This window comes from Micropterus salmoides, unplaced genomic scaffold (assembly GCF_014851395.1).
Source record: "Micropterus salmoides isolate LMB-PRFRI ecotype aquatic unplaced genomic scaffold, ASM1485139v1 Ms_hic_scaffold_10, whole genome shotgun sequence".
Lineage (NCBI taxonomy): Eukaryota > Metazoa > Chordata > Actinopteri > Centrarchiformes > Centrarchidae > Micropterus > Micropterus salmoides.
The window spans coordinates 22435899-22507987 of record NW_024040041.1 but is presented as its reverse complement, the minus strand read 5'-3'; the positions used below and the strand labels follow the sequence as shown (position 1 = coordinate 22507987).

Sequence of the window (72089 nt, the reverse complement as noted above, 5' to 3'; positions counted from 1 at the left end):
GCTGGGGTGTAGTAGGTTGTTTGGAGTCACATTTATGGGAGAGAAGAATATGACAAGGAGAGCAGGGTGGAGTATGGGGTGAAAGGCAGGAGGAAAAACCTGTACAGCATGTTTGCTTCCACATGTCTGACTTGTTGCTGTTGAAGTCTGGTAATAAAGCTCCAGAGATTCTCTTCAGATAATCTCTTCAGAGAATCTCTGCAAGTTTGTTGGCTGTCTCGCATCTTCCTCGTGTCTCTCTCTGTTTTTTTCCCTCTTCCAAGAACTAGGAACACAGTGCGCTGAATAATCATAATCATATGGTGTCCTACATGCTTCAGAGTAGGGCTAAACAGTTTTGGCTGATATTGCAATTGCGATATGATTTACTACATTAGAGGGAATGATCATGTTTATATCATTATTCAAATTTTCATTGAAAAACATTAAAATGATTTATGTGATTTTTTATTTTATTTTTTTTACGGTGCTCTGAAAAGAAACAAAGATCTTTTCTCAAGTCTGTAAAATATTATGTGTAGGCCAGGACATCTCTGCACCACGTCAACGTTTAATTTGACACACACATCACCTGCAACAAATATTGCACCTCCTGCGAATTGTTCATGCAAACTTCAGAGTAGGGTTATTGATGACTGCGATGAACTGTGGGAAATATAATTATAGCCAAACTTTTGTGTCTTTGCCACGTTGTCTATGAAAGCATCTATTTAGAAATGGCCTGCTCTTACCATGACATTGGTGTTAAATGTTGCATAAACATTTGAGAAAATTTCTACCACTAGAGGCTGAGTTTTTGAATCAATTTAAATAGGCAGACATACTGTATGATTGCATTTGGTTCCATGGCCTTTTGATTATCGCCTTTCTCTACGTCTAAACACTAATCACTTCATCAGTGGCTCTTCTTTTGCTCAGCTGCTCATCACCACCTCTTCATCCCCTCTCATCTCTGGCTTTGCATTTTCAGTGCTGATGGATTTGCTGCAACAAAGGAGTTGTTTACAGTTTCTCAGCATCTGGTTTCTTTATTGCAACTTTCATTTCAGCCACCCACTTGTGTGAACTCCTTGCCTGTGATGTCTGACAAAATCTCCCAAACAATTTGCCAACCACAGAATTATCATTTATCATTTATCATTTATGAAATGACAAATTTCCAAGGCAGCATCTGTTCAAGGCCTCCACATTATTTGCAGTTGATAACTGTCATTGCTGTATTTACCAATATTTAATCCAACAGTGCCTCACACTCCATGAATATAACTAAAGAATACAAGCAAAAACACACACAGTGGGCCTTCTGTATGTACATGAAAACAAATAAAAAAATACTTACGTGCACACACATAAATAAACTGTCTGGGACAGTTTATCTGTCCAACAAATCTTTTTCACGTCATTTCAGTGTCATCCAGAGGAGACATTTAAAAGCTGGACCAGATTCTTTACCTCTGTTGAAAGGTGAATGGCCTCATACTGTCTTTGTTGACAGTAAATGTACAATCTTGAATGCGGCAAACACAAACACAACTTCAGTAGGTCCTTTTGGCACGATCTAGATTCAGTCAGCACCTGTATGAAACCAGTCTGAAAGACTTGTTTAATCATGGTACTCTCACTGTGCACCACTGCTAGTTAAGCTTTGGTTTTACTGAGTCCTAACGGCAGCCCTTAAACTTTGAACCCTGTGTGACCATTTGCCCTCATTAAGAATTCAAGTAACTTAGTCTTCAACTTAGTCTAAAATTAGGAGATGCAAAACAAGACCACATCTTGACTATGTTTGCTCTAAGTAGGCAGAGGAAGCAAACTTTAAATCTTTTGTTTAGTTCCAGGTCCGTGGGTGTCCACAGGCGTCCTAGTCTCTAGTCAATTTTATTCTGCTTTGTATACTTCCCTCAGCTTTTCCCATTCATCCACCGCTCTTTCTTTCTCTGCATCAGAGGGCGGTTTGGCATCTTTGTCATTGGTTCCTCTGTCGCAGTCGGCATGGCGTTTGATCCACTGGGTGGCCTGTATGTGTACTGCTTCTACTCTCTTCTGAAAGTCAAGCACACACTGATATGAATAATTAAAGCGCTGGGGAGAGGCTGATTCTTCTCTTTTACAGAACCCACATCCCGACAGTGTTAGCCTGTTTGTCTGAGCGCTAAAGCTTTGCTGAATCTGTTTGTGAATGTGTTCTCTGATGTTCCTCCCCTCGTTCCCTCTTGAGATCAGCTGGAGCTTAATCACTGGTTACAATAACACTGTCAGAAAATTAAGATTTTCCGGGCCATTGCAGTAACCTCTAAAGTTCCCACCCCCGCCAACAACTATCGTCTGACACTCTCGCTCCCTTTTTTTTTTCATGCTTTCTCTCGCTCATTCGTCTACCTTTCTCCTCCGATGAGATTGGGAAAAGGGCAAGAGGAGCCTGGCTGTGATATGAAATGTTCTGATTGCAGTTTGGACTCCTGTGTCCTTAAGGAAATTGAATTGACCGGCGGTTATGTCTCAATACAGTGAGCTCAGTGACCTCCTCCACCTCACGCTTATCAGCAGAGCCCCAGACTCAGCCTGGTTATGTCGCCAGGACAGCTCGTCACCTCTCACATCTGGCAGTGTGGGCAGCTACAGTGGGGACACAGAGCCATTTGAAATTTATGCCTCAGAGGACTGAGATGCTGTATTAGAAATCTAAGTTATCACTGTAGCAGAAAATGCATGCTCCGGAGACTCGAGAAGAGCTATTGGCTATTTTGTTCCTCCACTTTTCCTCACTAGTGTTCACTCAATTACACTTACAAATCCACTTCTCTCCCACTGAAATTCCTCTTCTTTCCTGTTCTCCTCTTATCCTCTGACAATCATGACTTCCGACCTCTCATCTGCTGTGTGTGCTGATATTCAACCCTGCTCTTTTTTTGCCTCCTCTCCTCATCCTGCACTCCTGCTTCACTTTCTCCTACTTGCCTAGAGCTAAATTTTTCGATGTCTGCTCTTCTTCATCTTTTCCCCCATCGCTTTCCTATGTAGGATTGTAAACACAAAGCACATAATTGCTCCCTGTGGCCTTGTGATTTCCTAGTAATTGCTATGACGATGCTTGCTGGTTTGCTAATGTCCCCCTACTCGAGTCTTTGCCCAAGGTCACTTCAGATACAAATAAAATGAGGCAAGGAAAACAAAAAATTTAATCGTTTCCACACAGCACCCTGGAAGAATCCTTCATTTTGCCTACTCCCCTCTGCCTTATGTTGATTTGACCGTTGGAAGTCAGTTGCTTTCATAGTGTGGAAAGTTGGTTTGATTGTAGACCGTAGTGTGTGTGTGTGTGTGTGTGTGTGTGTGTGTGTGTGTGTATGTGCGCGCGTGCATGCATAAGTAGGAATAACACACTACTCTGTCATTTTTATTTTCCTCCAAGTGTCACTGCCCTACCAGTGGAACTTCTTTTCTACTTGTGGGTGTCAGTGTCCATTCACACACCGTGTTGATGATAACCTACACTGTGTGTGTGTTTGTGTGTGCAAGTAATTCATGCTGAATTGCAGTCTGCTACTCTCACCAGTGAGTTCAGTGGTTTGACAGTGCTGCTCCTCAGAGACTGCAGCATTTTGGCTGCTGTGTGACATCACCTGTTACTGTCACTGCAACAACTTGATTATGCCATCCCAATGGGTAGATGTGCTTTGAGCTAGATGACATTGGGCTTGTGAGGGGAGGGTAGCAAGATGATCCCTCTGGTCTCTGTGTCCCATGGTTGCTCTAGTGATGGACGACCCTGTGAATGGCTGTAACTGCAGAGTGGGGTAACCTGCCACAGGGGTGACTGTGCCAGCATGCACCGTCCACTCCATCTACTTGCTGTGCTGAATGCAAAATTGATAAAGGCTCATTAATATGCGCAGATAAAGGGAAAAGCCATTGACTACCTCAGCAGCTCCTGCCGGTTGTTTTGGGGAAATTAATTTAATAACTGGATCAGTAAAGTGCCGTGATCACAGCCTTAGCTCCAATTTGCATATTAATGTAGCATGGAGCATGCAGCCTGCAATGTTTATGGATGGGTGGGGCTGAGGCAACTGTTTTTAATTACCTTCACTTGTTCAGGAGGTGACAGGGGTGGGGCCCTGTCGTGTCACAGAGGAAGCAAGAAAAGGCAGCATTAACCTGGTGCAAACACTTTGCACACTTCTGCATATTTATTAAAAGGTATGCCCCTACTCACCCAAAGGACTAGTAGTGGGATTTTTCTTCCTAATGCAAGTTGAAGAAAAATAATCGCACCAATACAAATCCACCCTCATGGATTTCTTTCTTCAGTGATTTCACTTTGAGGCTTTTATGCTTTCCCACATAAATGAATACCTAAACTCTTATTAAATGTCAAGCCTCAATATGTTTAAATGCATGTGTGAGGGATGCTGAAATCATTTTATGAATGTGTGGGCATGATGAAGACTTATGTGATGCTTAAAACTGAATATATATTCTATAAGCATGAATTATACAACAACTTTATAGGAGCAATGTGAACTCAAATTCAGCACACACTAGGCAGAGAGAAAGAGAGAGACAAAAACAATAAGTGAGAGAGGGAGAGATGCAGAATTTGAACTTGAGCGGCCTCAACAGATACATGAGCCACTGTAATAGTAATATCAATTCAAGTTTTGGGGTTGCAAAAAGTAATTATTCATTTATAATACATTTTATTAACAGTAATACTTCTACTACTACTACTACACATATGATATGAGAAAACATTTTTTTTTTTTTATCAAACTCCTGCCCATGTCTCTTTTTTGAGTGGAACACCAATAATGTTACAAACAAGCAGATGCATAGCTCATAACAGCTACTGAAGCAGATGCTAAATAAATAAGGAACTGAAATTGATATCCTTTCTGAGAAATGTATATATTAACTCTGGACTTCCTGTACACCCACACATTCAATAACATGTCATGCCAGAGGGCCATTATAGTTTATAGACTGTACTTAATCTTGAGCCGCAGGGAGCAAAAAGTGCGCATTTTGAAATTTAACAGCATTTTATAGTTTGTGATAGTATTAGAACTCTACATCTACTGTGTGTTTTAGGACATAAGCTTAGTATGTGGGGAAAGCATGTGTTTGCATACATTACAATGCCAACAACGGTGACTTTCTCTTGAAATAAACCTAATTACTATATTTTTATTTCTCAGTTCCCTAGAATTTGTTGTATTGTCTTTACAACATTTTTTCATACTGGGGACCATGTTGGCTGATCAAAATTTTAATTTTCATTTATCTCCGTTACCTATATCTTGATGAGACTGGTTACTAGATTTTGTTTAACTTTGTTTAAGCATATGATGAACCTGAAAACAAGACCACTCTGGTCTGTTTAGTGTACTGATTTTTTAAGCTTTAATTGTGGTCTTTACAATTGAGTGTGCTAGTTTACCTGTAAATGTATGCGCATGTGGTTCTGTGCTTTACAGGTACACATTATCACCTGACAATAATGCATATAATGTAGTCCGGGATGTGTAGTGTTTTATGGGTGTACTGTTTTATTGTGCGCTTGTGTGTAATTATTGTTTTACTTTGATGTCAAATCAAATGGGCTGATCTGATGTGAAGTCACCTGTAATCATCTGGTGAGGCAGGTGTGAATTAGCCACAGCAGGTTCGGTTTACAGCTGGTAATACAATATGTGAAAGTGTTCACAATTGCCATGTAGGGCAGCTGTAGTCTACACTTTGTGTACCTCGTTGTGTATGTCTGATAAAGAAAAACAGAAAGTATGTTGAATCTTGAAATATCAGACATTCTGTATTATATAATATATACTGTATATCAGTTTTAAAATATCCACAGTACCAAACCTGTTCAGTCCACCCACCAGAGCAAGGCTGTAATTCAAACAGTGTAATGGTGTCCTTGGAGATATGGCTCTTTGATCTTGGTGCAATTAGTTCTGTGTTTTAGTCACATAGAACTTAAGGTCTATAAAATGGGCTCCCTCCTATTGTCATTCCCATGGTCACCGCCCCTAGTATGTTTTGACTGACACTTTTTTTTTTCTTTTTTGTAAACTTCCTAATTTTGTTGCAGAATAGAGAGAGGACAGGGGAAAAGGAAAGAGTTATCTCTCTTCTGCGAGCCGCTCTAATCTCTTTTGATCTTCTGGGGGAGAGAACAGCATCTTGTCTCACTGACATACAGTAGACATAGCCTGTGATCTGACAGTCCTCTCACCTAACCTGGATTTCACTTTGTCTGTCACTCTGTCTGTCTCCCTCACAACCCCTCACTTCTCTTGCCTGAACTTTCTAATTTAGAGCACTGCATTTGAAGTTGCATATTCCATTGCTGTTCATGATCTGCCCTGCATTTCTAATGCTGGGAGTGTTTAGTTTAATAAAGCTGCCTGAAAACAGAAACTCTTTTTATAAACACATCCATCATAGTCTACTAAGTTTAAACAACTGCCTGAAACCTAGGACAAAAACGAAGAAGCCTTCATGGAGACTTTTAGATTAAGTGAAATCTGTTTCTATATCAAATGTCAATGTACCATTGTCCAGGATTACAAATACTGCCTAGTACAAAAGCTGCTCTACCAGCAGCATTTATTTAAATCTGTTATCTGTGTGTGAGTTACTTTGTTACTAATTGTAGTCCCAATCTGGGTGGATTTTCCATTTCAGCAGGTTAAGCAGTGCTTAACCTATGTTTTAAAAAAGTAGTTTTTTTTTTTTTTTTCAAATTAATAATAGCTTTGGTCCATGCTGATGCCTTAATAAAATTTTATTGATCTGCTATTTTTAGAAACAGGTCATTCTATTGTTCAAAAGGAAATCTATTATGTTGTAAACTGATGTGTCTGCTTGAGACATCTCGCTAGCCTATTTTTAAAAAAACCTTTTTTAAAGGTTTGCTATTGGCGTTTTTACAACTATAGGCATGGTAGAGCAATGCATTGAAAAGAAAGTGCCCATAGTGTTTGCATCTAATATTTCATTGTTAACAGTACCAGTTGATAACAACTCATTATGCAGTATTTTGCACATACAAACATGTCCACAGATAAGTAAGTTGGACACAACTGTGTGTATGACTGATTTAATGTGACACAAATAAGACGGACGTGGGATAAACTGTGTATTACCACAGCTTTCACTCTGTTGATGCTCGGGACAGCCATCCTGGACGGGGTTGGTGAGGTTCTCCCGACTTTCTAAGGGGGTGTTCCAGTTCTTCCAATGTCGAGTGGATTGCAGCACGACAAAGTCAGAACCTAGATGCTTAGTATAAATTCTGTACATGCAGTTACTAATAATAATCCACTCCCTGCAAGCTGCCTGATTAAACTGTTTAAGGTGGGTGTTATAATATAAATTAAAGCATGATTTTGCAGCTGCATGGCCTAAGTATTCTGACTAAAAACAAATCTACAGTCTGAAATTGTGTCTGCATGTAAAAGAACAGTAGCAATGGGTAAGATTGGTAAGGCAAACTATCTGAAAAGAACTGCTGTGGATCTTGGAGTGGGAAAACTTTACATATCACTGTAGATTTAGCACTGTATAAAGAGGCTCTCTCAGAGCCTTGCATTAGGGCTAGGTCACACCACCCTTGAAGTTTACTTACCTATTTTCACCTGCTCCATTGCAAGTCAAAAAATTAAGCTGTGCTATGTTGTGTGGCAGTTGAATTTCCACATTAAAATTAATAAAGGTTACACAGATTTTACGCAATCCCCTAAAAGATTGTGGTGGTATTTTTTCCCAAAATTCATTTGCATCACCTTGAAATACGTTTTCCTTCCTTTGCGATTAATTTTGTGCCGCCTCGCCTTGTGTTTCCTCTGATCTATAGAGAAAGGCTTGTGCTATATGTGCTTGCTGCAGTATTATGTAGTTGGCCCCTGCTAGTTGGGGTGTATTGGTAACTCATCCCTCATATCAGATATAGGCAAAGCCCTGCGAGTTCAATTCCTGTGTGGTTTCACAGTGCTTTCTTGGCTAATGTTAATAGGAGCAGTAACAGTACAACTACTGCATCATATCCAAAGCACCATAAATTAAACCAGTAATGCAGCCGTAGTCTGAGCAATAACCATATCCACAGCCAGGCAGAGAAGCTGTACTCACAGCCAGGGTATACTGCTGGAGCTCGGCCTTTCGAATGGAACATTGAGCAATAAATACATGTGTCACATCATCTCAACCTATCTGCAGTTAATTGGCACTGTATTATAGCCTGGGTATCGTTCAAATATTTGCAATAATGGTACCAATACCTTGACTTTGATGAACTGAACAATACGTTTTTCGATACCATTTTTTTAAATTCCATTTTCACAAAAGAAATCATGCAACCCCATTGTGAGGGAATGCAAAATGTATCGCAAGGGGAATGCAAAAGCAGTTCAGAAAAAAAACAATCCCACTGTGATCCTTTGCTGCCATGAGCAAATTCACTCTGTGGTGATTTCAGACAAATAGTTTGAACTTGGCAAATATTGTGTTTATGTCATAAACACAACAACTTCAAACAGAGCTGATTCTCTAAAGTATAGTCTTCTGCCTCAAGAAGTATAATTTGTTTGTCCTCATCATAACTGGGTTGTAAAATCAGTTGGAGGGGAATGATAATGCCTCATGTCTCACACAATCTTTTTCACACAGTATATTTTCCCTCAGATATATGCTTCAAGGTGAATGACAAGAGGGCACACATTACATTCACAATAAATCTCATACAGTGCAAATTGTCCATCACACATGATCAACCCCATTGTTACTAAGCCAAGCAGTTTCTACTCATCATTTTCCTCAGGTCAGTTAGCCTATACTGTTAGACTGATTGGAGGTTTTGGTTCATGTTACACATGTTTTCATCTCTTGTTTGTGCTTGTATGGATGGGCAGGGAACCTCTAGGAAAGATATGTTTGTTTAAACAGAAAGTGGTCCTTGCTGAAATGCACTAAGAGGAAGGACAAAGGACAAACCTTAAGTGGTAGGGATGGAGGAAATGTGACTGATGCCAATTTAAGTCTTTCTGAATGCATTTCCTTTGAAAAGAGGTGTGAGTCATTAGAGCAGGAAGGGCTGAAAGCAGTGTGAGTTAAAAAGGATTGCAACAGCTCCCTCTTAAAAAGCAGGACAGATCTCATTATGCGTTTTAGCATTTTCAACACCAACTGACCATGATTGTCAAGAGTTTTATTACATTGGTACTGCTATAATTACTGCTGGGCTTTTAAACTAAAAGGTCCCCTCACTTAATTGACTGATGTGAAAAAATACATAGTACCCAATTAGAATTATTAATTCACTTTGCTTTTTGGTTTATAACCCCTTTAATTATAAGCTAATGTAACACATTAATCATGCATCTACTGTATGCATTTGTCTGCATAGGCCCTGCCCATTTCCATTAGATCAGTGTTTCTGCCTTAAAGCCTTTTTCCAAACCTGGTAAATTTTCGTCCAGTATTTGTGAAATTTGGTACAGAGCAAGGCTCGACTAGGAACGGACTGACCTGATAAAGGGGGCGTAATCGATTTTTTCCGCTGTTCTAGCTGTTTTCCGTCCAAAAACAGCGGTGCTTTGTGTCAACAGAGACGTCTGGAGGGCCGCCATCTTGGTGAGGTCGGCTTCGGTGTTAAGTTTCGTTTCTGTCATCAGATTGAAGTAGAGAAGAGTTTGCTTTGGCGGAGGCGATCTCTATCGGCGCTACACAGACATCCATGAGATGTATGGATTCGTCTTGTCGGGACGACCAAAAAGAGACCACTTGTTCTGTTCTCAAGCTGTGGGCCTGTAAAGCATGGGAGTGCTTTTGGTCATATATATTGACTGTTTTTATCAATATTTCAATATTTTGGAAGCTTCATGTTATTTGGAACGTGGTTGTATGGAGAGAAATAATGTTTTGAAGATAACTACCAATAAAAAATATTTTTGAAAGATTGTGTAATAACTGTTGTATATCAGTTTCTTTTCATCAAATTTACAGTTACAGTTGTATTCCAGGTGTATTAGAAGATATTCAGGTGCATTATAATCTACCTTATGATGGTTTTGATGGTTTATTGCATTAAAATATAGCTTTTTTTTTTTACCAGGCAAGGATGAAAATATCATATTTTTCATCTCCATGTAGTCTGTAATGGTAAAATAAATATGTTAATGTACGTTTTTGGATTTATATTCCTTAGCTTCTGACCTTTCAAAGGAGACCAGAATTATGCATCTAGGCCTAATGGTTGAGGAGATATTGATTTATTTTGGGTATGTTATTTTAGGTGTTTTTCCTGGAAATAAGTGCCAGGGTCCACGTGATTTTCAAAATTGTTTATGATTGGTTGTCAAAATTTTGTGGCCCGGACTTATTTACTGTGTAGCATGTCTACATTGTTTTAATAAATTTATGAGAATTAATACCAAATTATGAATTTTAATATTCAGAAAAGATTAATTCATAAATCTCTCGTGGGGCACCACCTGATATTCCGTTCGCCCAGGGTCTCGGGATTCCCTGAGTATGGCTAATAATTAGACAATTATTCACTAGTGATCAGTTAATTAACAATCGCTCAGTTATCTTAAATCAGTCAGTCAGTCTCATATCGAAGGGGTAAATTCTCGTGGCAGGGACTTGGAGACAGGCAATACACACACAATTCCTTGATTACAGTGGAGTTTTATTAACTAACTAAGGTGATGTAAAATTGCGGTTAAATACATCAAAGAAATAAACAATGGCTAAACAATGAGGAGGTGGTGTTGTATTGTGGGGAGGATTTGACTCATACTGCAGCTAATGAACGCAATTAGATGATAACTCGGTTAAATTTGTCTAGGAGTTTCAAAGATTAAATATACTGGACTAATAGACTATGGGACATCACTGATCACAGAATGCAGGGTGTTTGGTCTTACTGCTTGTGTTTCTCCCAGCCGGTTGCTGGTGAACGGCCTCACACTGGCTGAGTCCGTGCGTTCTCAGTTAGGACAGCTTAAAACCGTTGGCCGGCCACTTTCTCTGCCAGGGAATTGCTCCGGAGGTCCGTCTTTTGTCGGCTTATTGAAGAAACTTGCAGTGGGGGCCTTTCCAACCCCGGCTCGGGTCAAAGGTTTGGTCATCCTTTGTTACTGCTGGCGGGACCATGTGGATGGGTCCCAGAAGGGATCAGTGGAAGATAGCTCGACGGATAAGGCTTAAAAAGATCTTGGTCGTTCCTGAATTAAACTAATGTAGCTTAACAGACTGATAACTTTTAACAAAATAAAACCAAAGAAAATAAAACGCAAGTAAAGCTGCTGTTAAACGAGGGAAAGTTGAGGTCGCGGCGCTTCGCGTGTGTAGCTTGGAACGAACAAAAGACCTTCGTTGCGCTGGGCCGAACTCTTAGGGCGTTGCCGGGAGAGGGGGGCATGCTGGGCACGTGCCGAAGCACAGTTGGAGAGCCAGGAACAAACAGAGGACAAGAGAGCGAACAAGTGCGTATGTCACTGTTTTGTCTGTTGGGGCGTGGTTCCCAGAGGGCTGTCCTTTGTTTCCCTGAGAGAGGGCTTGTCTTCGGTTTGCCTGAGAGACTGTCATCTTAACTTTCAATATGTCTAATCGAAAATCTATTTGCGCGTATTTTAATCAAATATCTTCCCACAATCAAACCTTAATTGCCAAATGGTTATACCGTTCTTAGTTTAAGCACTTGATAAAAGGAAAACAATTGTCAGTAGTTTGAGTCTAGCATTTCAGACGATGGCATGTAATACTTATTTTGTCCACTTGGGGGAGCTCGGGTTACATGAGGATAGCTCTGATTAATCCTAACACGATCTTCTCAGGAGCTGGGGAATTTAGTCATTTTTAACCTTAAATTTGAGCTGGAAAATTAATCGAGTATAGGATGACATTTCTTTATCATCATTTCTAAAGGAAGTGTCAGAAAGTATTGTGAACAAAGCATTGTGTACAAATAAAATAAAGTCAGGTGAACTGCTGAAAATTACAACACTGCAAAATTAACTTATTTAGATTCTTTTCAAAAATAGCAACAACAACATGGTAACATAACTACTGAAATGGAATGGGGAGACCTAGTAGAGGTAATTTTTGAGTCTTGAGGAGACAGTACTCTGTTTACACAAAGGAATTTAGGGCTGTCCCTGGGTGTCCTGGAGTTCCTCACACCTGGGCGTGAAGAGGAGAATGTCCTTTGATGTGAGGTAATTAAACAAAGAGCAAGGTCAGTTGCCATGGTTACATGTATGGGGAGGCAGTTTAGGGTTTCCTGCCCTCTCTTACCAACAGTTTTGATAGGCTGTTCATGAGAACGCTAATCTCTGGTCAGTGTTCCTTTGTCATTTTAACAATCAGGCGCCAAGGCTTATCATGGCTTCTGCCAAAGGTGGCCAATTTTACGATCAGACTACCCAGAAACAGCACTTAGGGAGAGAAACCTTTCACCTCTTCCTTGAAGTCACTTCAGCTGTCTGTTGAGTTGATATCTCACCCCTCCTTTTCTTTCTCCCAGGGTGAGAGAAAGAATTTGGAGTAGTCCAAATGTATTTGATATAAAATGCACAAATCCACACTGTTGGTTCACAACAACGGCATCTGAATGATTTTTTTTCTGGTCAATATCTAAAACCTTTCCAAAAGGAAAAATAAATACAATACACCAGACAACTCTTCCCCATGCAGTATTATAACTTCATTTGATGGACATGAAAAGTGATCTTTTGGCTGAATTTAGCCACACTGGTGTAACACTATAAATACTGGAATGGGAAAGTGTGGTTTGAAGATTTAAGTTTTGATTGATAAATAAGGATGATTTATAACAACTCAATTTGTCATTTTTTTATTTTTTAAGTTTTTATTCTAAATGTCGTCTATGCCAATGAAGAATTTCTGCACATCTAATAATGTCTTGCAGCATTATATGTGCTGGAAAGAAAATAATATGTTCAATATTCTTATTCCAAAAGTAATTTTCAGTGAAATTGACTTATTGCACTTAATGGACTCTTATTACTCATATTGCTTGCGGATATTGTGATGTTTGTATTCAAGTATCCTAACCCCTCTACTCTACCACCAGCACACAAGAACTCCAAGAACAACATCTCTTTTCTCCAGCTGCATTTTACTGTAATTACAGGAAGAGGAGAGGGATCCAGGTAGAGCCTGCAGTTCAACGTTTCATAGTAAATCTTTACTGCCTCAGCAAGGTGTGTGATGTCGGACATCAGGGTTATAAAACTGAATCACCCATTGTCGCGGCCCAGAATGATTCTATTTTACTGTCCTTCACAAAAGAGTAGGCAATGAAATTAGGGATGCGAGTGCTGAATCAGAGAGCTCAAAACCCAATTAAAGTGCCAATTAATGAGCAATGTTTTCCAAGAAGGTAAAGTGGAGTTAGAATTACCTCCACTCTCACTAACCCATTATTCCATCTCCTCATCCTGGGACCATCCTTTTTGAGTTCAGATATGAATATAAAATGTGGGGTGAAATAAGGAAACAGAGTGCAAGTTATGTTTAATCTAGTGATATGTCTGTCGCGAACTAGTCTGCTAAGAGTAAGTAAACGAGGGGAGCCAATCCCCCTTTCAGATGAAGAATCTTGTGTATTTATTTCTTGCAACAAATAAGAATGTAACTTAAAGGCAGTGACCAATAGATGTGGAACTAAATGAAGAGCTGTTTGGGAGCCATAAGATCCATCTCCCTTCAAAGAGCTAAACCATCACTAGTTTAATCATGAGGAAACAAACGTTCAAAGCACTATTCAGTGCTTCTGTGTAAACCTCAATAGGCAGGGAGCTGAGGAAAGTTTGTTTATTGTGAATCTGGAGAGAGGAGGTGGTGTTTCAAGCGTGACTGAGGACACAATTAATGAGGAGGCTGATGGAGAATTGTACAGTGGCAGAAACAGTGAATTAGCAGACATATGAAACGAGAGCGGGACCAGAAACGATGAATTAGCAGACATATGACATGAGAGCGGAACCATTTGTGAGCCTTGCTGTGACAGGATAAAAGTATTACTAAGTAAGACATGGATTGAAGGGATAGAAAGCAAAGGTACTATGCATGTACACAATAATTTAATCAAAGAGGAGTATCTCAGGACCAGCAGCTTGATTGCATTTCCATCAATACAAACTCTTCTTTGAGGATGGCTACATGATTAAAGTGGGAACTGGGTTTGCCTCTTAATCCTTGAGTTGCTGTCTCTATCAATGTTCCTGGCTGTGAGACTCACCCTTGTGCACTCAATCAAACCGGTTCTATTGCTGTCACACCTGGACTCTGTTGAAGTGCATGTGAGAATGCATGCTCTTAGCCACTTTAAGTAAATCAAGTCGCTAATGCTGCTCAATGATCAATTTTTCCTTTTGGATTTCTGCTGCATTAATGCAGGCTGCTCAAGCTGAAAGATTTCTGTAAGTTAATAATCTTCTACATAAAAAAATCTCTATTGGTTACTTATTATTCAGGCCAACTATTATTTTGAAGTTGGTTCTTTTGTTTTCCCCTACGGACTCTGTACAACTCTGCATTAAAAAAGGTTCTTGCTAAGTCACTGCTGAACCCAATGAAAAATTAAATTTAATAATTTAATTGAAGACAAGGCTGAGGGTCTTTCAAGAGAAATTTGAAACTGTGTAGCTATAAACTTTTACTTTACTATCACGTAACAGGGTAGACCTGTATCGGCCTGATTTTGAATGGAGATAGTGTGATGGGTGAACACCTAAAGTGTGTGTATGTGTGTGTGTGTGTGTGGTGGCTGTCAACCCAGAGTTTCCCAATCCAGCCGTGAGCGCGTTCACATAAAAGAGGCGGTGTTGGCAGCAGATGACCAATCGCAAGTCCACTGTCAGCAGATAGTCATGTTCTACAAACTGTATCACTTCAGAAATACGACATGGTCTAAGTAGCACGGCTGCAGCTGACACATGCGCCTACAGTGTGAATCCCTGAGCTCTATGAAAATTTCAGCCTTATTCTTTCAGCTCGGCACTGAATGAGTGGTCGTTCCACCTCACTTAAAAAACTTCTCGTCACTTCAAAAATGACTAATTTATTTAACACACTCAAAAGTGTTCCAAACATTTTTCTAAATTAATGTCATAAAGCAATTAAATGAAAAATCCATTCATGCCATAAAATGTGCTCAAATAGTCTAGTGGTTGAATCAACATTTAGCCTAGGCTAATGAAAACTCATCTCATACCTATGCCCACATTGCGGAAGGCGAAACATGACCAGTCTCTGTGATAGCCTATAAGATAGCTACTAACCTAAAATAAATAGCCTACATTCATATTAAAATTTATTTCAATATCCCTACCAAACTGCTCATAGTATTCAGCTTCACATGAGAAATATGAAACCATCCATCCATCGTCAACTGCTTATCCTGCATGTCGTGGGGGAAATATGAAACCCATTTATTTTAAACGGACTGGGAGCAAATAAAAATATAAAACACATTTCAAAGCAGTTAGTAGGCTTACTGTAAAAACCTGTAGGCTAGGCCGACAAAAACTCAAGGCTTTGTAGGATGATATCGCGATAGACTGGAGTTTTTCCACATTACCGCCGCAAACATAAAGCAGCCTATAGAACAGTCTGTGGAATTTCCTACAGATGGTGATGTCATTTTTCAAGAGAGCTGATTGGTCAGTAGGCGGCATTTTCGTAGAGTTGATCTCTTATCTGGAACATAACCTGCTCCGAAGCAGGTTAGCTGTTCAGCATAAGTTACCATGGCGATCTACCCGGTAAGAAGTGAATCATCGTCGTGGTACTGAAAACCCAGGGTTAACCCCAAAATCCTGCCTCGTGGTACAGGCCCCAGTCCTTGGCGCGTTGTTTGCGTTCAGTACACGCAGGGAACGGAAGTTGAGCACACCTAGCTGCAAATAGCCTAATTCCATTCTACTTAATTGATCCTGAGTTTCCTTTATTGAACTGACTTTTAGCTTTCTTAGCTTCGGCCTTGTTCCAATTATACTATGTAATACAAAGATCTTATGCACTGCAACATGCTGTTTCAGTTTGCCAAGAATACATAGCTATTTATTACCTATCAGCTATTCTGTGCAATTGTGTGTAACTTTTTTTTGCAACAATAACTGAGATACAAATGGTTTGAATTTTTAATTGCGCTATCAAAGTAATCTGCTTTAAGTGTGTGTGTGTGTGTGTGTGTTTGTGTGTGTGTGTACACAACTTCTCCAGATACCAAACTAATTTCATGCATTATTATATTCTCCTTTGCATCAAACACAATACATGCCCCCTTTCATTTTCTTACAAATTGAACTTTACAGTAACTTCATAATCTGGGATGTGAATATTTGTCTTCCTGCACCACTTAGAGCTCTCATTATATATAAAAACTATCCTGTCTTTTTCCAAAGCATCTTTTTGACAGATCCATATACAACTTTCATACTGTTCACATCTTACTGTCTGCCTGCCAACTTTGCAAATCAGGTACATCTCATGAGTAAATCTCGATTCACTCATTTAGAGATTTGAGTCAGTGCAGTTTGTTCTGTTTATATTTGCAAGCTCTGTGATCACATCATGTAAAACTTTGATGCAGCACATCTAGGCCACTTTTATCCAGTTCAGTATTGTCCCAAATGCATTTGAACACAAATCAGCTGCAAGGTGAGATTTACACCACACTTTTTATTCATCCACTCAGTGGACAGTGCTGATATTGCTGAAACAATCAACAAAAATCGCTTTTTTAACTTCTGAATATGGTAAATGCCACCCAATATTCAAATGCTGTGCGATATTTCTATTTATTGAACATTTTTATACCCTTGCATCTATACAGCCGTATGCTTAAGAAGCCTTCTATTAAAAAATGTAATTTAGGTTAAATAAATGTAACCTGTAGTGTATGAGGAAAATTCTACCTTGCACTCGATGCTGCTTGAGAAACACCCAGAAAGAGCTCCGATGTACAGACAACCCTAAAGTCTGTTTTTTTTTTTTTTTTTTTTAAGATAAATCTTAGCTTTGAGCGATTCACACACTGTGAACCAGCTTAGTGAGGCCTCCTGAATCACAACCTTCACCATTTTAATCCACTTTTTCTCTCTCAACATGATCTTGAGCAAAGAAGACACATAAGTGCAGTTGCTCCACAGCAAGGGTTGTGTACTGATAAGTCTGCATTAACTGGAGATGCTCTGTCCTGACACAGATACAATGATACAGTACTGAAATGGGGCCAGCTATAATGATTTGATGCTGTTCGTCATGCCCCTGATCTTTATAGTTATTATCACTACACTTACTGGCCCTTGGCTCTGAGTATTAGTTGGCACAACAGCACACTTACTGGTGCTTACAAAGCTAACATTTGCCTTAAATGCAGGGGCAATGGTTATACTGCTGGCAGCAAACACTAGCAGTAATAGATTGCTTGATGAAAAGAGTTAAAAAAAACTTAAACTTTCAACTTTGTACATTACTTGGTAATAGCATTGCATTTTTCCCCGTATCTTGCAACATATACTGTGCAAAAGGCGCGTATGGTGAAAATGCTGTCAAATAAGAATGCTTTCAAAAATAGATAGATTATGTTTGTCACTTAACAAATTACAGAGTGATGAGAATAATGTATACACCATGGCAAGACTGAGCATAGCAACAAGACACAATGTAGTTAAACTGCATCAGCAAGGTCTCATGGGCAGAAATATCAAGGCAGACAGGTGTTTCCAAATGTGCTGTGAAGTGATGGTTTGGCCCCCACAGAGCTGTTGACTCATTTTTTACCTCACCTGTCAAAAACTTTGCACAGTACTGTACATTTGAAGAAACAATAATGCTTAAGAAATCTGACTAAGTTGAAGCGTGGCAATAACTAACTTTGTTTTTTGTTGTTGTTGTTTTCTTTTTCATTTAGCTGACACTTTTGTCCAAAGTGACTCACAATTGTGATATGTCAGAGGTTTCATGCCTCTGGAGCAACTAGAAGTTAAGTATCTTGTTCTGGGGACACAGTGGTAGATGTCACGGTGGGAATCAAACCCAGGCATGTCCATAATCCACTGCAACATCACCACCCCTAACTACCTTTATTGTAACAAAATGTGTTGATTTTTTTTATACTGTGACAATTTCAAACGGATTATTATATTGGTTCTATTGATATCTAAAGTGGAGCCCATTTAGTTTCAGGTCTTTAAACAAGTTGAATATGGACATGAATGAATAGATGTTCTTTTCACATTCCTCAGATGAATGCATCTTTCCAGGCTGCTGACTTTATTTTTCACTTTGTTTGATCATAGAAATTGCATTGTCTTGTGCAGTCATTATTTCCTTCCCTGCTCTCTGTTAAGAAGAAAAGTTTGTTGGCTAAAAAGTTTAGGTCCATTTTAACTAGTCATGCCTAACATTAAATACCTTTTGTGTATTGGTGAAACTGTCTACAGACTTTATTAAAAGATGACCTGTGAAACACTTCTTTTTATAATAGGTAACCTTGTTGACCTATTTTATAATTGCCTGCACATTCAGGATACGCTTTGCTAGTTCTTTTTCTTGCAGCTGACTAGGAAGTCCAATCAGCTTTTTATTTTTTATTTCGACAGTGGAAGAGCAGAGAGAGGATGCCGTGGTGGATCTGATCCAGTAATGCCTGGAATCCTCTGACTCCGGTTATGACACGTTACGGCTGCGGCATGGTTTTGATGCATTCATAGCCCGGCATCAAACTCCACTGGAAGCGTCTCAGAAGTGTTTTATTTACTTGTTGTTAATATGTCCTTTTTGTGCTTCTACTACCTTCTTTACAGCTCTGTGACCCCGTTTCATTCCGTCAACTTCAGGCTGCATTTCCCACAAGGAGCATTTCAGAATCAGAGCATTTTGCCTGCCTGATTTTGCTGACATGTTTAGATTTTGTTGATTAGATAATCAGTGTTTGCATTTCGTGCTTCTACTGATGATTAAGTAGGCATGTAGTTAAATTATTTCTTTGTGTCTGTTTTAACAATGTTTATTGTTGTTTTACAATCAGGAGTCTCCGCAGGGTGTTTTATTGTGAAAATTGACCGGATTCTCTATGCCGTTCTGTGTCTGATTTAAAAATAGACCTGCTACCTATTCTCTGCGGAGTGGAGAGCTGCTTCTGGGATGCGACGTACCCGGAGTCAGTGAATTTTAGGTGTAACACTCTTCCACTGTCATCTCAATTGTATATGTTGATGTATAACTCTAGTTTGCCGACTACTGTCCGTTTCAGCCATTTATTGGTCTCTTTGTATCTATAGCTACATTTTTTCATTTGTACTCCACAACATTTATGTTCCCTCTACAGTGTAGTTTATACTGTCTTTCTAGCTAATGTTGTTGGATGCTCTGTATTGTTAGTAGTTTGTATTGTAGTGTATTGTGTTTTAAATGTCAGCCACTGTATAAAGCAACTGTGTATAAAGTGATCAGGCTTCTCTTCACCACAGCACTTTGTTGATGGAAAGGTCATCCAGGATGAAAAGGATCACCATGGTTACGCAGGAAAAGAAAAGTGTAACCTCCTATTCAGTTCCTTCTCGTGTCCACCACAGGCTCTGCAAAGAATGGATGCACCCTCTCAAGCTTTATAATGAAAGAGTAAAATGGCAGCACCGTGGGCTGTTGTCTTTTCTCTCCTATATAAAGTGCCTTTTATATAGGAGAGAAGGCCGGTGTGGCGTCAGAATCATTTTCAGCAGCAAATAATAAAAAAAGATGCAATGAAAGATTTGCAGTTTGAGACTTTCATGTGAGTGGAGTCCCACTATAAGCGTTGTTGTTTGAACATTTCTCTGCAGAGAGCACCTGAGAACAGCTCTGCGACTAACAAGATTAAAGCAGATTGGAGCTTGACAAGCAACAGAAACCGTGAAGCCTCATTTCTCTACGCAAATGTAAATGCTCTTCGAATTCCTTTTACGTTTTTGTCTCTCATTCCCTGTTTGTGCTTTATGACCCTTCCCACCACCACCTGCTCCTTTATACCAAATGTTTTTCTTTCACTTTCAGTTCACCTTGGAAAAATAAAATGGAAGCCGTTGCTGTTGCAGTTAAATTGAACACTCTTTCAGTATATGGAAGCCTGCAGTTTTATTACACAAAATCCTACGCTCTGAATTTTTTAGATGGAAAAAAATTGGATGAAATGTTTTCAAAGAAATGGTTTAATGCAGCCCTAGAGATTGCCTGTCAGTATTCACATGCTGTCACTTCATTATTTTATGATTTTGGCCATGGTAGTAAAAGCCACTCTGTATCAAAAAGATAGGTCCAATTTCAGTTATTTAGATTTTTTTGCCAGCACATTTCCAAATGTCAAGGATTTAAGATTTCACAATTAAACCAGCTTCTTTATTTTAAACACATTTTTTGTATTTTTGAGTATCATAGCGAGGTTTCAGTGAACAAAGGGAATATATGCATGCTTCCGTCATTCAAGAAGAAATGAAAGAAACATTAATCATGGGGTTGCTAAATTAAATATCACACGTTATTTTCCTTTTAAGAAGCACCCACCTTAGCGCACACACATCCAAGTTTGAAGCCATGTTTTTACAACACAGAGATTCTTCTTTGTTGTTCACCCCACCAAAATAGAGTGGAAGTCTATTTGAAAAGAAATTGACAATAAAATACAAAGTCATAAATGGTAAAGATTGATATTTATTTCTCATCACAAATAAAAAGAACCATGCTTACTCATCACAGAAAAAAACAAAAAGAGAAGCGTTCAGTCTTTGTATCTTTACCGGCGTTGCTGCCGGAGTGTTTTTTGAGAAGGTGAATAACAGCACTCTATGAAGATTGAAATTCTTTAAAAAAAATCCAAGCCTATGCCCATACACTGAAGCCCCAAACCTCCCACAACCTGTGCCCTCCTCCACCAAGCTCATTTGTCCCTCCCCGAACAATGATCACAGCATTATTTGAGTGGGTCAGTCTGAGGGCTCTCAGTCCCCAGAAGTCTTAATAACCTGGAACAGTGTGACATTGTAGAGCACCTGGTGTCCGTTGTTCCAGGTGTACAGGACCCTCTCCCTGGGGTTATAGTCCATCATGGAGATGTGGGAGTATTGATTGTGGAATGGGATGTCTGTGTACTCATAGCTTGATGTGTTGGTGTAGTAGGCAAAGTAGATTTTGGCACCAGCCAGGTGGGAGTTGGTGACATAAAGTGTACCACAGATCATGAAAGACTCTCCAGCACTGCGCTTGGGAAAGCCTGTGTCCCAAGTCTGCAGCACTTCCAGACTCTGAGGCTCCAGGCGGCTGATGACAATGTTCCCAGCATTGGGGATGGTGGTGTAAACAGCCCACAGGCCATTCTCATCTGCCATGAGGTCGATATCAGAGGAGCCACCCCAGGAGTACGGAAAGGTGTTGTTATAGCCGGCCCCACTCAGGCTGCGCTGCACCAGCACACTTCGAGAACGAAAGTGGTACTTGATGATGATGTTACTCTGGTACTTGTTGTAGTACAGTGAGCCGTTGAAGACCACGTGGCCAGTGCCGGCCCAGGGATGAGGCAGCAAGTGCTGCACAAAGTTCTGGCCCTTCATGAAATCATTCATTGTGCGGTATTCCAACACACGCCGTCCCTTGAAGTAACCATCCATGGACCACACCTGTAAAGAGAAGAATACTGAATCCCACTGGGAAGAAGGAACAAACTAAAGGAGATAAAGATAAGATCTAGAGGTTGTAGCAGAATATTGTTGCGCCATAACTGACACACCTCTCTGTAAGAACACGGTTAGCAGTGTTTCATTATAGCCAGTGGTGATGCCCTGAGCAAAGTAAGTGTGCTGTGTGTATGTGGTGAATCTCTTCTTGTTGGAGTGTGAGTGTGCGCTTTCGTGCAGTTGCGCATACTTGATTGTGTGTGCAGAACTATTGATCTCTCCTGCATGTGGGAGGGAAGATGTTGCCTATGCTTTGCAGTCAACCACTTCTTGTGCTCCCTGCCCTTTCCAGTCCACATTTACAGAAAATCAATCCATTTAGCAGCCCCATCTTTTTCTTCAAGCACTCTCAGCGGATCTCTCCACTGACATGGCTCTATTCAGGCATTTCCCATCTCATTCCCTCAATGCTTCTGCCGAGCCACAGTTCAGCTTTTAATTGATTCAATTAAACTGCAGTTGGCCTAGATATTTAATTTGTCCTTAACATATCAAGGAGAGCTTTGCTAAGATGTAGCACTGTAGTTCTTCTGATGCTCCAGCCACTGTTTATTTTTCCTCCTCTTTCTCTCTTTTCCAGCTTTTGCCTTCTTCCCAGGTGTGGAATGGGCACTTTTCTTCAATAACAATTCCAGTGGGGCGATAGGAAAGGTATGGGAGGAGTTGGGCTTGCTAAAATAGAGCAGCTGAATCATGGAGAAGGGGAGATTATGGAGTATTATGCATTGTTTCTCCTCTGCCTGCCAAATCAGTCCCTAGAGCTGAGAAAAGAGCTGAGCCAGGCCAAAGCTCAAAGTTGTTTTTTCAGTTTGGCTCCTTAGCGACAATGATATTTCCCAAATATGATTATCATGATTAGTGCGGGCGCTGATGTGATATTGCTGATGTATCTGGCTATTAATACAAGCAGTGATTGATCTAAAGATTCTAATGAGATCTCAGGAAGTCACGTGATTAAAGACAAAGATCTTGGCATTTAGTCACAGAAATTGACCCCCTGCTGTTGGCAATAGCTATTTAGCCTGTTATTATTCACGGTGGGGATCACCATCTCTCCTGTTATATTTAATCAGTTTCCATTCTCCCCTACAGAGGGCTAATAGTCCACTTCCCCACCACAGCTTCCCCCATTCACCATGTCCTAGTTCCTCATCCTTTTCTTCCCCCCTTGTGCCCCACCCCCCACCCCCCCCTTCTCACCATGTGTTTTCCCATACGAAACCACATGCCATCTCTAATCAGCTGAAGCCATTACTATATCATCTTAGTCCAGAGCATCTCAGCACACTCCTGGTAATTACCTAGGTGATTTAGAAAACTTGAGCCCAAACAACTCATTCATTTCTCCACTGATGATGAAGTGATTAATCAGCTGGAGCTGCAGTCACAGAGGAAGACAGGGAGGAGGGAAAGGGATCCTATCCATCAGTGACTCAGCTTTGCATCCCCATTTCACTATCTGTCTGTCCTCCTATTCGGGCAAAACGGTCAGTCAGTCAGTGAAGTATCATGACAGCATTGCTGTCAGGGATATTCTTTCGGTTGAGTTTGGCTTGTTTTTGACAATGACTTTGTTTCTACTGTACCCTCTGTGGAGTTGAATTTACATACCTGGGATCAAAGGGATCCAGTTCAGGGGTGAACAGAAAAACAGAGGGACTTACTCTGTTGTCTGAGCTGGGGATCATGGTATCTGTCATCCAGGAGCCGAACCTTGACCCTGATGCACGTACTGTGATGGGATTACTGACGCCGGTCAGCTTCCCACAGCCTGGAGGTGAAATAAGAGAAAGAGGTAAGATGACAGATTTATGTATGTATCTATGTTGAACATGAGGATGTGCACTATGGCACCGCGTAAAAATAAGACTGAAGTTTATTTTTTGCCAGGGAACTCATCTGAAACATGATACTGCACTAGGCTGTGATTTATGCCCTATATGTTTTTGTCAGTTTAGGGGTTTCCATTTGTGGACATTATTTTTCACTTTTTGCAACCACATATGTAACAATCTGGAAGATGTGAGCCCTCTCCACAGCCATAAATATAACATTTAAAAGGATGTATATGGATATATTGATGGATATTTAATAGTATTGATCAGTATCTGGATTATTTAAAATTTCTGTGAAAACCTGTTTAGGTTTAGCTATTAAGTAACAAAAGGTATGAATATGAACTGGACTAATTTCACATTTGCTATTCAAACAAATAACTAGGTGATTGTTTTGTACAATGATCTCTTGTGATCATTGTACAAAATGCATTTTGCATTTTTTTTTACCCAGTTTTTAAAAAAACACTTCATCAAAGTTATCTGTTAAGGAATATGTATATATATAAGTGAGTAATTAGTAACAATCAAATTATTATCTCTGCATGAAGCCATTTGCTTTATGCAAAAGCTTAAAGCCAATGTAAGATAATAACAAAACACTAATGACCTAAAGGCTAAACTCTAACTGTAGTCTTTTTCTGTGAAGTCATCAGTTTTATATGTGTAGGATTTTGTAAAATCATCAGTTTAAGCTAACACATTTACATGAGAACACAATCAATTATGCATTCAGGCTTTCTAGGCCATTTTTGAATTTATGCAGATAATTCAAGAACTGAGTAGAATGGAAATGTTGACGATGTACAACAGAGTTATGACCATTGATGATCTTAATTTAATCATTAATACCTTTCTGCACTGCTGTTGTCCACACAATTGCTTAAGTGCTACAATAATATTTAATCATGAATTTCAAATGCACCATTCCATCACTACCCACCCACTCTTATCTACATATATATGTTACCTAGTTTCTGCATGCAGGAGTGGAGCCTGGTCTCCAGTAGCAGGACTCTCTGCCGCAGCTCCTCATAATCATAGGCCCCCATCTCTTCTTGGATGGCCATCAGCACCAAGGACAGATTCCTCACCTCCTCCCGAAGACGCAGGATCATCTTGGCATCTGCCTTGTACTGTTCCAGTACTGGCAACAGGGGGAGCAGCTGGGTCACCTTGTCTTTCAACTCCTAAGATGGTCATTGCAGAGAAAGACACATGGAAAAGCAAAGGGGGTGGAGAAGATTAAAGCTTGGGAAAATATAGGGCAGGGGATGAGGTCAACCATCTTAGTCAGTACAGGGGACTGTGTGGAGCGGAGCTCATTTGGCTATATTGTAGTCTACATCACTTCTTCTCAGTTTTTATGTCCTTTAGCCTGCTGTTTTCGTTACTGTTCTAATCAAGGTTCCACCCACTTGTTTGACATTAGGCTTCTTTGTATGGTCTGTAAGTACATATTTATTTCCATTTACAAACCTTTGTGTGGTCTGGGAAGCAACTATATTTACACATTAATTTCAGTTTGACAAAATGCACGTCTGTTTACTGTCTAAACTGATTCAGGTGATTACATTTTCATCTACAGTGAGGAGCATGTTACTGTGAGTGTAAACTTGGTCTGTGACTCATCATGTGTTTGAAGTGAAAAGAACAATGTGTCCTTAGGTAGGAGTGCAGGAAGCAGCGGGAGAACCAGACTGCCTGCTTGGAAGGTAGAAGGCTCAAGAGAGAAATAGGTTTATCAATAAAGTGTGGCCGCCACAGGAGGGGCTGTTTCCTCCTTGTTAAAGTTTATCGTAAATCTGGTGATGGAGCAGCTCTCAGCCCTGTGGCGCCACATCATAAATCTCATTTTCCTCTTTTCAAGCCGCGAAAATTCAGTCTCGTTAATCTCCCGCGCTCTGCCATTGGCAACTTTAAGCTCCATGCATTCATCTGCCAACCTGCTCTGGTCAAATTCGTTTAAAAAAACAACAACTTTTTTTTCTCTTTATTGGATTTCGAATTTACATTCCTGGGATATAGTGCTTACTATTCTGCATATTTTAGTCATCTTGGTCTTTCCTGATGAATTGGCTAATTTCATAAACATCTTCATTAACTCCATTGGACACACTAAAAGCAAAACACAGCCATTCATGCTTGTCCCTGTGCTGAGGCAGGGTCCCAGCGGTAAAGCACACTTAGCATTTATCAAGGCATCTTTTAATCAAACTATTTTATGGTCCATCTAATATGTGCAAGACTGTGAGAAATGTGTAGAAAGCCTGGGCAAGACAGCCTGCTGACAGAAAGACAAAAAGGCCCACTGATAATGGCAGCTGAGCCTTAGCTTGTAGAGAGATAAGGTAGAGATAAATGTGAATATATGTGCCTGGTATCTAAGAGCAGACACCAGAATGTTAAGTATATAGAGTAGGAAGAGAGGCTGAGTGAGGAGAGAGAGGAAGGTTGTAAGGAGAGGAATACAGAAAAGACACTCTTCTTCTAGGTCCAGAAGTTTAATAATTCAGGAGCATGTGAATTTTCTCAAATTTCCTCTGCGTTGACTCAGAGATAGTTTTGGAATTGAACTGGGGCAATCTTTCGAGAGTCATCCAAAATGTTATTGTCTGTGAAGAGCGAAAGAGATTGCAATGCATCTGGCAAAGTTTATGTGCACATGGAGAGCAGTGCCACAGCTAATAGTAGCATTCACTTGACAATAAAACAAACAACCAACACTGTACAAGAGGTGACAGACAGCCAATTACCTGAAAGCCCTTTGGATTGAGACTGCGGGGATTTTCAGAGGCCACCTTCAGCTTTCCATCCACCACTTTCATTAGGCTCTCTGTGTTCCTTACATACTGTAGATCTCTGTACGTCCGCAGGTCCAGCACCTCCATTGACTGGCTAATGTTCTGAACCTGACACACACACACACACACACACACACACACACACACACACACACACACACACACACACGTACACGTACATCAAATCCCCAGGACACACACATAGCCACACAAGAATTTCTTTAGTTAATAATAATTTTTAGTGTTCATCTTAAAAGAATAGATTGGATTTTTACATCCATTGTAATTAGAGATCAACCTGTTTATTGGATAGGTGATCAACTATGTTAATGATCAATTCGTCATTTCAGTAGTATTTCTGACAAATATGAATATTTTCTGCCTTTGTCCACAATGACAGTAAAATTAATATCTTTGGGATTTGGATTGTTGGTTAGTGAAAAAAAATTAAATAAATCACCCTGGACGTGAAACTGAGATGGATGCTTTTTGCTGACTGTCTTCAGAACAAACGATGAACTGAGAAAATAAAAGGTAGATCATTTGGTAATGAACATAAATTTTAGCTGCAACTCTAGCTTATCTGCTATGAAGAGGGACAACTCTTTACATCTCATTTAGTGTAAAATTACCCTCTATGGCAGTGGTCAGTAACATGCGGCCCGCGGGCCAGAACTGGCTTTGATAGTAGAAAAATAAAAAATAAAGTGATAGTGGCTGGTGCTGAAATAGTTCTCAGTTATGACCGCTACAGTTACTCACGTAATAACTTCCTCTTAGTGCATCCAAAAAGCGCAAGAACGTTTTTTGCAGCAATACTTTGTCAAGTTTATTGCGAGCTTTTACTTTGAAAAGTTCTGAAGGACATTCAAAAGGGGCTCTGGCCTGCTTGACACACCTCTGAAAATGCCGTCAGTAAACGTGTGATTGGATTCCCCTGAATTTCCTCAGGGAAATGAAAATAAGCATCCATAGGTTTATGAATGCGGATCAAACGCGACGACCCGCACACAGTCCAGCACATGCTTTATTGTGAGCATGTGCAAATGTTGTCTTATAATCAATTTGTTTAACAAGGGAGAAAAAAAAATATCCGCCATAGGCTGGGATTGATCATACAACCCTCCCAACAGGAGTCTCGCTCACTACCAACTAAGCTAAATATACACATGAGGATTTGAAATAATTTGACTATGTACTGGCCTGCAATGTAGTGGCTTGAAAAAGATTTGGCCCGACTCCAGACTTATTTGCTGACCACTGCTCTATGGACGATTAACAAAAGATAACTTGATGCTTTACAGTCTATCGTATTATCATAGGCTTGATATCCTCCCAAACGCCCAGTTTGGGTTTACATCTCACTGGGGAAAAACGGACACGGAAAAATGTTTCCATCAAGGCATTGCAATTCCTCATCAGTATATTCCAATACATATGTATTACAATTATTTGCATTGAACTAAATTAAAAGCTCATGCTCTGCACCCAGTATCGAGAAAAATGTGACAATTAAACTGTGTGCTATAGTATATGAGCAATGCCTTTTTTAAAAAGGTATAGCCTTAAAAAGTCTAAATCATGTCTTTAAAGTATACAGTTCGCTTAAAAAGACAATATTGAATCCTATAAAATGCACATAAAACAGAATAAACAGTTGACAACGAGCAAAAGCGAAACATAAAGCAAGAATAACCAAGCTGAAAGGTTAGGAGCCTGAAATCGCTGCACAGTTGTCCAGAACTTCATCCAGAACAGGATGATACATACTAATACCCAATACACTGATAAAATATGCAATAAAAACGAACAGGTATTCAGTTACGATAAAAATATCTCCCTCTGCTGTCAAAATAGAAGGGCAGTAAGACTACAGTACCATTATTACAGTGTACACAAGTTAATGGATACATAGGAAATATAATGCAAACAGAATAAATCTCATGGAGGAGCAAACATGTTTTCAAGTAGGTGTTTATTGAATCTCAGCTCTCAGAGGACTCGGTTTTGCACTATGTTTAATTTTTACTAGGTACTCAGCTTGCTCACTCGTTGACAGCCCACTCTGTTGCTGCATAACCAGCCTACTGTTTCATACACCCTCTCATCTCCTGCATGTTGCCCTGAACTGGCCAGAAATCATCTGAACATTGACAAATGTTACAGGGCGTTGGTGCATTTAGGAGGCTCACGTGTGCATATGTCCAACTTCCCACACAAATAGACTCCCACCCACACAGACATGCGCCACTGAAACTCCCAAGAACACAGAAGATATTTATTCAAATCACTCCTAACAAAAACACAAACAGTCCCAACTCTCAAAGGTCACAGTTTGGCATAAAGTCTGTTTTGCACCAAATGCCTTGCTTGCCTACTCTTTGACAACCCACTCAATTATTTCGTGTCCAGCCTACTCTTTTCTACACCCAACTCATCTTCCACATGCTTCATGAACTGGCCGGGGAATATTTGGTCAGAAAATATTTTCTTCACCAATTAAATCTTATTTGACAGCAGTACAGATGGAATAGTTGGAAGAATGTAGAACAGTAAACTCTTCCACCCGCCTGGAGTCTAAACAAATGCAGTGTTACCATCCTCCTGGGCTGTGATAGCAGTTGGGACTGCTTGATCCTCTGAACCGTGGCAACCATACTTTCTGTTGGCCACGTAAGATGCTCCTCATACTAGAATCCAATCAATCGTAAGTGTCCAGTGTAATGACTCACTCTGGACCAAATCCTTAAGTGTCTTTGTGCGTATGTATACCTGTCTGTGCCCTCCTATCTCATTTTATCTCATCTCAACTCAGATAGTCAGACACAGGGATGGTCAAAGGGGAATGAGGTGTTCTCACGCCACCGTCCCTCAGGGTCAACTCTGCTTTGGATGGCATTTTGTCTGCCTTTGCAGAAAGCTGAATGGAGGTTTTTGCACAAGGCTACTTTAAATTCTTTGAGCAGAGGGCAGTTTTGACATTGTTAGCATAACCTTGGCTTTCTCTGTCAGAAAGAGCCTTTGTGGATGTGGTCTGCTCATATAATTCCCCCACATGCTTCGGGTTCAAATGAGGACGTCTTAGCGGCCATGGTGCAATTATGTGTACACACAGACTCACACGTAATCTTTTAACTTGTGGCTTTCACTTGTGTGCAGATCACAATTGCGCTGACGGGAGTCCTCATTAGGCTGGACTTACGGGAGCGCTTGGCTCTGATACTGGTGTCTTTCAAGCTGTGTGCGTGTACAGAGGGTTAGACACAATAACATAAACACCCACACTATAAAATAAAATCATAAATAATATATTTACAAAGCTTACAATATTTTTTATTTTTGTTGATACTGTGTGACAGAGATGATCATTTCACTCTGGTAATTTAATTGTAAGTGGTGACATGCAATAAAATGCAGCAACACAATCTGCACCCTCAAAAATAGTAGTATTTATGGCATTTATTATTAATAGATTGCTCTATATTTAAGTCTCATCATATTCAGGTTTGACTAATTATCACTGAGATCAGAAAGGATTAAGCTGAATATCCTTGTCTTTACCCACCCAAAAGTTATGTTTCTCTCTGCAAGATGGCCTACCAGTTACAAGTCCTCCAACCTAAACAGCAACATAGTTTTAACCAACCTCCAAATACAACTCATATGACTGTATCCTACAATAGTACCCCTACTGGACATTTTGGAAATCATGTCACGTGACCCATGCCACATGACATAAACACGTGGAGACTGCAGCGACACAAAGGAGGTGAATCCCGGCCTGATGGCCGATCTACACAGCAGTTGGGTTTACTGATCAATATGCTACGAAGCTAACATAGCTACTTGACTTTATTAAAAATCAAATCCGTCTTGTTTAACACAGGAACTGAACGCTGGTCTCCTGGGTGAAAAGCAGCCAATTATAAAACGGGACTGTCTTTGTCATGTGTTTGCGTTTTACGGCCACTACAGGTTGTTGCCACAATAAACGTGAACACGAATAGTAATTTTGTGTGGCTATAACAACCTATATGGTTGTTGTTATGTGGAGAGCAGGCTTACTGTACCGTATAGTACTCTATAGACTTGTAGGGAATTCAATCTGCATTTAATGTACAGACTCACTCGCTATGAGCTATATGAGCAGCACTGACAATAAGGAAACTATTCATAAACATATATATTAAACACATAAATCTATATGTGTGTGTGTGTGTGTGTGTGTGTATATATATATATAAACAATTCCTATGAATACATACAGTACATATGCATTCTTGCACGCATCTAGATGAACAAAAAGACTTTCTCTGAATAGCTTTATCAAGTTTGCCTGCTTCTATACCTGAATATGCCTTCTCTGTTGGAATATGCTTCTTTTCAAGTGTGTATGACTGTGGATTTTGTCTGTATGAATGCGTGCTTGAAACACCAGCAGACAGAGACTGTCAGGGGAAAAGGCAAACTTCAATCAGAATGAATGCAATATGTGAATTCAGGTGTCTCATTGATCCATCAGGACCTCAGAGCCTATTCAGCATTTCAATTTACCACCACCTCTACTCACAAGACCACATCAATGTCAGCCCCTCCTGTGTTACCCACACTCTCCTACTTTTTTGCTCCCAGGCTTTCGTTCGCTCTGTAGATCCTCACTCTTATTCACCCATTCGCTGCTTTTGAGTGTCCAATAACAACTCTGCTGTGAGCTGCCACGGACCATCAAGCAAGTGAAAGGTATTAAACATTATTTCTCAGGTTTTTATCATTTAATTTGGGAAAGAAAGGCGGATTACAATTGAAAGATGCCAATGTACTGCCTGCAGACCACCAATCGATGCAGTTGCAGATCTGGAGAGTTAACAAGCAGCTGTGGATCACTTGTGAGCAGAAGTTCTTTCCTGCCTGTACTCTCACCCCTGATCTGTGTGTGCGTGTTTATGCACTAGACACAAGCAGGAAATTACATTTGCATACACTGCCTTGCACTGCAGGTCAATAACACTCTATAGTAAACATAGATTTATTGTCTGCTTGCTATAACATGGAAGCATGCCTGAAGGTTTTGTGTGAGTACATATTTTTGTACAACATTAAATGTATTTGCTTGTCAGACATGACACAAGTATGCAGTGTTGACTGAAATGTTTCACTTAGAGAAAAACAATGAGCACAAGTCTGAGTAAACAGATTGAGTGTGCAAAGCATTTGCTGTGTAACTATGCGAAAAAAGCATTTGCTATTTTCACTGATTGGTAAAACAGTTAATTTTCTTAATTTTTATCTAATGGATCTATATTAATAAAAGAAACATTATAAGGCCAATTCTCAATGAATCCAATTTCATGGGTAAGTTAAGGACATTTATCTTATTAAGGCTATTAATGCTTCATTCGCTTTAATCATCTGTTTCTCAAAAAAAGAATAACAACCAACCAACAATGGCAATCGTCTTCCGTTCTGCGTCGTGTTCATCTGCATGATTGATCAACTCTGGGGTAAAGAAAGTGAGACCGTTCACTTCAGCAGCCTGTATTTGACAGACGGCGACAGACATGAGCGCAGTGCAGTGTGGCAGTTTGTGCTTGTGTATCTGCGTGGGTAACAGTCGTGTCTCAAAGTGAGTGTGTAATTGACAGCTGTCACCTTCTCCATGAGCTGACGAAGCTGCCTGCTGCGTGGGTCGCGGTTACACATGTTCTGGGCCGGCGCGACCACGGTACAGATACACTTCCCATCTGCGTCCTGTGCCGAGCTGTAGATCTGCCAGCCCTCCTCGGGGCTCGGGTACAGAGCCTGCAGAAACATAGACATATATATCTCAGACTCTGTGAAGAAACTGGTTGCGTCTGTCTGCTGCTGTTTATCTATGTTGCTACCAAGCAGGCTTTTGAAAATGTGTGAGGGCAGACAAGATATTTTATTCTGCCAGCATGTATCAACAGTAATCTGAGAAATGTTCCACCCTTATAAAACATTTCTAAACTAATACATTTATCTAATACTTCAAAGTGTTTGAAGAAAGTGTGAAAAAAAACGCACTTTAATATGTTCGGTATTGTGATTAGTTGTGCCCGTTCTGTCACCATAAGTTAGCTGCAGAGTCACAAGTTTTCTATGGCATCCTCTTGTCTATGCAACCCTGACAAAAGTTACTTTTCCCCTAAGGCAATTAATGGCAATTGTCACCCTCAAAATACTCAAATCACTTGCAGTCTAATTTTGGTATTAACTGGAGAGAAACAGAAAGAGAGAGAGAAAGCGAAGCCTGAGATTGACCGTGGTGTTCACAGCAGTAAAGACAGGAAAAAAGAGAGACAGCGGATAGAAGAGAGGGAGAAAATGAGCAGAAATGGGTGCAGATTAAGATAAGACAAGAACATTGGTGGAAAATGCACAAAGGGATGAAAAGCACGACAGAGATAGAGTAACATCTTGATGGTGGATGAAGAAAGACAAAGACAAAATGGGAGGAAAATGGGGATTTCAAAGACAAGAGTCAGGCCAGCCTGTGTGAAAGCAGAGCATCTAATAAGTTTGGACACAGAGAGGAAATGGAGCTGTCCGGGATCGATAATGCAGGCTGTAACCAGTGGAGGAGGGGCGAGGCTGAAAGGGTGGATATCTCTCTCTCCCCGACTAATCCAATCAAAAGTAGGGCTGTTCACTTGCAAGCACATACACATGTACACACAGTTTTACGCAAAGGCCCGGCCAGGACAATCCGTTCATTCACACTGCATCTACACACACTCAGCATATAAAGCAAAATGTAATGAGAAAAAGAGCAGCCATTTTAGTGATGAAATTAAAGACCCATCCACATAAGTGGTAGGAAAATGCTTGAAATAAAATCTTGTGGCTCGGCTCTGTGCCGCTCAGAGCAATGTTGCGCTGCTCTCTCGTCTCCTTGGGTCGGGGGATCAGATTAAAATGTCTTGGGGGACCGGGGGGACTGTGTGATTGGAGTGTAAAGTAGCAGCCACCCTGCGAGCCAATGTGCTCACTGTCACATCTTGTCACTCCTGCCAATCCCTTGACACCACACTCCCTCTCTCCTCCCCTGGTCTCGCTGCCTTTCCCTCTTCCACTCTCACACTCTCGGAATGAGTGAATTTTAAATCTGACTTACTCCAAATGAATTATGGCAAACCGACTATAGCTAGATGAGCTATACTGTCATTCCTTGTAGTATTTAATGTTTCATTATATTCAAGGTATATTAAGTAGAATCATACAGTAACTTCTAAATTTAATTAAACTAAGTCAGGAGTAATATTCTATTCCTATTTTTTATTCATACAGTATTACATACATTAGTAATATTTCAGTATGACTGAATGTCTACTGTGCACATGAATGACTCACAGTGGAACTTATTGGCACTTGGCTAAATTATCGTTCAATTATTCTTAATATTGATGCATATTTGTGAGTCAGTGTGCAGCCAGTAGTTAGTCTTCCTTCTTTGAGGGAACCCAGCATCAGAAGGCTGTTAGGTGGCGAGGCGACAGAGGTCTGCAGAAGCCAGAGTTGGAGTTAAGACAAGACAAAAGGAGCAGACTCCACAGCAGAACCTCCTCCAATTTCTTTGAACCGCATCTGACTGTCTATTTCATTCTGCCATGGCTTGAGGGGAGATTCTTTTCTTCTGTCTGGTTCCCTGCCTGCATCTCACTCACTGTCAGGACTTCTGATTTAATATAGTGCTCATGTGTTTAAGTATTTCTGTGCACACGCCTGTGTATCTGCCTGTGTATTTGTACATACCTGATGATGTAGATGAAAGAAAAGCCCATACAGAATATTTGTATGTTTGTGCATACAGTATGTACGTGAATTAAATCGATTTTAATAATGTATTTATTCTGAAATGCATTTAAAACTGCAGCTACCCTACTGTTCTACCCCCAGGAGGGTTTCTTTGGAAATGCATACAGCTGTAATGCCTGATTACTGCAGGACTGTTGGAGAGCAAGTGCAATGGCTGCTACGATATTGTGGTTGTATATAAGACAGTGGATCATGAGGCCACAGCATGGCACACCGGCTTCTCATTACAGTTGACATCCTGCAGTGTTAACAGGTTGATGTAGAATCCACTTAAGTTTCTCACTCTGAGGATATGTGTTGCCTCCTACCTTCAGCAAAATTACCTCATATCCCTACATGTGGGGGGTTTTCTGCCTACGTACCAGATATTCACTTTTGGTTAAGAAAAATTCTTGCTCATGGATGCAGAAGCGCACATCAATATTTCATACTGCAATCAGCCTGAAAGGGAGCCACAGTTGGTTTCACACACTGACTTTTTGACGATATGTTACATAGTGGGCAGTAATAAGCGATACATTCGAAATTCAACAAAGTAACACTAGAGGCACGTCAGCTATATTATCATAATACGTTCTTCATCATCCAACATGTTTAAACTCATGCTGCTTTTTCAAGCCAGGGAGTTTTCACAGCAACAGATCCTCGCCCCTCTTCATTAATGTTTCATAAATGCTGGGCTGAAATTAAGAGCTTATTTGAATCAGTTCCAATTTCATTACCACCCACCTATCCATTCTGCACTAACTTCCCCACTCTCATCACAGTGGCAGTTTAGAGAGCAGATGGGAAGAGGTAATTCTTAAATGCAAATGTGCTTTGTCCCTATATGCTTTCTGCCTGAGCCATTGCAAGGAAATCTATATATCAGCGATCATAAGCAACTGATCTCTCTCAGGGTGCTGGTAGCAAACTTGAATATGTTATGGAACATTGTCTTAGTTATATAAATATGATTAAGTCTCCTCTCTGCAGCTAAGAGTGGGTCATTGACATTAGTTCATTTAACATTGTGCTCACACCATGCAGCCTATCAGATATCTCATTAGTGTTGGAAAAACTTCCTCAACATCTAATGTTATACAAAATTATACTCAGGGTATGCAGAGTGAAATGAACAAATAATGTTTGCAGGTCAGGCCTCAAAGCATTTACATTTTAGTAGTAATGATAACATAACCTGTGCTATCATCATCAGACTATCTGTGGTGGCTAGCTGGGAACATTTCAGGTCTGTTGGGATAATCCTCTCCCCCCCCAGACACAGACGATAGTTTCAGGAGAGAGGAGGCGTACAGTTCACTGTCCTAGAAATTCATCCATTAGATGTGAGGGATGAAATAGAATATGTAAGTGCCAGATTTGAAGCTCAAGTCACAGTCATGGTTGCCATGCAAAAACCCATTAAGGCAGAAGACACCAGCAATGAAAACAACAGGAAACCACAGAGGGCAAGAGAGATGAAAATCAATTCGGCTTGCTCACTAAAGTGAATATTAATGTTTAAGATTTCTGATTCTGTTTTGCAGCACCTCAGGTTTCCCTCTGTTCCCATGACATCACATGTGACAGCCTGGGCCTATGAAGTCCCAACATCCACTGCTGGAACATCTTCCAACCACAACCTCCCATCTTTCCAATAGAAAGCTGATTAAAGTGGGAGTTACTGATACACTGATAGGCAGAAAAGGAAGAGTTGTGGTTTGAGAAAGGCTGACAAGGAAGAGAGAGATGGCTCTAATTTCCTTAGCTTAGTTCAAATGCTGCCCAGTTACAACGCTGAATGACAACTTCAGTGAAATCGCTGCTGAGAGAGAAGAAGACGAGACAGATGAGAAGGTGGGGTCATTACTAAGCTAAAATGTAGTAACCAAATGCTATCTATAAACGCATCTCCTCTGTCTTCTGTATCCTGCAGACAAAAGAGATCAGTTTCAGATGAGTGTGTGTATGTGAAGTTTAGGGGCAGCCATTATGAAATCTAACTAACCAACTTGTGCCATTATCTGAGGGCAGCGCAAAGAATTTCAGAACCATTGTGTTTTTAATGATTAACAAAGTTCAGAGGGATTATCCAATTCAAAACATTCGAGCTGGTGGTATCACTGTCTGAGAGTTGCAGGATGGACTTCCTTTGGCATTTCATTAGAACAACCCTGGAGCTGGCTGCTGTAAAGCCAGAGCTAAATGAGATCATAAATCTACAGCTCCCTACTTTATGAGCATGACGGGAAGTCTATTATAACTTTCATAAGCAGCAGGCAGAAGGGGCAAACAGGCAGGAGCAGGCCTGAGATATGGGAGTCCTGAGATATGGGAGAGGGCTGACCACTACACTGTGAACTGAGCTTGCCACATCTGAGAAACTCTGAAACCACAGAGGACCGACAGCGTCAGAAAATGAGAATTGAGATAAAGTTATATGGAGAGAAAGAAAGAAGCATTTTGAGAATGTTGGAGGCATCAAGGTGAGAGAGAACAAAGTAAGAGGTACTACCGATGTAATCTCTCTCTTTTCTGCGTTTCCATTCCACAATGCCAACTTTTCTATCCAAGTTCTACAGCTCCAATCCCCCACTACCTCCCTTCACCTACCCGCTGCAGAATGATGTTTTATACCAGTCATTACCTTCTTTCAAGTCTTGTCCCTTGCAAAGTAAACACATGTCCCTGCTACACAGAGCTTAGTTCTATCTATACTATGTTTACTATGTTCTATCTATACTACGGCCAGGTATTGCTGTAAATTACCGCACACAAATGAACATGCAAGTACACCGGAATTCAGCCAATCCTCAATGCACAGGCCAGCTGCTGGCCTTTAAAATAAAACTCAATGAAGACTCCTTGTGAACTCCCTGGTCTCTCCTGCTTCCAAGGAAAACCGATTACCACAATCAGCACAGCATGGTTGCCAGTCAATAATATGACTCATAAACTCATCATGGCCCCCTCTCTGCTGCCTCTTTTTTCCTCCCTGCTGCCTCTTACTCTCTCCCACTCCATCACTCCCATGGCTGCCACCCCTCCTGTGTGGTGTCCTGCTCACATTCCATCTGCGGCTCACTCGTTCCAATCCAGATCACACTTGAATGACAGTGGGGGTGGGCAGATGCGTCAAATGTTGTTGTTTTTTTGAAGTGGGGGGCTCAGTTGGAGAACTCTTGGAGAAGTGAGAGAAAATTACACTCACCGATGCTCAGCACTTACAAGCGAGAAGCTACAACTTAATACTTTTTTAGAGCAGGCTGCTAGCGCCATGCCAGGTGCCCTGGTGAAAAGCCTTTGGCATCCACTCTGCTGTTAGACGGGTACAAGATAGCTCTATCATGGCTGGTGCTAAATAGAGGAGGGAGACAAGAGTGGCAAGGTAGTGTGAGAAACATTGTATAAAGTGTTAGAACACAGTCAGTGCTTCGTTGGAGGAAAATATGGATTACAGAATTGTGTGAATTGTGAGATCATCAAATTGATTTTGAAGGGCAAAGCAATGATTCAGTCTTAAGTTCAGCTAGTTGGAAATTACACTCTCATAATGGCAAATGAACCTTGTCAAAAGCCTGATTACTAGCCCAATAGATTCTGGGATCAATACTGCTTTGTACACAGGCTATCACATAATTTGTTAATCTATCAAAAACAATTTAAAATTATATTACAAGATTGGCTTTCACTGAGATTCTGGCTCTGCACACCGCTTCACATTGACAAAGCAGTAGAGGACACCTGTCAGGGTCTGAACTCAAATAAATGTTGGTTGAAGGCAGCATAATAAACATAAAAGAAAAGTGCTCAAATAAAAATCTGCAGCAGTGTTTAACTTTAATCCATAGCCAAGAATCGATCTTTACAATCTGCTTTATTGGATTGCACAGTGGATGTGATAAAGTTTAAAGTCCCCCACCCTGGCAGACAGAGGCGGGGTGACCCTAATCAGATTCTGAGTCCTGGCTCTTTCCATGCTGCCATTTGTTGTTCCATGCTCCCTTCTGGAGTTGAGAATATTTTCTTCACTCTTCTGCCTCACAGCTTTCTTATTTTAGATATCAAAGGGAGAGTCACCACACACACACACACACACACACACACGCTATTGCTATTACTGCAAGTAGGTGAAAGTTTATGATTTATTTATGACCTTCTCACACTCACATATGCACACATACGTAGACATTTTTTTAATTGAAATAATAAACTACAATGTGTCAGCAATCCTTGACTTAATTATTGCTATCCAGGCTGAGAGAATCACACAGTGGGCAATGATTTATGTGATATTATTACTGTAAAGCAGATATTATTTATCTTAATATACTTTCTTTCTTAATATACTTTGACTTTAATGTCTTCTGCTAATAAACCTGTGTCCAAGATTTAAGGTGTCACTTTTGACTTTGATTTCAGCTTTGAAAATCATATTAAAAGATCATATGGTGAGGTGAGGGGCCTGCGCAGAGCCCAGAGGATACTGAAAGACAGTACCCACCCCAACCACAGCCTGTTCACCCTGCTGCCGTCTGGCAAGAGATACAGAAGCATCTGCTGTTGTACCACCAGACTTTAGAGGAGCTGTAAGACTCCTAAATTCATCCTCAGCACTGCACCATGTTTCATTTCTATGACTTGTTATTTATCCACCCATCTAGCGTTTATCATTTCTGTATATGTCATTTGCTTTTTGTGAGTAGCATATAAGGGAACTACATCTTCTACTACTTCATCGAATACAACCTTGTGTTGTGACGCTACATATAACCCTGCCACACTGAGATAATTACTTACACGCTTGTTATACCTAGACTTAAACTTACCTGTGTGAAACTGTGAAATTCATTTAACTGAAATTGTCAACAATTATTTCAAAAAACTAACTTTATACATACATACATACATACATGCATACTCTAACTCTCCAAATAAACTTTGCATTTTTCACCTGTGCTGACATACTTACAATACTTACCATTTTAGAATCAATTTCAACATTACTAAACTGATTTACTGAACTGAACTGAATGTTGAAGCATTTATATAAAGTGTAGTGAGAACTTTTGAAACCATGTAACTTCACAGCTGCAAAGGTCATCAAAGAGCTTTTAACAGTCACCACAGACTAAAGGCTACATGGGAAAAGCCTCTGCACTTAACCGCCCTTAAGCCTAAGCCATGAAACTGCTAATGCTGCTGAATGTGTCAATCTATCCATGCCTTTATATCTAGCTGACTAAATTAAAATAACTACCTGGAAAAATGAACGCCAAATTTACATTCATCATACAATTTATTTTCCTCACTATTGTATTTTTACACACGGTACTTTGTAAACATTGTTTGTGACAAGTGTTAATGTAAATATTGTTTATAGTTTAATAAAGAATTATACGATTAAGAGTTATAAAAAAATTGTGCTTACTGCCTGTAGACCTCTACAGCTTGTTTGGCCTTGACCATACTGTGTAGCAGCACCAGTTCCATGTAAGTGTTAGAGTTCCAGGATCTCTTCCGCTCATTAAGGAACATGGTTTTGCACTATCCAGATGTGTACAAGCATCCAGGCAGTGTTGTGCTCAATGCTGTCACAGAAAGGCCCATATAAACTCAGTCAGCTGTGTGTTCTTGGATCAGCTGCTTAGAAGACAGGCACACAAAGCAAGTGAAGCAGACTTTGAGATAGCTCTGAGCTGGGAGAATATGGGACGCAGCGTGCATGGGTACCAGGGCGGGGAGCAGCCATGCAATGGCCACTGGCACACTAGCACCACAGTGTCACAAGACCGTAGCTAGATTGTCTTTGATTAGAGCTCTAAACATTATGTGAGTCATAACTGCTTCTAAGATCATCACAGGCAAATGTCGCATCAATAGTGATGGGACTTTGAGGCAAGGTTTTACATTAAAGTTTTATTTGCTGCCATTGTTTATGAGGAGAGATTATTCCTGTCTCAAAGCGAAGAAATTTCCCATCACAACAGACTGTTACACTGTAATAATTTTTGGCACAATCAAACTGGCTCATCAGTTTTAAAGAAACTTTGATTAAATGGACTTCAATAGTAGCATTTTTTCTTCCATTGGTTATGAATGAGGGTTGCCTGAAAGAAAATATCTCCTCATAACTATGCTTGATATTCAGTTGTATCCGGTCTTTTGAAATGCAAATGATAAGGCTCCCAGTCTTGAGTCTTGATTAGAATGATTTTACTGAAAAGAAACCTTGCAAGATTTTTTATTCCCCTTGACCCTGAGCAGGATAAGCGGGTATAGAAATAAATGGATGGCTTATCCAGACCATGCACCCCGAGGAAAAGGTGGGTGTTCAATAGGATTATAGAGTTTAGTGCTGTAAATAATTCAAACGTGCCTTTTACTCTGACATTGTCACAGAGATTAGATAATGATTTTGATGTTTGTCAAAATGTCTAAATTACCTGCCGATATATATGTACACATTATAGGAAAGAAGGAAAAATATTTTGGGAAATACGCTTTTAGCTAAGTATGCTAAGTGACAATTTCTCAAAGGTAACACTGTGCTAAGATGCCTTTTTCTCCAAAGAAAACATTTTGACTCGACAGCTCATTGCATCATTAAGGAGACATAAAGTGGTGGATTGATGTTTTAACGAACCGTTATAAATTATAAAACTCTAATTCAAACAGATGGACCTTCACCCCTGAGACAAGAATGCCTAAACATATGTCCTCAGAGTGCATGTTTTAAACACACGTGGACATGCACACACACAAATCCAGATGGTCACAGAGCTCTTGGGACGTTCCTTTCCATTAAATCATTTCAACAGAGCAAGGCATTTGCTTGGGTAAGGTGCCATAAAAACACACTCAGGATAGAGGCAAAGGCAATCATTAACAGCTGACGAACCAGAAAATGTCTCATTCATTCCTCTGCTTGATATTTATCATTCTTTGTCATAACTCCTGTTAGCACACTGAGAAAGACAGACACATAAAACTTTTAGATTTGTGCGCATGTGTGCATTTAACAGAGGAAAGGCTTCTTTGTAAACAAATTTTAAATGCAATACCTTAACAAAAAAAATTAAACAAAAGTGCTTTATTTAGTTACAAAACACCTCCAATGCCCTTTCTATATGTAGGATCCTCCCACGTGAAGTGAGATTGTTTTATTCAAGGAGAGGAGGACTGAGAGGATTTGCAGACAAACTGAGGGAGGACGAAATAAGCCATACTCCAAACTGTAATGTTATGTCAAACTCCCCGTCTTCCCCATCACCTTTGAATCTGAGCACCATCCTTCCCACCCTGGAGGTGACTGACAGATGGAATCAGCCTGAACATCACTCAGAACAGCTCTCTACCTCCCGTCACCCCGGCAAAAACATATGATTTACCACAGCCGTCCACACTGCATCCTCCGCCTCTCACCATCACTCACAGTCACAAGCCCACAATTCAGCTTCATTATACTTAATGCGACTCACGCCACCAACATGTGCATCATTCACGTTTGGTTAACAACACAACTCTGTGTATACCTCATCTCTCTCTTATTAGTACAACATAACCCTTGAGACAGACACTCGCAATCCCACTCACATCTGTACACTGCTCTCTGAAAGCCAGCAGCTCTTTCTGTAGTTAAACATATAAACACACGCTAACTCAAATTATTGTATTTTCCCATTTTTCAGTATACTCCTCTGTCTTTTGCTTTGTCACTCTCTTTCATCTGTCATTCTCTCTTTCTTTCTTGAATTCACAATGAGAGCATGCACGAAAAAATACAGTGCACACATTTGCAAAAAAGCAAAGGAAGTCATACGCACACTGACAATCCTCTCCGAGGTGCCCCCTCTGGAGATGGTGGTCCCGTTGAGTCCCACCAGAGACGGAAGAGTCTGAGACATCCAGTTGGTCACCATGGCCATGGTGCTGAGCACCGCCCCGATCTTTAGCATGGGAACGCTCATGTTTGCTTCCTGTGGGGCCCCGGCGCAAACGGCCCTACAGCCAGCCCTACCCTACCCTGCCCTGGACCTCAGCTCTAGTCAACGCTTCTCTGCTCCAGACAGCTTAGGCAGGAAACCAGCCAATCAGCTTTTTCCTCAGCCCAAGCAGCAGCAGAGCCTCCAGAGCTGGTAAAACACAGTTACCAGACTCACACACCACTGGCTCAGTCAAAGGGACAGCCAGGGACCGGTTAGAGGAGAGCAGCTCACATCCAACAGCATCGCGCTGGAATCTTCTCTCTCAGAGTGACTGCCTCAGCCTCACCCCCTCCCTCTCTCTCACTTCCTCACTCTCCCCTTGTCTCTCCCTTCCTCTCTCTCTCACTCCCTCTCTCTTCCCCTCTCTTCCTCAAGATGCAGAGCTGCGCATTGGCTGCCTCTTCGTGTCACCCCCTCCCCATCAGCCTCTGCTCTGTTCCTGCCAGCCCTGTTTTGCATGCATGTATCTATTCTTTTGCTTTCCTTTCTCTTTCTCTGACATTTGGCTGTTCTTTTATGACTCACGTCTTGTGTGCGCGCACTCATTTCTCAGGCGTGGAGATCAGAGAAAGGCTGATTTCAGAGGGCCGATCTGTGCTCTATCTTATGTGACATGTGTGTGCCCAGGGCATCCTAGGCACAATGGTCTGTCCTACAGACTCATCACACTGTCTGTGGATGGGGGGACAGGATATAAATTTAAGGCTGGCCAGGGGATCATGAGGGCAGACATGGGCAGGTGGTTCAGCAAGGTATTAACGTGGAAGAGTACCAGGTGCTCATGCCAACAGCTAGTTCTGACAGCTTATTCTGCTTCATGACATATCCTAAATGGGGCTGTAGCCTGCACATTTACAGTATCTTCCAAACTCCACTCTGCCTGAGGCATAACCACATCACCATATTCAGTTACAATGTCTTCTTGATACTTACTGCACAAAAATTCTGCTGATGTTCTAAATAAAGTTCATCAGTGCTACTTTGGATGAAGACTGAATTTACATAAATGATGGAATCATGGTTTGTACTAGATTGAAGATCTCATCAAAATACTATTGTATGTAAAACTGTAAAATAAAGCTTGGATTTGCCCTTACCATAGCATGCTTTCCTTGAATAAGGGGGATTAAATGTTATTTTTCATCTGATATATTTTATTTTACCACCCTTGTATTGCTATAATCCAAATGGCTTCAACACAATCATAGCAGGTAAGCCAGCGTCAGATATCATACCAATCGCTTCGCTGACTATTTAGGTGTTATTCCACCTCTGGGACTATACTTCAAGCCTGATTTGAGCTTATTTCAGGACAGACGGATGTGGGGTATGTATTTTGTCTCTGTTTGAATTTGCCACTCACCTCTACACCAATGAGCCAGATGGAATGAATAATGAAGCCGTATGTGAGTTGAAGTTGGCTTAAATTTCTCCTTGAAGCTTCTCCTCGCAACAACTTACGGCAAGACACCGGGCAACGGGCAGTTACATGTCATGCCCTAAATAGCCATGCATAATGATGACAGAACGGCCCACTCAGACAAAATAGCCAGGTCATCTCTATTTCTTGCTTGCTTCCTGGTCTGCTGACTTATTCATTCTGTCAGCCTTGGATGGGCTCCCCTCCCCACCCAGTCACATTGGGTGAGTGATATGGGCTCCTCTGTGTGGGGTGTACTGTGAAGCGATATGAGAAGAGACAGCTTTCTGAGCCCCATCCAAAAAATGTCAGCCCTCCTCAGCTCACCTGCTGGCTCCCACATCAGTCTCGCCTGTGCTGGCTCCCCTATTTTTGCAGCAAGACTGTCCCCGTGTGGTAACCACTGTAATTGCACCCAATGAACTGTTGACACGCACAGTCAAAGAGAAAGCAGATGCCTGTCATAGTGTGCAATATTGAACCTGGTGACGAGTTGTTGTCACTTTATGGGAATGTGTCAAGGAGATGTAAGGGGGCATGTGGCAGCAAAAGTCTAACAGGTTTTAGTGAGGCAACAAAGGTTTAATGCAAAGTAGTATACACACACAAACACACTGCTGCTGCTTTTCTAGTAGGGTTATGCACATGTCCTGGAAATAGGCTGGTGCCAAGTGAATATATCATGCATATCATCTAATTATATTTGAAATGCGATTTGTTATTTAGCTAAATATTTGGTCTCTGATAATGCTATGGTTTGTAATGTGCCATACAAAATATTTCTTTTAATAATGCACCGCCCAAAGTCAATGCAGTAATCGTCATATTCACATGGTGGCAGCAAAGATTTAAACATGGATAGACAGTGGATGTCCTTGCCTTTGTATCTCTGTATTTAACCAGGCTCCCGAACACAGTTTCCTCAAAGAAAACCTGGCACCGAAGTAAGTTGAGTGAAAAAGATTACAGCCACCCCATCTACAACTAGCCACTGTGCAAGACTGGATGTTAGCTGGATGATTCACTGCGATTAGAATAATAAAACCACGGCAACAGCACATTTATTTCTTAAATTGTCCTCCAGTGGATCCAATTTGTTCAGATTTAAGAATATTTCCTTAATAATGCCTTATGCAATACTGAGGTAACACAGAAAATGCAAAGACAGTAAACAAACACATTACTCTACACTTGTGAGGACCCTATTTTACATAATGCATTCTCTGTACCACAACAGAAAGCAATAGTCAGCAGACATAAAGCAGTCTCAGCTAGTTACTATAGGGACTGTGGTCATGCATAGAAAGACACTGACTAGATTAGATATAAAGAAAACAGATAGATAAGTCCTTATTTCTACAGATTATTTATTGTTTATTATTATTTATTTATTATTATAATCACAATAAAACAAGTATTATGCTGCCCAGCCCTCCTAATTATGTCTGATCCTCAGCTTGCATTCTGATTTTAGCGATGTATCCAACTCTGTTCTCTCTCTAGTTTGACAGTGCTTCTCTCTAGTTTGACAGTGCTTCTCTCTAGTTTGACAGTGCTTCTTTTGTCATAGTTTTCATGTTTTTTAAAAAATTGTATCCATAACAAAATGTTGCATGCATGGCGTACCTACAAGTGAAGCTACAGAGGCTGCAATCAGAAACTTGCACATCCTCCCTCATAGGGATTCACCTCTTCAGCCTTTTCTTCTATGTCAAGGCATTTTTAATCAGAGATCTTTGTTATTAACGTACGTATTTGCTTTAGCTGTGTAGAGTCGAGTGCACCTGAACTCTTTCAAACTTACAATTCCCCTCACAGAGCGCAGGTCAGATGCCATCTTTTGTAAAGTGATGGACTAAATAACGGACGGGAATAATGAGTGTGATGAGGACAATCTGCCATACCTCACAGAATTCCAGGCTCTGCCAATCATCTGTCTAATCACAGAGTCTGTTGGCAGAACAAGCTTTCATTAAATATTAGCTAGAGAGTTAGGCAGCCATTTAACCTGTATCAATTTAATCCTTTTTGATTAATTTTCACAGCCATTCTTCATAATTTCCACTCTAATAATTGGCCAGCCTCATTTTCGCTGCTACTCTTCTGTGTCATTATCTCCAATTCTCTGTCGCTCTCTTTTGTTCTCCTTCTACGTGAATTTTATTTAGCCTTTAACTCCTCTCGCTCTCTCCGTCTCTCTGTTGTCTCTTTTGGCCCCTCTGGCAATGAGAAAAAATGGCATCAAATTGTGTGTTTCCTTTACCCTGCATGTGTCTTAGCTTCTGCTATTTCTGTCCCGAGCTCATATACTTTCACTGGTGATCTTGTTGTTGCATGCTTGGACTCAGATTTGCACTTCTGTGGAACATTTACATACACACATTTTGTGCCTCCACATAGAGATGCCAACATGGTCTTGTGCTTTATCATAAACATCTAAAAAAATCCACTCTGCTTCTAGCCTGTGGGCTTGCTCTATAAAGGACATTTTTAATCAGTTCAAAAAATGCCCACCAACTGCAGAAATAGCAGCATTTCTGCGCACCCATGGATGGCAGTAGAGCGCTACAAAGCCCTGAGGTCATGGGACAAGCTCTGGGTGAGATAACAATACTGGGGAGCAGAAAGTGCCAAGTATAGGCCACGTTCTCACTGAACACAAACACACAGCCAGCTACATATTCACAGCTGAAATAAGGGACAAAATTACACTTCAACTAATTACACAGACCTCCTTCATAATGATGCAGAACTGTTATGACTGAGGCAGCGAGGCCGCGCACAAACCAAGCCCCCGCCTGAGCTCTGAAAGATGCTGGAGTCATCTGGGTCTAAGAATACTATTTTTCTGAGTCATAATTCATTAATTAGATGATGGACATGGAGGCCCACTGCCTTCTAAATATATCAAGATCAAAATCAGTCTAAACAAAGCGTGACCTAATTACCATAGCAACTATTTAAGTGGCATAAATAGGCTGTACCCCAGGGTTCAGGCAGGCAGACAGTGGTGTGCTTTCAACATGGAGTGTTTAATCTATTAACGGCTCCTGTGGGCCTTTGATTAAGGAAACTCATCTGGGCTTTTATATTTTACAGTAGCGACTGAGACCACAGGAGGACTATAGAGTACACATGCATCGACCCCTGCATGCATAAAGTGCAGAGAACACATCCTATTGAGTTGGATTTGTTCAATAATTCAAGCATTCGCCACAAATGAAGTAGGACCTCTGTCCCACTGTGGTATTTAACAGCATACGAATCGTGAGATGATAAATGTAGCTTTCATGAACCTTACATGGGAGTCGATAACCTTGCATGTGTAGCTTTCACCAGCACTGTTTTACAAGATTAGGCACTAAAGTCTCCTAAAGACAATAAAATAACTTTAGATGGTGTGTGTTTGACTATGACCAATGTGTGTTCTTATGCGCATGCATGTAGAGCCTATGTTAAAATGTTTCCATCTGTGTGTGTGTCTTTACATATGCATGTATAGATTTGTTTGTGTGCATCAGTACTTCTCCATATTTGTGTCCACTTGCATGAGCCATACATTTTCTCCACTGAGCTGTGAAATGTCTACAATACCCTCTCTAATGGTGGTTGCCACAGTGTTGTGTGAGAGACCCAGTTGAGCTGTGACATGCATGTAATATACATTATTTCAGTCACTATTGTATGAAACAAAAGTAAGGAACAAAACATTGTCACCGCCTTAGGCCCAGCCCAGTGGTGCTTAAATACAATAATGGCAGCCTGGCTGTATCGATTGTAACACATCTACAATACCCTGTGGTGAGTCTATCCATTGTCTTTACATAATAGCCTGTAGAGCCCATCTAATCAACTCACACTAAAAACAAGGAGATGCATTCATAATGTGTCACAAGGCTGCAGGTCTGAGATCAAAACTCATACCTCCTAACTTTTGATATTCTCTCAATTAGTCTCTCAAAAGTGCTCTATAATTTATTTTCAAGTATTTTGACCAAAGCTACTTTTTGTCATTTGCGCAATATAGCAAAAGTGAGACCTCTACTGAGCTGTCAAGATGCTGAAAAGCTTGTTCATGATTTTGTTTCTAGTCGTTTTGACTACGACTGTAATGCTTTATATACTGACCTACCAAAAGCTGCCATTGCAAAACTACAGCACAAGAATGCTGCTACCAGGATATAAAAAATAAAATTAAATGTGAGATCATAAAACTCCATTTTTATGCAACCTACACCGGCTCACTGTATCTTTTAGGATTGTTTTTAAGGCACTCCCTATCGTTTATGATCCTCTACACCCCAAAAATATGGAACACTCTGCCTTTAAATATTAGACTTGCTGACTCAGCGGACAGTTTTAAACGACAACTCAAAACATATCTTTTTAATATAGCCTATAACTAGCAGCTGTCTGTTTTTAATATATCTAAAGAAACTGTGTTAATGCTATTTTGTAATAGCAACTCTCTCCCTTCCTCCTCATGTATGTGTATGGTTTGAAACTTTTGCTTTCAGTGTTTTTGCTGCTAAATTGTGAAGCACTTTGAACTGTATTATGTGCATGAAAGGTGCTATATAAATAAAGTTAACTCAATCATCCCTTCATTCATTCACATAAGCACCTGTAAAGTGAAATTGTTTTCACAGTGTAGACAGTAAGTTTACAGTTATGAGTATGGTTATTCTTTATCTGCGTGTATTCAATTTGGAGCAATATCATCCAAAGATTGAGTGAAATATTCATACGCAAGGCAACATTTCTTTATAATTCCACCACAAGATGGAAGATTATAGGTGACTTTACAATAACTGTGTGTTTCCCTGAAATCTAGCAGCCACTTAAAGTGCCTTTTTAATGATCCACCAGAGGGACAGATGCAGTAGAAGAGGCTAAATTGAAAAAAAATATTTACATTGCCATGTTTTCTTTGAGGAAGCAAACATGGCATTGGATAAATCCTAGTTCATTGTACTTGTTCTTAGAAGCATCATGACTATATTGATGGAACATGCATTCATATTCTATTCATAGAAGGATTGATTGCTCCTGATTACTCCCTTGATTACAACCTCACCAGTCCATGGGGGCTTATACATTATTATTTGTAGGGTATTTGGTATGAATGAATGGTATATGGTTGAATACCAGATAGCTCAATCAGAGACAAGCAGAGCGCCACATTTTGCTTGAGGCTTGCTAAAGAAAAAGCTTGATCAAAGCGATAGACAAGAACTACATGCAGCAATCAGCTGCCATGCATTCTGCAGCACAGCATGGCTCTATCCACTGTTCTGCACCTACCCATGCCAACAGTTCCAGCTGAATTCGACTCAGTGCAGCACTTCCTGTGGTAAATGTGCCCAGTTGAATTGCCCACACACACACAGGCACTCACACATACGCACATGCATACAGATACTCATTCACACACACACAATTACTATGATCATTTCCTGGCTCCATGACCTGATTACCAATGTCCCACAAAAACCACCCTTTTCTGGATCCAGCAGCAGAAAGCTGCTGCCACATCCTGACCTTTTCTCCCACCCAGCTAATCAAACATTCTCTCTGTTGCGTAAGGAAAGCTATTCCTGTAAGTGGTGTAATTACTGACAGCAAATCTGTCTTCAGCTCAACAGAAAGGTAGCTGAGGCTCAAAGAAAGCCTGCTAATTGAGACTACCCCCCATGGCCACTTGCTTCCTCAAACTGCCCTTCACTGAACTTGTGGCGTTGGCCTTGTCACTATCACCAAGAATAACCAGGTTTTTTCATCCAGATGGTAACTTGTCTTCCGCTGAATGCTGGCAACCTCATTTTACTTCAAATACCAGCTCAGTTTTACATGGCACAACTGATAAAACACATCTATTTTGCTGTTCAAATATTGACAAATCTGAATTATGTCTCTATATAGAATATTGCTATTGCTTCTGAGAGTAATTTTAAAGGTGTTTTTTAGCACTTCTGGAATTGAGTGTCACTGTAATGTCTTATTAGCTCTTATGAGTGCTTTGTTTCAATATAATATATTCATCTTTATCTGCAGAAGGGCTGAGAGCTGATCTTAGATGCCATGCTCCTAGTGCCTTGTAAGATGACTAAAGAGACAACCAGTGGACAGAGTATTTTCATTTGGTCTCCGTCTGAGTCATTGTTTACAAATATCACCTAGTCACAGAGTGAAGGTATCACTCTGATTAGCTAATCTCTGCGGTAGGTTACACAAGAGGAAAATAAGCTCAGGAATAACACAAGAGATGGAGAAAAAAGGAGACTGTGATGTTTTGGAGAGGCACAGAGAGAGAACCCAAAAAGAGAGAAAAGGATGGGTGATGCATTTGAAACTCCCTGAGGTGATGAATTTACATCTTGTCTGTTTTCTGCCACGTCTGCAACAGCGAAACTAACAGAACCAGAGAGGAGTGGTCCGATCCTGCCAATTACAATCTGGTTGACTGAGAGTTTGTAACAGCCAATTGTGGGGTGGGGGGGAAAGTCTAAATGCTCTGCGCTCAACATGGTCAGGAGCAAACAATGAACACAACCCATCAGCTATGTCTGTATATCAGACATGAAGGGACATAACCAGCCTGCAGTGTCCAGCTTCTTTGTCAGAGCTCACACTGAAGCCTCCATTTGTATCCTCTGTCTTCAGGTCATTAATGCTCAGAGAAGCTGTAACATTTAATTAGGGCCACATTATTAGTACAACACAGTGTGCAGTGGAGAGAACTCCCAAACAGCCCCTAACTGAATATTACATTTACAGCCACATGGAGTTATGGGCAAAAAAAAAATGGTTTGGAGAAACTTGTAGATAAACAAATTAGCCTGTCACTGTGTGCTTTTGTGGAGTTTTGCATTGCTGGTGGACAGAGTAGAAAGACTTATTAGTATAAATAAACAGTCTTGTGTTAGCCTGTGTTCCTTGAACCTTCGCCTAACACCCTGCTGACAATTCCTGCCACATAATTTGCAAAGTCTCTGCCGCATTGTCAAAATGGGGATCCACTGAGCCGTTCAGTGATTAAACAAACAAACAGATAAATACAGAAATATCAACAAATTGGAGAAAAATGAGTATTCAGACCAGAAATGAGAGGGCTGTGTGTTGAATATTATAAAGGGGTAATATTCTGTGGAGTTAGCCAAGTGTGAGATGAGAGGTATGATGAGTGGGATGGTGATGGTGGGAGGAAGGAGGAGAGGTAGGCCCTAATGGTAAAGAGTGGCCATAGAGCCCGGTGCTTCACCACAGGGGGTTGCATTGGCTCATCAAGCTGGATCTCTCAGCAACAGATGCAATGTTCAGCAGGTACAAGGCAATAAACTGTATTGTGAATGTAGTGACATGTCCTGCATTACTATCTCAATTCAGCTCTCCACCCAAAATGTGAATTAGGCTACATTGTGGCATGTGTGTGCTCGGGAATATGTGAGTTTGTGTGGGTTATACACAGACAAACAGTTGCTGTGTGGATTTCTATAAACAGCATGTCTGCATCTTTGTCTGCAGCATTCTAGTTGATGCTGGATATTGAGCAGTGTGCTCTTCACTCTGAGCACGACACAGATCTATGGTGCTTAATGATGATATTTGTGAGTGCAGCCTGGGAGATATAATATCAGAAAGGCCATCCCTTGCATTAATATTCCATGCAGCACAAGGAGGGAATGGGAGATGATTTTTCCCTTAAGGAGGCGCTTCCTTTGCTAATCGTTAACGTAAACATTTTCATTTGCTTTTTAGGACACCACTGTCTGCATCTCCGCTGCTCATTTCTCCTGAGACATATCATTGTTCACTATTGCCTGATTGCCTTGGGTAAAATAGGCAAGAATGCATTAAAAATAAGATCCAACCTCTAAGCATGGGGTATTAGAATGAATTTTGAGAGGGGTAACAAATTCTGGGGACATTTCTGACACCCACAGATTAAATCACTAATTAAAATTTTAATAACACCTGTGCAAAGGCCCACTTCTGCACAACAACTGTGTGTTTGTGCTGATTTTAAAAGCTTGTGTATAAGGAGGACTCAATACTTTTGTGCCTTGCAGTCCATTATAATCTGATGATTTTCTAATTTCCTCGTTGATGTTCTCCATTTGGTGGCATTTTCCTGAATAAACAGATTATACCCACATACTTGTTTAACAGTGTAAATGCTCTCTACAATATCTAATTTTATGCACGAGTACTGATCCGTTTCAGCGAGTCTCACTGTCACATTTAATGGTCTTGTTCAGGGCTGCTTGGATAAGATCAACACAGTTTTAAGCATGACAACAGCAGATATCGATCCCGAATATACCAAGTAGAAAAATGTGCCTGACAAGTGCGAAGTACTCTTCTCTGAAGATCCCTGCACCAGCTCAATGCATGTTGTTACTTTCACAGAGAGTAGTAAGAGAAGAGAGCTGGGCCTGAGAGGGCCGGTAGCCTGAGGCACTAAGGCTTAAAGAGGAGAACTCTCCTGAATACCTATTCATCACATCACCATTAGTGTGACTGAAGCACTCAGCTCTGCTGCTCAAAAATATAACGAGGATTACTGCATTAGATCCCATAGCATAGTCTGACATGATAGGACTATCACTGCTGCCTCACATACAGCTGATCCGAGACTTCAACCTGCTTGCTTTTCTTACCCTGTGATAGAGCGAAATGTCGACGTATATATCTTGCTATTCATCTGCATGCACACAAACTCAATAGTAGATAAGAAGTACAGACTCTAATCATCATAAGAGAAGTTTTTTTTTTTTTTTTTTATCAGAGCATGGCGTTTCTTTTTTTCCCCACCCACAGAAATGCCACTCTCCATCATTTTCTTCTCTCATCTTGTCTGTCAACACTTCTTCTTTTCTTCCGGCTGCTTCCTGTGTCTCTCTTGCCAGAGCGACGGGATGCACATGCCATTGTTTTGTCATGGTCACGGCTGTATTGATTAAGTGATGTGGAGCTAATTAAAGACAATCTGCAAGGAGTGTCAGTGCCAGTGAGGGGAATAAAATCATGGCGACGGAGCGATAGGCCTGTAATTATTATTCTCCTTTTGGTTAGGATGGGAGAGATAATAACCCTGCAGGCACATTTGGAAGGCACTCTCTCCGTCTATTTCTTCCTCTATCCCTGCCCGCAATCTTCAATTTTCATTTCTATCAACTTCACTCTGTCTTTCCTCTTTTTCTTTTGCTCTCTCACTCACTTCCCAGCCATGCTGCCCTGCTTAGCTACTCCACTGGGCACTAATTCAAACCCAGTCCACATCCTCTCACTTTGTACTCTGACACTGCCCACCAACCCTGATCCCTATAGCATTCAATTCAATTCAATTCAGTTTGATCTATATAGCGCCAAATCATAACAACAGTTATCTCATAGCGCTTTTCATAAAGCATCTTCAGTTCACAGCATCTGTCTACAGTGTGTGTGTGTGTGTGTGTGTGTGTGGGGGGGGGTTACTGAATAGATGTCATATATGTACATTATATGCTGGTATTTATTTGTAATGCACATAAAGCCTTTTTAATACAGTACAACACTTGGCTGTACTTAATGCACATATGCATGCCCATTGTCAAAAGGATGCTTTATTTAGTCTATAGAAGAAATACATTTTGTTCTTTGTGCAGGGTCTGTGTATCTGAGGTTGCGGATTATTGAAAAGAGATGGTGAAAAATGTTGTAGAATGAGAACTCAGTTCAGAACAATTGTTTCAAAAGCTTGTTTTGTTTGTATACTCAATAAATAAAGAAATAATCAAAAGGACATAATGGGTAATAGCTTCATGGTACTGCTGAATGCACAGGACTCACTTTAAGAAAAGTTCATTTTATGCTTATCTAAATCCAAGCCCTCTGATCTATGAAAAATTAATGCAAAAGTGAGTGTGTTACATCATTTTCCTCCAATTTAGTGTAATCCATCAAAGCTAGATCACATTTCTTTCAGTAAACGACATCAATGCTACAGATATCATTCCATTTGACTTTTTCTTTAATATGAGACATACTGAGTTCCCAATTAACAGAATATGAATGTATGACAGTCTCTAGTTGTGACTCCTACTTCAAGATGTGGTGTTCCCATCCAGTATTACACACTGCTGTGTCTCTGTGTGTTTTGCAGACTTGGAGAAATCCCAAGGGTTTAGAATCAGGCAGCATAATGTAATGTAAGCTGGTGTTCCTTCCACTGGAGCATCTTGTTATCTCCCCTCTCCTACATGTAGTGTCTCTATCAAAGGACCTCTCTACCCTGCTCACCGTGGGGCTGCAGAGAGCAGCTCTGCCAGCCTGCTTGATATGCAGCAGTGTTTGGTGGCTACTGGGCTCCCACGCCTCCCTGACTGGATCCTTTAAGCCTTGGCGCAGTCAGAGAGAGCCTCCCTCATCAATGGCCCTACTGAGTGGCTGTGACAGTGCCACGCGGAAAACACATCGATTAAATGGTTCCTTTTGCCAACGCTTCTGCCGCACCACATAGCTCTCATCCTTCATTCGCCAAAATGAAAGACCTGCAATTGAGTTAGCTTTCAACATGGGAGGCAATGCTGTCACACTCACACATGGCAGAGAGGAGAGGATTCTCTGTAATAAAGGTAGCAAGGTTCTTTTGAAATAGGAGGAGAGGGAGACAAAGGATAGAAAAGGACATAAAAGAGAGAGAGGAAGTAAGAGAGAAAGAGTCTGAGGAGTTTAAACAAGATTTACTCTGTCACATTTTTTTCACTTCTCATTCAATGTCAGTTGCTGCTACAGCTCATAACTCCATAACACGAATGTGAGCAGTGTGTAATCAACTAGGGTTTTCGGAGAGAAAAGTATGCCGTACAAAACCTCTGACTAAGAATTTGACATAAAAACCAAACCTTTTTAAAGAACACAAGGTTTCCTGGGGGTGTGGTATGTTGTTCAGCCATGTGATTGAGCAGGTGGAGGCAGACTCTAAGTCTGGTGTTTGAGCATGCATAACACTCTCTGATATGGGACGTGTGTCTTCCGATAAAAGCGAAAAGATGTGAAGAGCACCGTTCAAGTAGCAGCTTGCCCAATCTGTTCAGTCTTATGAAAGCTTTTGTATCAGAACGGGAAGAGGAGCTCTAGGCGCAACAGCCATATTTATATTCCAATCTTCTACACAGAAACCCACATTGCCAGGCTCATAAAAGATTCATCGAGCAGGGTAAAGCAAGGTCGTACAGAAAACTGGTCAGGAGGTGCCTATTGCAATGCAAAAAAGAGCAGATGGACGCAAAAAAAATTATCATTGGTTGAGACCCATGGTGGCAGTTACTAGGGTAACGTGTTGTTACCCTTATTACTGGTGACAGTCAGTGTGTCCAGCATGGACGACATGATCGAGCATGTTTGTGCTCTAATTGTCGTCTGTCACTCGTACTATAATCTATGACAGGCTTGACAGCCTCAGCCATGTTTGTTGGTATCGAATTAATGTATTGTTCTGCTCTTCGTTTGTTGTGGATCCCATTGCTGACATGTTTGTGAACTAGAGAGCAAATGGGAGAGAGACAGGAAGACAAAGACAATGTGTGTGTGAAAGGGTAGACTGCATGTGCGCGTGCATGTGTGTGCCTGTTCTGGGTGTTGTCAGAGAAATGTCACTCTTGCTTAGAGTCACAGACATAAACCTCTGGGAGTCCTGCACCCTCCAGCACACTCACACAGGAGGAAAGAGAGAAAGTGGGGGAGAGAAGGCGATATGGGGATGATATTCATCCCACCAGTCGAGCTGATCCTTCCATACACTGTTGTCAGCAAGCATCCAAACAACATCCTAGACATTATTTGAGCACACGGAATATTTTGAGAAATTATTTGTGCAACCGTCAGTCATTGTGAAATTGTCTGGAAGAAAGAATTAAGGTCAAAAAGGGGCAATATAGGCTCAGAGGACACATGTAAATATATTGTAACCCCTCCTGCATGCATAAAAAGTAATCAGTCCCTGAGTGTACAGCTGGCTGCTGGTTAGCTGCCAGGTTAACCCTGTTTGTAAATGAGAATGCTCTAAAAACTGAATTTAGTGCTCAGTCTCCAAATACCTTAAAGACTTTTCTAATGACGATTATGAGCTGCCCTAGAGTCAGCCAGCTAAGTCCATGGGGTTGTAAATGGTCATTTTAGGACAGCAGGCCGCTGGGTTTTCAACAAGACAGAAAACAGCAACAGAGGTCATTTAGAGCCCACACAACCCTGGAGCATGAGTAGTGGTCAGTCTGTGGCTGTGAATGTGTAATTGGTTATTTAAAACATGGACTAAATACCAAGATTAACAGACATTGAGAAATATCTTCAAATTTCTCAAATTCCCAGGGTTTCAACAACAAATGTTGTCCCATGTGGATGGCATTTTAATAGGCCCACCTACTGCATGATTTCAAAGCTTAAAAAAGGAGAAAACGGACATCATGCAAGGAATCTGGTTTTCTCTGTAGAAGCTTCAGTCATTGAGGAGTGAGGGGCATTGTGACATTGTCTAAAATGCTAAAAAGGGCTGCTATGAAAAACTGTTGCAAAGAATACCAGCAATATATAATATCCTGCAATCTTTATTTTTTGTTTTTAAATATAGTATATGGACTTGTTTGTCAGGAAGGTCATGTTGCTAATGTTTACTAATGTACACATTAGAGCTGGAATGGTAAGGCCATGCTGACACACCTTCTATACCTCTGACCTGACACGCTTCTCTACCCGGTGTTCCATCTGTTAACCAATTACCACGCAGGCTGCTGCCTGCCTTCATGCCTCATCCAAGGAATCCAGTAGTAAAATCAGTCACCTTGGGCTGCACCGCAAAGAAGCTCACTGCCCTCATCACACGCTAATATCACCCCCTATATGAGTCATGGACAGACCACATTCAGAAAACTGACCCAGAAACAGGTACATCATCATCAAAACGCAGAACCTCTCCATCCATTAAAAAAAACACACACACATGCTAACCACTTCATCCTTTATCTACCACGCAGACACACACTGTACATCTGAGGAAATTGTACATTTGATTTTCATACTTATCCTAAATTTAAACTACGTTAAAATCAAGTCTTACCTAAAAAAAAACAAAAAACAAATTTTGTCCCCACAATGTCACTGTGTGTACGGATTATTTGTACACATACACACACGCACATACGCCTCTGATGATGAAGTAGCAGGATAAATGAAAGGACATCAAACATTAAGATGAGAGAGTGAACAGCGGACAGCACAAAGGCTCAATAGCTCTCTGTGCTCTAGCCCCTTTCGTATCTCTTTTATAAAACAAATCTCTTTACAGTGGTAAGATTCTGACTCACACAATGTGGAATCATTATTGTGCACTGATTTAAGCTCTAATCAGTCATGGCACAAGCACAGACTATTCAATCTCTTCAAGCAGCACTGAATCAAACACGATGCAACCTAATTATCTTTGTATATTAATGCATGAAGGTGGACTCGCAAATTAGGTTATGTGGGTTATCTTTTTTAACAGAGCAAGAAATGTATGAAAATGACACTAAGCTTACATTTTATTGACATGCGTTAGGGAGATGTGGCTCATATTATGGCTATAATGTACTTGTTTGTATCTATAAAAACTATGTAATTCCCTCATACAAGTTGTATGTATGTGTTTCCGTTTGACCTTCCATGGGCTTTAGTAATTCAGACAAGCACTGGACCTGTCGTAGCATAGTAAGATGATTTTAACAGTTGAGTGTGTGTCTTTGTCTCTCACTGGCAGATTTACACCCATGCTCCTGCAGCTTTTCATTTGTTTAATTCTCTAGGTGGAGGTTAGGCTGCTGCTTGGCAGAGCACACTCTGTCCAGCCTGCTACCCAGTGTCCTTCCTCCTGGGAAATGTAGACTCACATCTCTGCTCCTCTTTGACTGTTATTGAGCTGCACAGTCTCAGTCCACAGTATTTGTAAATGCTTTTAACATGTGGGACCCCTGATAATAATGGGAGAACATTTATTTAAGTCTTTCTTTTTTTTTTTTACAGGGTTTGACAAGCTTTAATGTTTTGGTAAAATTGCTGTGTAATAAGCTTTTGGCATGAAGACAAGGCTAGAAATTTACTACAAGTGGCTTGATTATACTCATGTTTGAGGGAGGGCTTTTACTGTGATCATGCTGCTTTGCTCTCATTGGACTTGCACCAGGAAAGGAGATTTTTGGCCAAAGCATCACTGCCAGGTTGGAGGACAGTTTAAAGCTGTCTGGACTGGACATTAGCCAGCCCAGGTGTTTGTCCTGCCTGACTCTTATTGTCCTCACATGTAGAGTCACTGTACATAGCATTAGCATTAGATCACCTAACTGCTTTACATTACTTTACCTGTTTGTATGTGGAATCAGACCTGTCAGTTTTTTTAATAATACTTTTACAAGAATGTCTTCTCGTTGTAGCATTATCATAGCTTCTCTTTCTTTTCAGCAACACTTCTATTACAGCACTAAAGTACTATATAATTAGCTCAATATGAATTAACTAAATGCTTGTGCCAAATGATATTTTAAACAACAATATGACTTACAAGTTCTTGTTCCTTTACGGCACCTTTTTAGCTGTAAATCTACCACGGCTGGGTGAGTTTCTGGTGCAATCATTGCACCAATCTAGAGGAAACACAACATAACAAGATACAACGTAGTAGTATGTTCAAACTGATTGTTATGTTGATCCTTGGTGAGAGAAAGGATCGAGTAAATTACTTAAAAATCTAGTCAATTGCTTACACAAGGTTCAGTCTCCCTCTCTGAGAATGACAAGCAATTAGGTTTTCTCCCCCACTGCACTTGGTGTTTGAACAGAAAAACACCAAAACCAAGTGTTCATTTCACTCTCCATCACTCTCAACCATGCTAGTGCTGGGAGTCTTCGAGGCCAGACATCTTAAACCAACAACTGTATTCCCCTTGCACTCTCTTGCTCCAGTGGAACGGCAACAAACATTTTTTTTTTGCCTCCAAACCTCAATGTGATTCTTTCAAGTACATTAAACAATCTTTATACTCAATAACTTAAGCAGAAATAAAGAAGCTACAGAAAACTAAAATCAGTTTGATGGTTGGACAGGGATAATAGTGGAACACACATTTTCGTGATCTGCAAACATTCTTCTAAATGCGTACTCATTTGAGAATGTGACTGATATTATTCAAAGTCTTTGTTTCCCACAAAGAAGTTATATTTATTCAGGGCAACTGTCACCAACCAAATGTGAAGTGGGATGTTTCACAGAATTTTCTTGTGGTCTTTACTTGTCTGCATTTAACAGCAAATATCTGATAATCTCATAGATCACCTGAACACATTTCACACATTAAAGTCCTAGTTTAAATGCAGTAAATAGAACATCTTCAATTTCTAAGGTAAATTACATAGAATTTCTGCTGTTGATCCAAAATTTACATTCTGAGCAATCAATACTATGCTATGTATTAATATGAACCAGACTAAAAAGATGTTGAGTTTGAGAAAATGTGTTGTAATCCACATTATGCCAACATACACCATAGAGGAGGTGAGTGAGAGCAGGATGTTAGCCAAGCTGACGTCAATCACGGACGACGCCTCTCACCCCCTGCATGAGACTGTGTGGTCCCTGAGCAGCTCCTTCAGCAACAGACAGTGCTAGAAGGAGCGCAAGCGCAGGTCCTTCATTCCAATGGCTGTCAGACTCTTTAACACAGCAATGACATAATGCAGCACTGTTTATCTCTGTAACATCAGCCAACACATTGCACTATTTAATACCTGTACTGTGCAATTATACACACATTAATTCTTATACACACATTATTAATAACTGTACTGTATGTGCATAGCACTATTTTTAGCCTATATTACCTCTAAACTACACTGCTGTATATGTTTTGTCCTGTGCAATTATATTTTTTTCTACACTGTGCCACTATCTACTGCTGTGACCTGTGCAATGTTCCATATCATTCACATCTGTATATAAAAGGTGTATACAGTGTACATAAAACTCTTATAATTATTTTTCAATTTCTATTATATCTTGTAATTTTCTATTCTATTTTTATTTAATGTGTACTTTCTTATGTGTTGTGTTGTATCTGGAGCTGCTCTAACAAGTGTGTGATCAATAAAGTCTATCTTATCTAATCTTACTACAATTTCTCACTCTTGACTGATGACAGTCATTACTCGCAGTTTCTTGCCACAATATTTTGTATATTAGGAAACTCTTTTCCAGAATGATATTCATTAAACAAGGTTTACTCCTTGCAGAATGATCGTTATCACAAATTCCTCTGAATGTCTGGTACGTTTAGAGGAAGTTAGTTGCCTAGGGTTAATTTGAAATCATCCTTTATATTTGAGATATCTTGAATACACTTTGAAAAAGTAATTTAAAAATAATAATTTACTGTGTTTTGAAAAGAATTTGTTGATGCATTCAGGCTTAAATCTTCTGCAATACATCTCTCCCACTACCCTGTTAAAGTGTAAGCCAACTCTGGTACAGTATACTCTACAGTATATGGGTGTATATGCATTACTTAAAAATGCACACCCACACACACAAACACAGGACACAATAAACACGCTTGTGTCAGTGTGTCCTGTCATGCATGGCTTAATGGTACACACCATAGCAAGACATCTGTGCCAAGGTCAAGCAGGTGCCCATCTGTATCAGTAACATTAAGCACCCCTGGGCTTTACGGGTACTTAACAAACAGTGAACAAACAAGTGCATCTGTCTCATTACAGCCCTCCAAATATTTCAGACAGGGCTGTGCTGAGACTGTAATTGAAAATATGTGGATATCTCAACTCTGCTGGTAGGGAGTGTTACCCTCATTGCAGTAGATATGCAAGAAGTCATCAATTCTTTATGTTTGCCATGCGATCTTAGGGAGATGGGTGGCGTCATATTTTCTTTCATCCTTTTAAATATTTAATGTAAACACTTATAACAAATTGTCCCCCAAGGCCAATTACAGTATGAACCCACTTAAGAAGGCACTGCGATATGATAGTATGTCATCAGTTACATTTTCAGTGTCACATTTGCAAGTGTTAAACAGTGACATTTATTCCTGTTCTTTTAGTAAAGAACATCAATACTGCTGTGTTGATGTTTGTGGAATACAGAAGTTGTGTAATTCACAATTTTACTTGAAGAGTTAGAATTACTTTTAAAAAGTAAGCTACTTCTCTATTGTGGTTGAATTTGTTATGAAGCATCAGGAAACATAATTTAACTAATTTAATTCAAAGAAGGTTGAAGAGGAACATCAACACGTCTACATGGTCTAATTATGCGGTAGTCATGCAGCTGGGGATGTGTTCAGTGTGACTGTTATATTAGAACCCTGGAAACTCCTCCACATCTTTACATACCACTCAGGAGGAAATCAAATGGTTTTCCCCTAATGTCATCTGTGCTGTACAAGTTATAATATGAACTGCACACACAGGTGTACAGTACAGCCTTTTCACTAGTGTACCTCTTGAAGACTAAAACATACTGTAGCTTCTACTTCTGTTAAAGGTCAGCTGCAGTGTCCGCCTTCTCTGTAGACATGCCATATAAAACACCAACGATTCCTCAGTCTGATAAATATGCAACAATGGGCTGCATCTTATTTGAATTATATTAAATATAGTGATAGACAGATGCTGTAATATAGACAGTTAAAAGTAGTCAGGCAGTTGGTGTGAAAAGTCTACCAACCCCAAAACGTATATTATATACGTATTGTTATTATAGCTGTAACAAACTGCATTGTTTCTGTACCCCCCTTAAACAACTGGGGCCCTTCATCCACAGGAATCATCCCAAAAGAAAAACTGCTACAGTGGAGACCTTATATCCCATTTACATTATCTTTCATGTCTAATATCACTTTAATATATTTTACATACACATATGGCTGTTGCATTTGTTTAGTACCCTAAACATTTTACTTTTAGTGTAGGTAAGGACCTGCAGTTTGTCTGGTGGCCTTGGTGCTCACCGCCAACGTACGAGGAGGCGCTGTCTGTGGTGCTAAATTGACTCAGGCTGCTGTTTTGAACCGAAGGCACTGTCCTTGGTCCTGAGCATATTGCCGCATGGAACCAAAAGGTGCGAAACGGTGCTGTCCAACGTCCAGATGATTGGCTGTTTTATACACTCAAATAACAATCAAGGGCAGGCAAATTCTAGCTACTTTATCAGCAGACGATGTACTTAATAAGCTGCTCAACACTGCATGTTTGCTGATCAGATGAACCCCTTCAAGTCCAAATACCCCAGCCATGACTGAAAGCTTTTTCTCGGTCAAATAATTTACCGTCCTTCACTTCAATTTACAACGGTCACATCAAAGCTCGTCATTTTTACCAAAAGGACCCGGCTTTTCTCGAGTGTCATGCACCACGTCTCACATCTCCAGAATCTACAACCATTTGTTGGCGCTGGTCTGAAATACTACTAATTATGCAGGGCTTGTATTCACAGCCACAAATCACACACAGACCCTGTAAACAAACTGACAGTGTTGCTGTTCATTGCTCGGTCCTTTCAGCTTAATCAGCGCAATCAGTTGCAGTGTTTCTTGGGGAGCCCCTGGACCTCTCTGTGAGTGATGTTGAGGTAGATAGAAAAGTCTATAAACAACGACATCCAGTGCATCAAAGGTATCAGAACCCCCAGAAATGAATTACGGTGTCATGGGAAAATGTTACTTTATATTGGTACTTTTCCTTTTAAGACAATTATATTTGCACCATGCAAACAGCATTTATTCCATTCCTTACAATTAATACTATTAATTATTAAGATGTATGCCAGTCTTAAAATGTGTAAGATTAATTCCCGTAATAATTTACCGTCAACTACAGCTCTGCTCATTGTCATATCTTCCCTGAACTTTCTACTTATGCTTGCCTTGCTTTTCATCACGCTAGGTTACATGCTGAAAGGAGATGCCTTCTGAACAACAGCAATTCTCCTAGTTAATGCTGCAACATGCATACGTGCATTTCCCTCATTTTCAACTGTGATACAGCTCGGCGGCCAGCTCTGCTTTAGGAACTTTTAAACAATGCTTATTCATAGCGTGCAAGCGTTTGAGTCCTTACCTCACAGGGCATGACAGCTAACATCACAAGTAGGAACATGGCACTGAAGAGATGCATCCTAGTCGAAATGATAGCGCCCCAACCGACACCAGTTCCTACAGCGCTTCCCCCGTTCTTGTTCCTTACTGGGGCGGTTTCTTCAGATACAGAGGGATTCCTTTAATGCTGTGTCGGCTGTGCGCCACCAACCTCATCACCAGGACGCGCGGCAGCCCTCACTGGCTCGGTAAAGCGACCAGTCGCGTGTCTTTTGTGGAGCATAGACTTTTTTCGTGGCTAGCGAAAGCAAAATATCCCAGTGTAAAAAAAACCCTCCTCAGATGCTGTAATCGGCTGAAGCGGACAGTTGGTGGTCCCCTCCGTCCTGCAAAATATCTGCGACTGAGCGAGAAGAGCGGAGGAGAGTCGCAGAGGTTGGAAGGTGACTGATGTGCTTGCAAGGTGCCAACGCTAGGAGCAGCACGTCTATGTACAAGGATCCCAGTCAAAGAAGTACCACTCTTTGACGCAGGCAAGCTTGGCCGTGCGCGCGCGCGCGCGTGTGTGAGAGAGTGTGTGTTTGTGTGTGCATATGTGTGTGTGTGTGAGTTAGTGAGTGAGTGAGAGGGAGAGAGAGAGAGAGACGTGTGTGTGTGTGTGTGTGTTTGAGAGAGAGAGGTTTTATTTAATTATTTTATTTAAATGTTTTAATATATTATTATAACACACGTTACTGTCATTTACTTTCATTTAATTTTTAATTTTTTTTAACACACATACAGCTTACTGTTTTATTTGTTCATTTTAATTTAATATATTTTCATTTTTTAACATACTAACACACACACGCTTATTGTTTTACTTACTTACTTTTTTATATTTATTTTTACGGAATTTTTATATATTTTTTATTATTTTATTTTGTATTAACACACACAAACACAACTTTTGCTGTTTTATTTCCTTATCTAATGAAATTTATGAAATTAATTGTCCTTATGTACTTTATATATAGCTTTGGCAATATTGTTGCTACACTTTCATGCCAATAAAGCTAATTTGAATTTGAGAGCCTGCTTGCACTCAAAATATTCCTGCTCCAGTGACTGAAAGACATACAACTTGGATGGGTGGATGAATGGATGGTAGCATTGCTTGTAGTGACACTGTTATTTGCTGCACAAAATGTTTCCACTATAGGGTGACGGATACCTCAAGAAAGAGCTGACATTTACCAATGTTAATGTCTTCCTGCTCATAAGCCTGACTGTGAATAATAACTGGATAACTGTGTGCATTGTGAAAGATTGAGATAGTGACTGTCAAATCTACATTAATACCATCAATGCAGTGCTGACACATATCCAATTAGAAGATGCCAAAATAGGGGGATTCTCTGGGGTTTAGGGAAATGATAAAGATTATTCTTGCCCCAATTACAATGAAGATAATGAATGTCATTAGCTAACAGAGAGAATTAAATCATGGTTAGGCATTCTAATTATTTTCCAGACCAGGTGTGGTTGTGAATGGGTGTGCACACACTCCATATATCTTTATGTGTGTGTGACATTATACATAGCCAGCAGAATGTGCCATATTTTGAACAAAAATGTCCTGAGCAGATCCTTTGTATAACAGCTGGCACTTAATATGCTGTTCTTAGGGTTGTTTTAAAAAATGCTGATTTGTGGTTGTGTATAACAAAGGAGAGGACACACTTTTTTCAAAAAAATCCAATCAATTTTTACTTGGGCTATGTCTAAAGTCAGAACCTTATACTTGCACAGCTCCAAGCTGGTACATAAACAAATGTTCATTTACTTTGAAATGCCCTATTATAAAGTCTTTATAGAATAAAGACAAACAATGTTTATTATGATTGGAACTGCCTGAATAAAATCATCAAGTTATTTTGATGGTATGATTAAATAAAATGTTACTCTTAAAATGGGATTAGTTCATGCACATTCAGAAAGGATTTTAGAGCTAAGACAGTGTGATGGCTTGTGCCTTCCAGCCCCTTCCCTTGTACAGTTCAGCAGAGGGTTGACTTTCTCCACCCCTGCTGCTGCCTTCAGTGGCATGTTGCACATACCTCCATTTTCCCAGCAGGAAAAAAGGCAATGAGTAGCTGAGCGGGAACAAAGAAGGGGTGTTGTACGAGAACACAAAAAAGGAGCAAAGAATGCAGGAATTATTCCTGCCTTCCTGTGCTGTTGTTTTCAGCAGAGTTATTGTATTTTACGATCCTGGATCTTGCGTCTGCCCAGACACATACAGTGGACTGTGAGGCTGAGAAAAACAGAGAAGCCCAAGGCTGCCAGGTTGAGTAAAAGTGATGTTGAGGCATTGCATGGGGTCAGAGTGCCAGTGTGTTTAATGGTCAGGCTAAGGAAATAAATACACTGTGCTAACAGACTCCTCCTTTCTCCTGGTTACTCTCCTCCATCTCCATCCCCTGTTACGGTTTAGAGACCTGGGGCGTTGAGGGAGCTGGGGGAATTGTCTCTGAGGTAAATGCAAACAAAGCATAACCCATTTGTCAAAGATGCAGCCTTTTTCTCTTTTTTATCCCAGAGTCATTCCAAGAAGGCCAAGGAAAAGGAGAAAATAGACCTTCAGGGCTACTGTGCGTCCTCTCAGGCAGACATTATCTCCAACTCTTCCCATCACCTCACATGTGACTGCACTGTGTTAGGCAGATGTGGCACTAAAATCACCTATGTTTAATCTTTTCCGGCGTGGATCTTTTTCTGCCTCTATGAAGTCATCTTCTCTGTCTCTCTCTTTCACTCCTCATCTTCTCATGGTTACCCCCAGTGTTTGTTATTGACTTATTGTTGTTTCATTGTATTTCATGCTTCATGACTTACTCTGGGATTTCTTTCTGTGTTTCTCTGTGTGAGTGTGTTGCTAAAATATTTGAAAACATATCTTCTATTTGGAAGTAGCCTGAGGACTAAATTTAACAACCACCAGCATCTCTTATTTTCTGTGTGTATGCGCGACTGTCTGTGACTGCCTACGGGCACTGTGCTTGTCAAAAATTGCCAAGCATAGCCTATCATTATGTACTTTTACAACTGATTCTCTTCAAGTAATTGGAAACCAAGAAGCAGGGCCGGCACAAGACATAGGCCATATGGGCGGCTGCCTAGAGCGCCACCTTCTGGTGGACACTGGTTGCTCTTAAAGGAACAACGAAAGGCATTCAATCAGAGGTTGCAGCAGAGAAGAAGCTGTTGGCTGTGTCTTGGCTGCAAGAGGTCAGAGTTCCAGACAGCCTCACGTCTCAAGACACACTCTGCACTCAGCTCACACGCATAGTTAAAAAAGGTCACTCTTATCAATCACTGATTTAATGCACCGCCCGGTGAGCGTGCTAAGTGACCCAAATCAAACGCACCCAAGATGTTGTGTGACCAACAGGTGCATGCTCTGTGTGGCTAAATGCTAAAATGCTCATGGTGGGTGCTCCAACGGTGAGCTTATGAACTACATTCAGTGAGGTGAATGAGGCTGTTTTTCACAATTTCTCTCACAGTTGTGCCTGCAAAGCCTCATTCATCCCAAAATGATTGAAAACTTTGAAGAGTGCAGTGGGTCAGAGAGGCTAGTAGACTGGTTTTAGGGGGACAGAGAAGCTGAGAGGACTGGTTATAATATGCACTGACAATGGCCAAGTAAAGACGTAGAGCAGATTGTGAATGACCTTGTGGTGTACAAGACTCAGAGAATGGCATTCAGACAGGTGCGTACAACAACTGCAGTGGGACGTAAACAACCATTGCATTGCCTAGCAACATAGCTTTGTGTGTGTGCGGTGTGTAGAAACTTTGTAGCTCTCTTTGCTTTAATATGTGTGTTTGTGGCCACAGCCGCTGTAGCATTAATATTGTTGATACATCTCTGCCTTTATTATGCTGTTAACGTGGCAGTTATTTCATTTCTGTAGCCTAATATCACTTGTTGCACCCACTGCGGTGTCCATAGCTCTTTTTGCTATTGACAATTTCTCTTTTTTGCTTAATTTTAGTGAGGTTATAAAGAGGAAGGCTGTAGTATAATTGATAACCAGTGGGATGCAGATGCTGCAAAATCTCTCACTGCTAATAGAATTTATTGTCGGTTTGGATGATGGCTGTGATGTTGTTTCACTGGTGTTTTTGGATTGACATTTAGCCTAATGCAATCATAGCCTAAAGGCGTTCTTCAGTTTAACAGTGGCATCATATATCACCAATCATTTCCAAAATGTAACAGTAAAATATACTTTACTTTAGAGTACATTTTAACTGACTTACTTTTTACTTTTTTAAAAGTCTCTGGCTACAACAGCTGTTAGACTCAGATACAGACCGAAGGATATGAATCTGAATTGCAATCTAACTGGATAACTGCAACTTCCTAGAACATAAGGCATTGCTGAAATTTAGCTTAAGAATATCAGTTCTAATGCCACATTCATAAAAACAGATTTCTGCACTGGGTTGCACCAGCGATGTGTAAGTTCTACAGTGCACTAGAGGCTTAGTAACTACTAGTTAGTTTGTCACTAAATCAGCTACTAAAGTTGGTTGTACCACGATTACTTGGGGCGTAACCTAACCAGTTTGGGCATAAAGTCATAACTAAGGAAAGTGGCCAATCAATGATCCATGATACAGTTCCAAACCCTAATCTCACGTAGGGCACCAAAATAGCTTGAGCTGGCCCTGCTAAGAAGAATTTCAAACACTGTGAGAATGAACTGTGGTAGAGCAGCGTTAGATAAAGAAGAGCTTAGTGTTCATGGTTATAGTGAATGCTAGACATGTGGATGGGCCCAGTGAGTGACTTGGTTGTAGATCCTCACACAGACATACACAGAAAGTCTAATTGGATTTTGTGAAGTTGGAGAACACAAGTTGCTCAATCCATCTAACAAATATTGGAGTCTGTCCTATAACAGAGCTTGTGGTTGTCATTGATCTTCGTAATGTTACTGCTGCTGCCGGTGCAACAGAGTTATTATGCAATATCCTTAAAGACCGTATGCTTCCTGAAAGTATCCAGAATGTTGAATCTACATTAGGTAGTCCAGTGGGCACACAGGACAATGTCAACTTGATGGAGCTTTCATTTTGTGGCTTAAATTTCTTAATACTGACTAATACACATGCAAGCAAGCTATCAAACACAAACAATATCATGACATCAACTTGTCAATAAACACGCAGATGGAGAAGTGTTAACCCTGGCATTCCTGCAAACATAATACAGATATCTAACAAAAGCCTTGCATCTCACATTTCACTATCATGCTTCCTAATGTATGTCTACTCAACACACGCTTATGTAAACAGTAGGGTTGGACGATGTCTACAAAATTTCCATCGGACGATATCTACAATGAAACATCGGGATGGACGATGTCATCGGGTGCGCGGGCGTCTTATGTGCTGTGTTCTCGACATTCGGTAAAAAAAAAAGAAGGTAGACTATTAACTTACATTACAAGTCGCGGTGGATATTTTACGCACGGAGCAGGTAAAGCAACAGTGAACACACAGAGTGTAGATGTTGTTTTCAGTTGTTTGATTGGCTGCTTCATTAATACGCCGACTTGCCACTCAGCTGCTGCCGTGATAAGGGATCGCGGGTGGAAATATATGGAAAAAAGACGAGTTCTCAGTCTTTTAGGCGGCTTTAGAAAATATACAGCTGATGGAGAAAATGGAGCAGACGGGAGGAGAGAGAGGCGCGGCAAGCCGGGGTGTTTACCTGAGGTGTAGGTGTGTGTGTGTGTGTGTGTGTGTCAGAGTGTGGGGAGAAGGAAATTCCGAGGCAGGTGCAACCCATACTTAAAAACAATAATAAGAATGTTCGTGGTCCTTAAAACCTGCTTTCACAGGGTGGTATAATGTGAAAATTTGAGATTTTACGATCACGATGCTGGCTCAATGTTGTGATGTCAGCCATCGATGCTGTCTTGTCCACTTCACTAGTAGAAATTGTAGGCCTACATCTAGACATTAAGTTTAAAAATAGAGAATTCTTGATTTCATGCTGAGCATGGCCAATGTCCTTTCATGGCAAGATTGATTCTTTATTCTTACAATTAAATTTTAAAAAGCTTTTCCTGTCAGAGTGATAAGACAAACACAGCTCACTAAATATCCTCTCTTTTTTCACACAGATGATGAAAAGCATATGTGTATTCATTTGGATATCTGGAATTATACAGAACAAGTTAGGCTTACTGGTATTTGAAGCTCATCCAGCCATTGGGTCAAAAGGTTAAGGGTGCTCAGTTGCCATAGCAATGCTTGCCCAAGTGCCCAGATGGAAATGTGTGAAAACCTGAAGATGGAATAAAACATTGCTTTTCACACCCTCTCTTAGGTTGTCTCACTTTACTACCTGCACGTAACCAAGGCAACCAGGGCAAGGACAACTCAGGTTCAGTCGGGGTTTCTAAAAAAAGGCCGTGCCATTCTTTATGTCTACGCCATGCCGTAATTCAGCAAACACCATCAATCATAATCTAGAGGAACAGCACGGCAGTCTGCTCGTGTCACTGAATCAAAACAAAACAAGGGTGAAGCGCTGCCCTCCTCAGACTTACAGAAACGTGAAGAAATGAGGGGAGACACAGACAGGCAGATCCATAGAGATTGTCTGCCAAGAAGTCCACCTTTTAAGTGACGCCACCCAGCACACACACAATCACATCTGCCCATTGCTTTATCTCGAACCATCCCTTTCTGTACTTCTTCCTCCCCTCATGAACTCCCTCTGTTTCCCTCCTCTGCCTGTGTCTCCAAGAATGAGCAGTACTAAGACACTCCCTGAGTTGTAGCCTGTATTTGTGTTTAATTGGATGAAAAGATGAGGCATAATGCGCGAGGGAAGAAACATGAGGGAACCATAGTCCATGTCGCCTGCGGCAATGGAAACCAGCAGCTATTTGTTGTTGACATTACTCTCTACTGTTTTTTCTGCTCCATTGAAACAGAGGCAGCTTCATGTTTTTTCATGCATTAGCGCCCCCATTGCAGCCTGTCTTCTATGGTGTAAAGTTCTAGTAGTACTATACTAAGTACTATAGAAGGAAGGCTTTAATGTAGGTCTATCTAAAAAAAGTACAACCAGGTAATCTCTATTAGGGACATGGAGATAGATGAAGTTCACTTCCACCTGAAACAACCTGCAGCACCCAGCACGCATCTTGGACCACTAATGATAACAATAGTACTAGTGTAATTCAGGAAATGTGAAATGAAATTGTGATCCTGAAATCTAACTTGAACTTGAAAGAGAGATGGAGAAGAAAGGAGCAGACACGTGCAGAGGTGGGTGCGCTGCCTTCTTGCCCTTTGACGCCCGAAGTGCCCTTTTATGAATGCAAAATGTCCTTAATTTTTTTATTTATAAATTTGTAAAGGCCATAGATTGTATATTAAAAAGGTAAAGGCACTTTTGTGAAAGCCTGCCCAATCAAACTATTAGTAAAATAAATGAATAATAATTTTGAAGTAAATAAAGTGACTCACATGATGACCTTTCACCTGATGAATTCACCCGAGATGAGCCCTCCCGTTCAAACACCCTTAGTGATTCAGCAGCTCTGCCTAAAGGACACCTTCGATTAATCCGGTAAGTGGGGTTTACCGCAATGTGCTTGTTGTTGGATGTATTTTACAAGAAAGACGCAAAGGGAGCATGCACAGTAGTTGTGTATATTGTTGTGTGTCACCTGTAGAAGTAACGTTAGCTGCCGGCTAACACTATGCTGACAGCTAACGTTACTTCTACACAGAGATAAACAAAGGTGCTCTGTTGACTTCGTGCTGTTTGAGGGGTAAAAGTTTCACAGGCGTCGAGAGGTGTGGTCTTTTTATGTAATTTGACTAAAAACTTTTCACTTGAACTAGGATTATTACAGTAACTTAATAAAAGCCTTGTGCCTTGAACTATTTATAACAACATTAGTAAAACAGGCTTACTGATCTGTCTGTTTCACTCTTACTCACTTTGTCTGCCACCCTCATCCTTTCCCCTGTTAATGTTTCCTTCTCAGATTATTTCCCACACTTTTTTGAATCTTGCATCTTATTTCCTCTACCTGCAGCTCTTGGTGTGCAGCAGTCTCTGTGAGCGTTTCCCTCTTATTTTATTGTAGCAGTCGGCCTTGGCAGCAGCTGCAGCATTGCAGCAGGTCAGTCTCTGTGAGCCAGTCCCAAACACTCAACAGTCTTTACATCTTTTCATAGTCACATAATTGTTTAGCTAATAAAAATCCTATGTTTTTTTTTTAATATCTCTAGTCACAGATCACCTCCAGTTGTATTAGCAGCAACAACAACAGCAGGGGCAGCGGCATCCCCAGCAACCCCTCAGCAGCAACTGTTCCCTGTAAGTTAGCTCACATTGTTTTACAGCTAGAGCTGTGGTATTCCCTGTGTTTCTTTTTCAAAACACTGTCACAGTATTTGCTGATGTATCAATACAGAAGCATCTGTATACCCATATCAACAAGGAATACATACCAATATATTTGTGCATTGATATGATTTGAGAACAGCCCTATTTAAATCATTGTTCCATGTGCCCTTTTTTTCTTTGAGCACCTGGCCTTCCAAAGGTCTCTGCGTGGCCCTGGAAAGGAGAATGCCTCACCTCCATCTGACCTGTAATGTCCCTCTGACCAATGCTAAAGAGGGCAAGGAGAAAGGTAATAAAAAGCTCCTCAGGGTGGTGAGAGCTTTGTGCTTATTCTTAAAGTAGCTGCAGCTAACACACCTCTTCCCTTATATAGTGCCCTTTGTTAACACTCATTTCTCGCTGTACTGTATCTCCCAGCAGCCAACAGACAATTCCCAGCATTGCTGTCTCAGGTTGATATCTCCCAACACATGCGCTCGTTCCTACTATGTCCCTATGCTTTAATGGTACCAGTTATATTCATAAAACGAGACGATGACAGACACAGAGAGGAAGAGATAGAGTGAGACACTAGTAGGATAAAAGAATGGTTTTACATAATTAAGCAGATAGAAGTGATTACAGCAGCTTATCCACAGAGCACGAACTGCACACATTCAGCCTCATTATGAAGTTAAAGACTCCAAACTGTGGCTGATGACTTAATTACAGTTCCACTGTAGAACAAATGCTTTAGTGTCATTATGGCAATTCACAAACCTTTTTACTGAGCAAATAAGCAGTCATCAGAGAAGGTGCTTTCTTTCTTCCCTCATGTTTGTTTTCTCTTTGTTTCCCTTCCCACTTTTCTTATCTCCATGCCCTTTTCCTCTGCCCCTGATAATCAAGCACTGCCTTCTCATTTGCCTCTGGTTACCGCTGTGACC

General features: G+C 40.6%; 1 protein-coding gene across 2 annotated transcripts; it reads right to left on the bottom strand.

Moving 5' to 3' along the window:
* Window positions 1-20710: 20710 nt before the first annotated feature.
* olfm2a (olfactomedin 2a) lies at window positions 20711-63237 on the bottom strand. Of its 2 annotated transcripts, none has more exons than XM_038702489.1 (6): window positions 62755-63237; window positions 32038-32187; window positions 26341-26496; window positions 24555-24774; window positions 23414-23520; window positions 20711-21692 (listed from the first exon to the last, which is right to left on the bottom strand). In XM_038702489.1, exons 1-6 carry the CDS (start codon window positions 62809-62811, stop codon window positions 21018-21020), a joined length of 1365 nt encoding a protein of 454 aa, XP_038558417.1. In that variant the 5' UTR covers window positions 62812-63237; the 3' UTR covers window positions 20711-21017. The 2 variants fall into 2 exon arrangements, with proteins under 2 accessions (XP_038558417.1, XP_038558408.1); XM_038702480.1 differs by lacking the exon at window positions 62755-63237 and adding an exon at window positions 42033-42539.
* Window positions 63238-72089: the final 8852 nt, after the last annotated feature.

Bases quoted from the DNA above. Each gene is read 5' to 3' on its own strand.
- olfm2a (XM_038702480.1), bottom strand. From the start codon at position 42,176: ATGAGCGTTCCCATGCTAAAGATCGGGGCGGTGCTCAGCACCATGGCC. The intron at 26,497-32,037 runs GTGACAGCTGTC...TGTGTGTGTCAG, and splicing joins TTCGTCAGCTCATGGAGAAG to GTTCAGAACATTAGCCAGTC. The intron at 23,521-24,554 runs GTAACATATATA...TTTCACCTCCAG, and splicing joins CTCCTGCATGCAGAAACTAG to GCTGTGGGAAGCTGACCGGC.